The 72,089-nt window shown below is 36.0% G+C and overlaps 2 protein-coding genes across 7 annotated transcripts in view; one reads left to right on the top strand and one right to left on the bottom strand.

Moving 5' to 3' along the window:
• LOC149776818 (uncharacterized) overlaps positions 1 to 9,204 on the top strand; it is a 67,632-nt gene extending 58,428 nt beyond the window's left edge. For all 5 annotated transcript variants that reach the window (XM_089941532.1, XM_089941528.1, XM_089941531.1 and 2 more), the window contains exon 3: positions 4,371 to 9,204. In XM_089941532.1, coding sequence (XP_089797658.1) covers positions 4,371 to 5,530 — 1,160 coding nt within the window. In that variant the 3' untranslated portion in view covers positions 5,531 to 9,204. The remainder of the gene's footprint in view (positions 1 to 4,370) is intronic.
• Positions 9,205 to 19,514: 10,310 nt separating this feature from the next.
• Positions 19,515 to 69,389, bottom strand: LOC149776817 (heat shock 70 kDa protein 12A-like). 2 transcript variants are annotated; one of them, XM_089941527.1, is made up of 5 exons: positions 69,244 to 69,389; positions 46,019 to 46,327; positions 39,498 to 39,728; positions 26,531 to 26,675; positions 19,515 to 25,804 (listed from the first exon to the last, which is right to left on the bottom strand). In XM_089941527.1, exons 2-5 carry the CDS (start codon positions 46,325 to 46,327, stop codon positions 24,732 to 24,734), a joined length of 1,758 nt encoding a protein of 585 aa, XP_089797653.1. In that variant the 5' UTR covers positions 69,244 to 69,389; the 3' UTR covers positions 19,515 to 24,731. The 2 variants fall into 2 exon arrangements, with proteins under 2 accessions (XP_089797653.1, XP_089797652.1); XM_089941526.1 differs by lacking the exon at positions 69,244 to 69,389 and adding an exon at positions 58,897 to 59,167.
• Between the last annotated feature and the right edge of the window lie 2,700 nt (positions 69,390 to 72,089).

The raw sequence follows: 72,089 nt of genomic DNA, 5'->3' as shown, positions 1-72,089 counted from the left end.
TTGAACAGTTTGAAAAGGTAATTACCGCAGTTGTTAACTTGCAGACATAGATCGCGAAGTTGAAACGCAAAGACTCTAAATTACAACGATAAGGAGATCCGGAAAAAAAAATATATATATATATATATATATATATATATATATATATATATATATATATATATATATATATATATATGACTTAAAAAGACGATTACTGTGATAATTTTGATGATAAATTTAACACAAAAAAATTAAATTAATACAATTATGTTGATATAACTAGCACATGCATGTAGTTCGCTATTACTAGGTAGTAGAAGCTCGTGTTAATGATGAGATGGAGTGTTATAAATTTAGCTTATTCAAGGTCTCGTTTATTCGTGATCATGATCATGCTTTCCGTGGTACAATCATGCAGCGGAACATAAAAAGGACTATAACCATTCTAAATGATAATATGGAACGCCGGAAGGCAAACTTGTCCAATATTCCACCGGTTTTAAACTGCACGCCAAATTTGGTTGAAATCCAGCAATTCTTAGTAAAGATATGCGTCAGAAACCAAAGTCCAGAGGGTGAGCAATAAGGGACATGAACCCTGTAAATGATGTTATGAAATGCTGGACATCAGTCCTCCTCAAAGCCTCATCAAGATAAAGAAAAATATGAAATTTGGTTGAAAGGCAAGTAACTTAGTAAAAAATGATTGGAAACCAAACCCAGGGGAATAGGAATCAGGAAGCACAACTCTTGTAATAATTGTCGTGAAATACTGCGAATCAAGGTATCATCAACATAAAGCCCCTACACCCAATTTTGTCAATTGAGGCGTTATCAGTATAAAGACTCTTACCAAATTCCAGCAAGTTCCGTCACAGACTGCTTGCAGAAACATAGTTGATTACAGACGGTTAGACGGACAGACATTTGAATGGGCGGATAAGAGGTTTTGCAGACTGAGAGACTGATAGACGAAGTGATTCTATAGGGATCCGCGGACTTCGTCGTGAGGGACCTTAACTAAAATACCTAATTAATGGAATAATAAGCATGCGAAGGTGTGTGTGTGTGTGTGTGTGTGTGAGAGAGAGAGAGAGAGAGAGTTTTGTTATTTGTTACAACATCATGCTTCTCATAGAGTATTTGATTACTTATAAATTGTCACAAAGTTTTAAGTAAAGAATAAGGACTCCTTATTTGTATGTGTTATGAGAAGAAAAAAATCACTCAGTTGTTTGAATTATTACTTTCCGGTAATTATAATTACTTAATATTTTCAGTAGTACGGGTTTGAATCATGGATGAGTGAGACTTTTCAGCATTGTAGAGAAAATTATGCCTGCAGGCGATTACAGCAGATGGGTGTATCAAATGTTTTGATTTTTTTAAAAAATATTCGTGCTGGTTTCCATAACAATGTAGTAATAATATGACAAATATGAGCGATTTGAACAAAGCATGCCGCCTTTATAAGGTTTATTTTGCACATTAATATGAGATATAAGAGAGAAAGCTAGTAGGAGCTGTTAAATTACAGTATGGGGGCTTTTGTAAATGAGTTTTAAAACGCAGTATTAGTATATTTTACTTCTGTTAATGTCACTCTACTTAGAAGACTTACTTCAGAAGCGTGAAATAAGTGTACGTATTGTTAAACGACAATGCCTTTTCCAGTATAGATAAATACATGTGGACAGAAGGAAAATGTTTGGTAATAAAATTGTTGTCTCCTCTCTCAACTCTAAATGCTGAAAATGAACGATAACTGCGGATCAATATAAATGCCTTTGCCTGGCTGTTTCGGTTAAAATACGTAAATATGGTTATAAACAGTCGCGAAATCGCGTAGTGACTTAGTAGCTGATGACTCATTGACTTGGAATTGTTTTCAGAAGGAAATGCTGTTGTAAACAATAATGCATCTTATACTAGTATTTGGCTGACCTCTTTTACAACGCGGAGGTAGATGTTTGGTTTCAGATGTAATTAGGTTCTGATGGAGGAGTCGTCTTGATTTTTATTGTATCTGATCGGCGTGTGTTTACGCTACGTATGCTGCAAATTCATCTTTGTGGAAGACATAAGGGCAACCATCATCTGACTGCATGCACGAATAAAGGGTCAGCAACGGAACAAATGGTTGAATTTTTAAAAAAAAAACAGTTAACATTAATAGAAACATAAGCAAATAAAAAATTATAAAATGGTTTGGATTAGGCAGACGTCAAGACGTTAGGTTAGAATCCGTAATCTCCCCTCTCTCTACCTACCTGTCAATCCACCTCTCTCTCTCTATATATATATGTATATGTATCATGTGTGTGCATACTTACGAACAGACAGGAGAATAGTAAATGAGTAAATAGGTGTGTGTGTGTGTGTGTGTGTGTGTGTGTGTGTGTGTGTGTCAGAAAGTACGACAGCAATCTACGTAGTCACCAGATCAGTACCTACGTAAACGACAAAGTTTTGATACGTCAGGAAATGGTAGTTTGTTGAGGTTTTGAAGCTCCTATACAAACCTGTTAAAACAAAAAATCTTTACTGAGACTTAACCCGATGTAAAGACAACTATTTTGCAACATTTTACGTTGATAGGCATTTTTCAATGACACTGTCTACCTAGTCTTTACAATTATTTGAACGACGTATATAATTTGTTTTGGAAGTTTGATAAGCGATCGTACATTCTCTTTCTTTCAAGGACAATGCCTGTAACACTCTTCGGTCCCTTTCATTGCAGAACAAGCAGGAGTATTATGCATTTGTGCACGTAATGCCAGTGTTTTATTTATATAGATAGTCAAAATTCAATGAATATTAATGAATGGGAGAATTCATTATTGATTAATGTCCATTCCTTGTCAGTATCGTGTGTACTCGCGTATAATTCGAGTCCAACTGCAAATAATATAGCTCCCGATTAGCCGTCGCATAACGTAGTTTGTTGTAAAGATAAATAACAAACTGGCGGCGCATTATGCAGTTGTATTAGATAGTATATACGGTACCTTCTGTTTTCTATCTTGAGGATATGGTTCTAACATGAAGCCTACACTAGGTGGGCATCTTAAGTTTTATCGTTTGGTCTCGAAAATATATTAAGTCCCTACAGATGAAACGCAGATACACTGAATTCGATTTATTGATGAATGTTTAAATATTTGTCATTTAATATAGACTTAAATGGTATTATTCAGAGCCAGAAGTGACAAATAATTAGCCAAACACAACCGGTGGCCCAGTGGTCAGAGCGTCCGTCTCGGATGCAGAAGGTCGTGGGTTCGATCCCCGACCAAGTCATACCAAAGACTTGCAAAAATGGTACTAACAGCATCCTCGCTTGGAGCTCAGCATTAAGAGGATAGTGTTAGGACTGGTCGGCTTGGTGTCAGGATAATGTGACTGGGTGGGACATCACACTACATGTCTGCGACATGATGCCCCAGTGCTAGACATCACTATAAACTGCCACACTGCAGACTTCGTAGCGATATGAGTGAAAAATTGTTAAAGCTACGTTAAAAATCCAAATCACATACACACAATCCGGAAATTGGTTCAATTTCCAATTAACTGGTGTATCGATATTAATCAGCGATTGATTCATTCAGAGTTGGAAGTGACATATAACCAAACACAATCGGGGAATTGATTCAATTTTCAATTGACCGGTGTATCGAAATTAATCAGCGATTTAAGAATGTTTGAAAAACTCCACATAGTGTATCGGATGGGGGTGTCGATTTCAATGTCAAAATGATTAAACCACATCAGAGTTTCGCTTGTCCGTCTGGCAGAAGATGATATATTTTATGATGGAATTTTGGATAAATTCTACTCAGTGTTAACGATATTGTAACGTATTACATTGTATTTTTTAAATACAATACTGTAATTATAACGGAATGAATTATTTCCAACTTAATAACATATTCTTTCAACGATAAAAATTAAGTGTGTCATGTGCTTCTAGTTGAGCGGGTCGATGCCAGACTACTTCAGATTGTGATACAAGCATGAACGTGGCGGAAATATTATAAGCATACCATATTAAAAGAAAATTTCATTTGTTTCTAACATGGCTGCGATATTAAAGGAAAATGGCGGTAAAAGCTTGCTTTATTATGGAACCGGAGTATCTTATCACAGTTTCACATCTTTTATAATCTATTATAATCCAAAAGCGGAAGTTTTGTGCAAAGTCCGCTCAGAACAAAGTATGACAATATAGTTGATACACGTATTACCGGAAAGTATTTATAAATACTACCAATTTTCTAATTTTCTTCTCCTGATAGTGTCATAAAAATGCAGTGAATAAGGAAATGATTGATAGTACCATTAATTACAAATATTTTCTTTCTTTTTATAAAAAAACAAAACAGGTATGGCCGTTGACAAGCAAGAAGTCTACCAGTCGGATCCTTTCGATGACACGAGTTTTGAAGAAAAAGACGAGGAAGGGATAAACAAGAGGATCAGTTTCGGTACGATTCTTGGCGGCGGCTTCAAGAATGGTAGACGTGATAATTGGGAGGAGAGGGATCTAGTGGATGATAAAAAGGTTTCCCGAAACAAGAGGAGTCCCAGGACCTCCAACAACCCTTATTATCCCGGCGACTCGTATGACAGGAACTCAAGGCAGTGGGGCAGCGTTCTTGGAAGAGGTTTAAAAATGGGGAGACGGAGTTATGATGATGATGGTGATGACTTCGACGATTATATTGAGAAAAGGAGGTTGGGTCTTGTATTAGGCAATGGGTTGTTGGTGGGAAAGAGACCCGATACTCATCACGGACACCATCAAAACCATCATAAAACCAACACGGCACAGAGAGACGCATCATCATATCCAAACGCTCATACACGAACGTCGCCGAATCACACAGGCCGTCATGGATCCAGCAACCCCAATGTAGCACATAGTAACTCTAATAACCCAGCTTCGAGAAGCAATTCTAACTCTTACCCAGCTCAACGCAGTTCACCTAACAATATTCCCTCCAGAGCTACGTCATATAACTCCGGCTACGTTGCATCCCCTCAAAACCCTAACATCCCGGTACCTAACAACGGAATTAACAGTATCAATGGCCACAATACGGCACAACGTAATTCATACGACACAGCCCAGCGTAACCCGTACAATACACCTCAGCGTACTTCTTACAACATAGCCTCACGAAGCGTGTACAACTCACCTCCAAGTAATCCGCACAACTCGCCCCTGATCAATCCGTACAACGCACGACAGGGCAATCCTTACGATCCACAGCAGCGTACCTACCCATACAATGTATACGTTGATATGGATGATCTGTACGATTCCGATGAGTACGAAAGACGACGAGCGCAGCAAATGTTGAGTCAGGCACGCCGCAGTCAGCCCATCAGCAACAGCCAGCAACCCAACTATTTGCTACCTTACAAGACTTACCGTACCTACATCGACAGTTCAGGCGAGGTGGAAACGGACAGCGTGGAGGTGTATCCCAACCCGTACGCCTCCCAACCGATCAGCTACAACCAGCGGACTTACGGATAGACACTGTGGATCAAAGTAATATAATATGACCGCCATGTGAGTAAGTCGAGACTTTAAACGTGTAAATATATAAACAATGTTGCACAGATTCTGGAAGCAAAGAAGAGGTCGGAACTAAGATTATGGCCATTTGATCTGTACGCAGTTCCCTTTTTTACTTGTTTTTTCGCCATCCCATATGTTTCGGGTCTTTTCGAGCAAAGATGAAAGCGGAATGCTACCATCCCGATTATTTTGCCAAAGACTTCAATCACTTCTCACTATTGCAAACGTTTAGAAAAATTGTATTAAATACAGTTGAATCTTAATTACCTGAGTCTGAAAGATTAATTTATCAGTCCATTACAACATGAAATTTGTCTGCCTAATTATTGCACACAATGGCTACAGTTCTGAGTATAGAACGTTTTACAACAACTCCAATCATTTTAGTGTCTCACCCAGCGTTTAGAAAAGCCAGATTGTATCTTACTCGAAGTCACACACATGAATAGATATATGATAACAACTCCAATCATATACACACACATATATACATACATGTTTACAGAAAAATAACATTGCTGGAAAACAATTTGATGACCGGAATAGCTAGACAGTTAGTTAGACAAATTTGAGTTCCATGAATTATATGCCTGCAATAATGATGAGGCATGAAACGCTCAATTTAGGCTGTAATTTTGCAAGCGAAGAAAATGTGTGTCACAAAGACTTCATGACGCAATGAAGGTTATAACATTCTGAATCTGCTTCAAATTTTATACGTATGCAGCAGATTATACCGATACCATTGAGGATATCCAAACTGATATTTAACCGAATATACTGAGCCCATTGAGGATATCCAATATAGATACCGAGCAAAATATACCGATACTACTGAGGATATCCAAATAGATAGCGAGCAGAATATACCAATACCATTGACGAAATCCAACTATACCGATGAAGAAAATCACGTATCATAATCCATTACTTAGCGAGATATGTCTTGACATTTGAAGTGGCTTCTCGAACAGAGATGATATTGAAATTGATGAAAACATTTGCATACTCACTGGTTCTTATCATTAAGAGAAAAAATGATCAAAGCGTCAAAAAGACATGAAGTTTGGCTGCTGGATTCGATATAAATTATATGCAGCACCGGCAACTGGTTTCGATGTTCAATAACCTATTGTTCATGTAAAACAGCGAATCGGTCTCTGCAGTGTATGGAATTGCTTATTTAAATAAAAGTAGCAAAGATTTGTTTGTGGTTTTAGGAAGCCATTCTTCAGTAATAAGTACTTTATTTCAGGTTCTGAAAATCACATATTACTCTCAAAGAGACACTTTTTTTTTTGGAAATGTTCGCAAACAACATCCATTTCATTTTAGCGAAGTCTTAAAAGTCCCTTTGTGGCTTAAGGGCTTCTCTCTTATTGAAGTTGATTAAATTACCAGCAAGATCTTATTAACGAGGAAAGTGAAATTATTAATCATTACAAAGAAATTTGTGAAGACTTCTAAGACATGGGCATTCATTGTCTAAAAATGTTACAACCCACGCCAAATTGCGGAGGTGCAGATGGGTTGAATGCGGTATTCCATAACTCCCTTCGCAAGTACAATTTCCTTTTTGCTTACCAAGAGTACAAGATCAAATAATAATTCGGTTTTAATTAAATTAATGTTTTATTTTAATCGATTGGAGTCTAATTGGTTTGAGTCTTTTATTGAAATGTTTATTACATAAAACATGATTGTATACTTTAAAGTCTATGAAAAATTGCATCGTTTAAAGACTAGTCGCTGTAGCAGTTGCGTGTGTTTGAAATTTGCAAAAGTGCCGACTTACTCACATGTGTATCTTTTATTTAGACAATTAAGTGTTAGTGCAGGAACTTACTAATCCTTCTGAAAGGAATAGATTATGTTGGCTAACACTATCAGATAAGCGCATTGTATGTTAATTGCATTTAGTTATACTCTTAAAGATAATAATAAATACATACATATTGAAGTTTTCGAACCTTTAAAACCGATGTGCTGGATTTGAAACGAACTGTATTAGAGGAGCTACGTTCCACGTAAAATCGTACATGGGGTCAGGGCCGACAAGAGGGTGGGAGGAACCAGGGATCTATCCCCGGGACCCAGGGCCAGTAAGGGAGCCCGGGCCGAACAATACTTGTTAATTTAGAAAATATTTTTTTTGTTTGAACAAGAACTAAGAGAGGCCCAGGTGTTTCTTACCCCAGGGCCCGTGATCGCTCACTACGGCCCTGAATGGGGTACAAGAAAGCTACGGATTCTGATTCTGGAAAATTAACTATGTTATAATGATAAACCAACATGAATCACTTCTTATTTTTGGAAAATATAAATATTGTTTGCATTTCATTGTTTATTTTCTATAATTGCCTAAGAATGTTTTCCAAGTATATTCAACCGTCATAAAAATGTCGATGTGCTTGAAATTGATTGCGAATGTATATTGCCACTGAGGCGGGTATATTTTTAAAAAAGGAAGCATTACATTTTGATATAGAAAACTTACCATATAGAAAATCTTAGGACTCTTATATGACAAGCTTTTAGAGGTACCAACATCCATTACTTTAATTTAGAACAGCACTCCATGCGAACTCGAGATCTTGTCCATCACGTTTTTGAAAAATAAGAAATTGTATTTTATTACAATTATTTGATACGTATTAGTAAAGATAAATGTAATTCAGCTTTTGCTTTCGTTTCAATGTATTAGATTTTATTCGCTTAAAGTTTGATTTATGTAGTTAAATCGGCTTTCAGAGGTTTCGTGTATTCATTTTCTTTTACGTCAATATCATGTTCTGTGTTTTCAAATAATATAAATCAAACTGGGATCAAAATGAAAGGAATATCAGATTAAAACTATGCTGATGCACACGAAAGCATCACACAGGATGACTTCAAAGAAAGAGCAGCAGATTTATACTAGTATTGGCCAAATTCATTTCCCGGAGTTTATTTTGTAAATGATTATACAATGTACAAACATCTTTGTAGCTGAGTTAGTTTCGCTTATAGGGTCCTCTACTATTTTACTGGTGTGGGGTTTAAAATCTAAGTAGTCATTTTCAGCACTGCTGCCATATTCATGTGATCTGGGACTTCACCTTATCTTTATGGTGTTTGTACACCATTTTAACCAAATAAAACGTTCTTATGGAGTTAACAATCATTCGGTACTTACTTCGACGACTTCACGGTCATCAATGGTCAGAAACGTATCATTTTCAGGCGGTATTTGCAAAGAAGAAATTGTATAAGAAAATGAAAATGACGAAAAGAAATATGAAGTCCCCACCATCACTAAATATGGAAAGGGTTTTACAGGGATAAAATAACCTTGGTTATTTTAATATCCAGATGATAGCATTTTGTCGTTTAATGGTTGTAAACCTTATACAAAGTTGCAATACAATTTACAACAGCGGCTATTAAACCTTTCCTAATGTTGTACGTACTTTCCTATGTTTTCTTAAAGACTAAAAGTAGAAGAAAGAAAACAAAAAAACAATGAAAAAGTTATGTTTCATAATTACAGAGATTTTTTTGTGTGAATATTTTATTATATTGTACATCGATTATTTTAGTTATTTGTTTCATATAAAACGAAGCAGAAATAAAGCAGTGTTTCACAGGAATTTATTTTATTTTTCTATACATATTATACAACAGTATATGTTCTTTTAAATTGGCATGATCAGTTTAAATTACAAAGTAATTACTTGTACGCTTAGTCAATCATTCGGTCTAATTATCTTTATCTCTCTTAGTATATATCTAATTACATACCATCATATCTCTGTCCTCCTCACTTTCATTCACTCTTTAATCTTTCTTTGTATCTATTCCTTTTTCTATCGATCGATATGTATGTCTGTCTGGCTGTCTGTCTGTCTGTATGTCTGTATGTATGTATGGATGTTGTTTTTGTTGTTGTTGTGGGGTTTAACGCCATTTTTCAGCACACGATAGGTTATACATGGCAGCCAGTATTAATGGTGGAGGAAGAACCCGGGAAAACCCCGGAAAGAACCAAAGACCCACGAGAAGCTACTGGCAAGCTTTCTCACATTTGCACATTGGCCGAATCCGAGACTCGAACCCACGCAGACAGAGGTGAGATGGCAGTTATCCGTAACGGAGAGCGCTTTAGACCACTCGGCCACTCCGGGCCCCTTGTATGTATGTATGTATGTATGTATGTATGTATGTATGTATGTATGTATGTATTTGCCGACCTCTCTGGTGGCCTAAGTGGTTAGAGTGTCCAACTCAGTATCGGAAGATCGCGGGTTCGAACCATGTCCGAGTCATACCAGAGACTTAGAAAATTGTTACTAGCAGCTGCCTGACTTGGCGTTAAGCATTAATATGTTACTTTTAGGACTGGTGGGCTTGGTTGCAGGTGGTACATAATGCTACATATCTGCGGTATGATGTCTCAGTGATGGACATCAGTATGAACTCGATATGAGTGAAACATTTATAAAGCTATATTACACATCTAAGTCACAGACACACCGACACACACACACACATATACACAGACAGACGCACAGACACGCAGACACACACACACACACACACACACTCAACCCGTAGTCTAGTTGGTCGCTCGGATATCAAATATGACCGCCACAGTGGCCTTCTCGAAGATCTTGTTATAGTTACTTCTCCTGAGGAAAGGTAATATTGCCATTGTGTTTTTATTGAAAGAGTTATTGTGATGTCTTTCTTGTTGGTCTTAAGTTAAAATGGTGCCATCTGATGTCCAAAATGACCGCTATAGTGACCACTGTGTTGTTGCTAATGCTCCTTAACAAAAATGAGGTTTTCACCAGAAAACGTTTTACGATATGCAGTTTGTCCCAAAACTAGAACGTAGTTGTTCTGATGTCTAATACAGAGGCCATCTTGAAACTATTGTTATCACTACTTCCCCTAAATGGATGGCCATATCAACATGGGGTTTTCACTCAACAACATCTTATGATGTCTAGTTGGTTCCAATTGTGCCATTCAGATATTCAAAAATTCTATTTCTCCGGAATGAAGGGTCATATCAGCATGGCATTCTCACAGAAGGACTTATTATGATGTCTCGTTGTTCGTAAATGAAAATGTTCCCCAATAATATGACTGCCCCAATTGTCATCATAAAAATACCGTTATCACTCATTTTTCCTAGATGAGTGGTCATTATCCACACTGTGCTTTCACGAAAGATTTCTTATGACGTCTTGTTGGTACAAAACAGAAATGGTGTCAGACTGATATCGAATGTGGCCACCGTTGTATGCAACTTGAAAATTTTGTTATAGCTTTTTTTCCACAATGGAAAGTTAAACAAAATGGGATTTTCAACAGAGGATTTCCTATGGCACCAATTTTGTTCTAAACAAATGGTGTCTATCTGACATTCAATATGGCCATCACAGCAGCTAATTTGAAAGTATTGATGCCACAGAAGAATGTAAAAGATATTTTTTACCATTCCGCAGTTATTAGGAATAAGCGGTCATATTTGTATTCCTGGACATTTGATCAGCCAGTAGAAAAGCATCAGTCCTTTCAAGGGTAATGAAAAATTTATACAACAAGTTGTATATCATTAATACAGCGAACATACTATACATATCTTTTATTTATATCACATACAAATACATAGATTTGCCCTTTGAATGGAGTTTAAGATAAGCTACCGGCAACTGTGTTTTGACCGAGTGAATGAAGTTCTCACATCCCTTCGGCATGTGTCCGCTACAAAATGTAGTTCTGTGCTCTCTCTCTCTCTCTCTCTCTCTCTCTCTCTCTCTCTCTCTCTCTCTCTCTCTGGACCATAGAAGCAAGATACGGGCGAAAATCTATCAAAAGACGAGCGTAGAGGATTTTCGATTGTGTCGTCCCACCCACGATGTCTCTATAAATGATGGTAAAAGTTAAGTCAAACAGACCAGAGTTGGGGGGGGGGGGGGCGGACGGCCTTCGGACATTTTCATCTTTAATTATTAATATTCGATTTTTTAAATATTATAATAGGCTAAGAAACTTCAACTAGGTTTCAGAAACAACAACAATATATTAAATACATTACAGCATGTGTACCACGTAGCCCAAAAATTTACCGTATAATATCATTGATTATGGATAAATCCCAAGGAAAGTGCACACAAACCGTTACGACGAATTATATGCTTGTAGGTTACTTTGTGTAAGTTCAGTTTCAAGGTTATCATCCAGCTCACATTCATGCTCTCTCTCACTCCAGATTTCTGCGTATTTTGCCCATTGTACGAGAGGGGAGGGGGAACGGAAAGCATTACGGATTGCGATGAAATTGTGAACCATATTAACTTCATTAGAAAACGGGGATTATTAATACTTTTTATCGTTGTTTTCATACGTCAATATTGAATAATGAGCGAATAGCACACATTTACAAGGGCGTCGTTACAATGATGTTTACATACGCGTGTTATTGCGCCATGGGCGGATCACAATGTAATATAGCAATAGTATTGGTATATCAAATTTCTTTATACCAACACTTAAAAGCCATGCTATTTTTAATGTATGCGGTATATATATAATATCGGATACTTCATCAAACGTTTGTCCTTCTAACTTGATTCAGTTACTAGTGTTGTGTTTATTTACATATTCTCTGTTTTATTCGCCTTCCTCTTTGCTGCATTTAATTTGATAAAGTTTGCATTTCTGCTGTTTTCAATTAAGTTCAATTACATATATGCCTTTTTGAAATTCAAAACATTCTGAAGACTTAAACACTTTACAATCGCTGTTGGAACATTTATAGCGAGATTAGTAATAACGAAATCCACAAAGATGATAAATACATCAAAATACTAATAAATAACGTTAACAAAGAAATTTCCTGCTTGAACAACACGATAACCGCAAACACATATACCCTGTGTTAGATAATGATGGTCATTACAGCATGGTCATTTAAATGCATGCGCCCAAAGAGGTAATGGCTACAGATTATGACAACGAAAATTGTACTGAATATTGGAAACACGACTCAGTAGTTAGACAAGAGGAAGTAGCAATTATACAGTATGCACAACAACTGTGATGGCAAATTGTTTGGAATCAATAGCCAGTTAACTATACGGTTATCTATTAAATTGTTTGGAATCAATAGCCGGTGAACTATACGGTTATCTATTAAATTTGATACAGACTGCCTGTTTCCGAACCCAAACATTCTATATATTTATCTCAATCGACAAAACACACTAATATAAATGGTTATTATTCGTGTTTACTAGTGTTTACCAATTACAACTATTTTTCATGGAGACTTTTCTCTTCATGTAGGATTGAATAATAAAAATGCCGATTAAGCAAGACAAGTTACTCAGTCAGTTGAGGAATAAAATGTAAAAAGTCGTCAAAGGGTTGAAAATGAATGCAAAGTAAAAAAAGTGATGTTGAGAAGCAAGACAATGTTGAACATATCTTTATAATGTCAACCATTGAAACTAGAAGGAGAGAAAATAAGCAATCGCTGATATTGATTATGATTAACAACAATAACTGGATTGTTTTGGTTTATGAAATTATTAAGGAAACTTCCCTGGAAGCTTTCCATTTACTTCTCTAAACCTAACTAATGCTAATGATAACAATAATCTCTGTGTTCAATTTCTTTGTTTCTTTGAACTGATTACTTTTACTGCATGTACATAACGCCTGAATTCTCTTTGATTTGGGAAACAAACAGTCATTTTTGTAGGAAGATTTGAAAACACGCTGATTAAAGAGTCGTCTAATATATTAATTAACCTATACTTTATTCGAAAAGCATTTATTTGTCCAATGATTTTAATATGTAATGAAGAGACATTTAAAACTCAGAATACTTGCTTTAAGATTGTTCCGACATCTGTTGACGGTTGATCAAACTCGGGTTGAAATCACGAAACATGGATGTACATTTTTTAATATAACGCAGAGAAATAAAGTTTGGTTCCGAGGAAAACGAGCTTTGATTTAACATGAATTTGTGAAACTCGTTGAATAATGTCCAGCTTTTCAGAGCCATGACTCGCAAAAGCTGGACATTATTCAACGAATTTAGTAAATTTAATATTAAATCATTACTCATTCGATATTTTTTTATCACATTTTTTTTTCTTCTTTGGAAGATGGAAGTTATTCAGAAAAGAAGAACGAATAATTTTGTTCATTCTGACTGTTATGGCGTACCTTTCATTTGTTGTAAAAATATTCCTAGACGAAGCTCAACAAATACTAAAGTTTAAAAGTCGATTAGACCTTTTACAAAGTATAAAGCAAAGAGCAAGTGTCCTTCCGAACAAACAGAACATTTTACACAGAATGTCCATTGCGTGTGAGGTTACATTTTTTGATACAGTGCCGGCTAGAATACAGTAGACGATCAACAATTACCCTTAAGTGTCACTTTCACAACTAAACATTCATTGTTGCGACATTCATGTGAAAGGAGGATTACAGGGTGCAGAAATTCCCTTATTTACTGTAATGTATTTATGACCGGATATTTGCATTATTTATGGTAATTGCATCACATAAATATTGCATAAATATGTTGTGTTTGGATGAAGTTCTGCCAGTTGGGAGACCGGTTATATCCACATTCTTCTATGAACAAAGGTGAGTTTCTTTACTGCTTTAAGTCAATATTTGAATCACGCTTGTATATAGGGTGGACTCCATGTAACAGGTATACAACTCGCCCCTACCCACACACCCGCTCTCAACTGAACAATATCCCTAGTTTTAGATGTTGTTCTCGTCTTGGGGTTTTACGCCAATTTTAATAGCATGATATGTTATACATGTGGGGGTAAACTGGCCATTTTCTGACAGATGCGATCATATTTCCCCAACTCCTTTTCGGAATTCAAGTTGAAAAATGGACACCAAAAATGTTCTTGGTAATAGTGAAAACAAAATGTTCAGAAGGCCGTGTAAGGAAACATTTCCTACGGTCTCAGCCGATCAGTAAAAGTGAATACTGCACAAGAATGTCATGGGCTGTTTGGACCAATCAGAATCATATAAAATGATATTTTAACATCTCGTAATATCAAATATTTAAACTGCACATCCTATAGGAAAATTATGTCAACTATTTTATAAACTGTCAAGCTACCCATCCACTCCATGACAACACACAGGCGCGTCAATCCGCCGTCTCGACAGACTTCTTGAGGAAGCACAAACTTAATATGTACAGCCCCAATTCAGCTCAGATTTATTGGTATCAAAGATTCATTGAATGGCAAAATATTTTAAAGCACAACTTTCTAATTTGTAAAACAACACACGTAAAAGTGAAACATTATGACACTACTGTTCACTAATACACTTTGTTGTACAGCGCACGACATTTTTGAACTTTTAAATACCTCATGTACCTATTAATGACGTCATCACCTGCGATGTAATTTTCACCGGCAGAAAGATCAATCAGTCTAGCAACAATCTAATCTTTCATGACATGGATTTAAAGATTAATATGTACTAATTTCAAGGGATTCTGAATCTGCAGGCATTTGGTACATTTCGAAATTTCAAAATGTCCATCTTCTGCCTTTCAAGTTATATAAATGGAAAAGAAATTGGAACAAGGATTTGTAGAAGGTTGTTGTTGTTGTTGTTGTAGGGTTTAACGCCATTTTTCAGCACACGATAGGCTATACATGGCGGCCAATATTAATGGTGGAGGAAGAACCCGGAAAGAAAATCGACCCACGAGAAGCTACTGGCAAGCTTTCTCACATACCCACATTGGCTGAATCCGAGACTCGAACCCACGCAAACAGAGGTGAGATGGCAGTAATCCGTAACGGAGAGCGCTTTAGACTACTCGGCCACTCGGGGCCCCCTTTATAGAAGGTAGTCCAACTTCTGAGAGAGATGAGAACAAGCAAAGTTGGACATTATCATAGCTTATTGAAATTACAGAGAGATAAGTACAATGGAAGATAAAAAGGAAAGTTAGAATTTGAATTGTTTGTAAATATTACATCAGCCAAAAATCTAAATATTCATATGAAGTTATTATCTTTGCAATAACGGCCGTGTTGAGGAAATGTCTAGAAGTTGTCAATCTAGACTCTTTTCAAACAAAACGTAAAGATAATTATAACATCTGATGGAATTAGATATTTCGGAGGATTTGTATCATTTAAGTAAGGTAAATCGTTGTTATTGTAGTGCTAGATTTATAATTAACATCCACGTGACAAAGAAATATGATCTGCTAACTTTACTTTTGTATCTCAGTCAGGTTGTCTCAACTAGGTTGTTTTAGTCATAGTGTACAGGCTTAGAACTACTTTTCAAGGGAAGAAAAACCCGGTTGTCTCAGTCATAGTGTTCACGTGCATGGAACAACTTCTCAGGGGAAGAAACCCTTGTTGTTTTGTGCTGTGCCTGACGGATTGTTTAGAATCAAGAACAAAAACAGATATATAACAAAAATAATTCGCTCAAAGTATCTTAAGGTCTCTCCAACTTTAAAAATACATCATACGAAATATTTTGAGAGAGAGACAGACACACACGCACACGAAGTCGAGCTATTTGATAGAGCTTATAAACGATAGAGTATCATATAACCAAAACAGCTAAATCCATCAGTGCTGATCACATGAATAAACTGTCAGTCCTAATTGTTGGGCCCTAACACACCATAAGCTATATGGCTTAAAAATATCTGGCACCCTGGGGTACGGGGAAGGAGTGAATAACTTAGAAACATCAGGTGTGGTGATTTCTAATTAATGTAAGACTGTGATTTAAATTTAAAATATTTGGCGTTTAACGAGAAACAGACGTAGTCAAGGACAGTGTAGAACATAAAATCACAAGGAATGAAGAACTAACAATGTAAACTAACCCTACATTTCCAGATAGGTCTCGTCTATCGACAATACATGTTATAAGAACAAAGTGAAAGCGATTTTTGTGAACCGACTATACAGTCTACCTGATGATGAAAGTTTAAAGTTATCCTTTTAAAATATATTAATTCCTCGTTGTTATTTTCATAAGACAAGCATCGATTAAATGTGATAATACAGTAATAGTATCAAATATATTTTATGTTTCTATTTCTCTTGCGTAGAATTTGCGTACTTAGGTTCGACAGGTACTCCACTGCAATCATTAACATATTCGTATAATGCGCGGTGTTCACAAACAATAGCACGTTACTACAAACATTCGTAATGCAATACTTGCAACACGTAACTTTTTCCTTCGTTTTTTTTTCCTTCTTAAGAGCGGAATACATAGCTAGATTATACTTTGATAATTATTCCAATTATAATAGAACAATATACGATCAGACGAGGCGTGAGGCAATGATAGTACCCGATTAATACTCCGTGTGTGTGTATGTGTGTGTGCGTTAAATCTGTTAACATATAAAAGTGCATCGTTATTTTAATTTGAATGGGAAACGTTGGGCGAGAAAAATAATCTATGTTGGTGTTTGTACCAAGTCAAGGAAATCCCAGTCTTGGGGTTGCATTTTTTTTGTCCCCCCCCCCCCCCCGCACAAAGCTCTGCCTCGTGGGGGACAAATACTATAACCCCGTTGACTCGGATTTCCCTGTCTCGGTGAAAACCCAATCTTAGATTATATGATTCTTGAACATTTAATACTGAGAGATTTATGAAGCATAAGTCAGAATAACTTTGAAAAATCCTAGATTTCACTCCAGACTTCCTATAATTCCAACGTTCGTCCAAGGCACATACCATATGTTGTAATTTTCATCAGTAGTAAATATACATGAACAACCCATTGCCACTGATTACAGCTCTAACAGTTAAGAGTACAGCTGTATACATAGCTCTATAATGCTTGGTGAAGTCTGTGAAAAGCATCTTTCTAAGAAAGACAATGTTAAAAATATAAGGTCTATAGCAATAATGAATTATGATGAAATGGAAATTATGGGAAATATGGTTTAAGGTCTTACCTGTAATAAACGTAGCAACTGGTGAATCGTCAACTCTTCTTTTGTATTGTTTGATTAACTGTTCTGAATTATTTATATGTATTTGTAAGAATCACACAATATGGCAATATGTGCAGTGACTAAATTGTGGGAAACCATTGTTGACACAAACTCTGATGGTCCAGAATTTTATGGAGCAAGGTTAATGATAGAAAGTAGTTCCTGACGGATGAAAAGGTGATCGTGATAGATCCTAAGAATAAACTAGATACATTTATAGAGTTGCCAGTTACCACGGTAAAACTACCTTATTTCTGATTGATGAGTTTGAGAATCTTGACTGAAAAATAAAATAAATATTAAAAATATTACCGGCAGGAGTAAAAAATAAATGGAAAAAAATCCCCAATTAAAATAATCTCATCATAGATCATGTACAGTGAGGGAATGTAGATACTATGAACAAGGCAAACGAACAAATGTTCAAAGAGACTCGAATTTCCTTTGGATTAAAAGGTTCAGTACGTTGTCAACCAAAAGAGTCTTTTCGTCCTATATCATAATGTTTTGATCATTCGTATGCTAAATATCTCTTGGTTCCAGGGCCTGAGTAATTTCATTACGATTGAATAAGTAATCTTTGTACATTTTGAATTTTATTATCGTTTGGGACGCACATTTTTATATAAGTTTGTATTGCTTCTTGTCATTGGTATCTGTCTTGAATTAATTGTCTAACTAACTGCCCTATCACAAGCCCATTAGTTGAGAATATTTGGATTGATGTTCCACACTGATGTAAACTAAAATGTCTTTGCATGATTCCCCAATAATCCAATTTAGTAGCATGTATAATCTAAATAGTGAAATGGCATTTTAGTAATTCCAATTTATCTCCCAATCACTTTATTACTTACAATGAACGATTTAAATAGTTATTCTCGAAGTCTATCAACCACAGCTTCAAATGATTCCAGAGGCTAATAATAAAACCAGAACAAACAGGAACGATTATTTGTTAAGTAAGCTTATATTTATACTGACACAATAGAATGTTCTGGAAATCCATAGATGCGAGTTATTTCTAATTGGGAACTTTTATCAGATTGATTTTAGAATATTCTGAAATCATAAAGCTTTATCAACATCTTATTTACAACTTACAACCACGGACAAAAGTTAGCTATGTAAACATGTTATCTACAAATGCACATTAGCCCAATGTACAATGCGCATTCATGCTAAAAAATTAAGCACACAATATAGATTTACATAACACCTACATTCTTTTAAAGATATTGCACGCCAAAAAATAAACATAAACGTGAGTATAACGGTATATAAGGAAACATCATCATTTGTGATAATAACAATTTCACTATATATAGACCTACCGCTAAATGCAAACTGGTCATATATACTCCGTGATCGAAATGAGATTTCACGATAAAAGGAAAGAATTTAAAATATGAAATGTAACTCCCTCCCCTCAACAAATGGGATGCATTTGTATTTTAAGCCAAAGAAACAAATGCCGAGTAACACAGTCACTCTATACAAACGCAATAAGCTCGCTAGGAAGTCACATGTAACTATAAAAAGCCCTGCAAACAATACCTAAACAGATTATATTTTGTGTTTAACATATAAAAAGCGTCACATGTCATAATCTGTACACTTTATGAGGAGCACACAATATCATCCCGACATCATTAAGAACAGCTGAAGCAATGATAATTTATCTCTAAAAGCAGGTTGAATATGTTACAGGGACCAATTGAAAGTATCGGCTCTGTTATCTCAAGTTGTAGAATACATTGATTGTGTTACAGAAATCCCGGGGTTGAACCCTGTCTACCCCAAGTTTTGGTCTTGTGACAAACATTTAGATACCTCTTGTACAGATTTAATCATTTCTAATGTACAAAGCTCAGGTGAAGAATTTTGTGGACTGTGTGGTGGCAAGTTTGAAAAAAAAAATATTATAAAAGTCAAAAGTAATTTTAATTACATGTACATTAAGAACTATGAATTGCAATAATTGCCATTAAATACAACAAAATAAAATACAAAAGTGAAGTGAATATTAACATATATTTACTTAAATAAATTAAAATAAAGATTTTAATATTCGATGCACCATCCCAAAACAAGTTTTACAAACTGACAAAGTTTTTTAACACGTTCTCAAACAACTCAAATAATAGAAACACATGTATAAAATAGATAGAGACAAAATTAATACTGAATGGCTTAGAGATTCTTTAAAGAAAATATTTAAATGTTTTATACGATGCCATTGTGTCGATAACAATACAAATTCGTATATATTAGCATATGTCATTGAAATACATTTGAAGAAGATCAGTAGATAAATTCAACAAGTAAGTGTTTTAAATGTGTAGATAGAAGAGACACACCCAGGGTGTAGAGCGAGAGGAGTATTATATATAATTTAATTTATTCCAGAGGATATGAAATTTATGGATGAATACAAAGATAGAAAACCAACCGTAGAAATAATTGCGTTCATTGAAAATACAGGGAAATATGTATTTCACTAGAAAAATCTGAATCTTTATATGCAATTCAGTTTAGAATCGTAGTGTTTTCCTGTTCTAATTAACACCAAGTAGCTTAGACACGCCAAGATAGTGGAGTTTATGTTTCTCACGAGGTTAATGTCATTTATACGTGCGTAAAATACAACTGATTTCTCTTTTCCAACATGTGCAGATGAATCTCCTTTTATATTGATATCAAAAGAAACAATAAAACTACATCATACAAAATCAATACATTTGGCCTAGCTTTGGTATTAAAGCTTGTAACATTTCTACATGTTTAATGTTGCTAAGTGCTTGGGATATAATGATGTGTTCGAATGAGGTATTGATCTCTTTACATATTTTTTTCTCCATTTACGGAGCTACAAGATATGAGAGATTTATTTTACTATTTGTGAACAATTATATTATCTACAACAATATGAGCAATATTAATACTAATACCCACCACGAGGACTATGTACTTGCAATTTACTTCTTTATTATAAGGTTGTTAAAATTCGTTAAATTTAGGTTAACTTGGTTTGTAAAATCACATATACTTTCTGATCGAGTGGAAGCATTAACAGCAAAAGCAGCATCCAAGTTGTTTCAAGTCTGACTAACCAAACCATGTTTTCTCAATATTCCGTCCAAGAATCATGTATCTTTGATGTTTTCATTGAAATCGTCAATTTATTCTACATGATTCTTACCTTACACGTTGTGTCTAGTTCTTTCTTCATCAGATAGTTTTCGATCAAGTTAATTCCTATATGTTTTGAAAAATGTTCAACTTCAGCATAAAATTTGTTGTAAGATTCAATAAGTGTAGCATCTTCATTGTTCTGACCTTAACATTTAAATATCCAATATATAAATTGTACATTTTTATAGATCTGATAATGCTTTGAATATTTTTTCGTTTTTGATATCCTCTCTCTGTTATTTTTTATGTGTGTGTTAAATCATTCTTCGTACGCAATAATATCATGGTTTTAGAGTTAGTATTGACAGCATTGTTTTAGTAACTTTTGTGCTCAGTTAATTGGCTACCTATTTAATGTCATTTATGCTTTGCTGGATTTCATTGTTTAGTCTATGTAAACATTGTTGCAGTTGAGATTAGAGAGTAGCATAGTCTTCTAGTATTTTTTTATTGCTTCTTGTCACTATCCAAATTATCTGTGTCGCTATTTATTCAATGTTCTTTTGGCTGCATATATTGTCTAACGATAGCTATCGCACCGCCGGGTACTGTTGTTTGGGCTGTATGGCACTAGATAAGTACTGAATAATTCCAGTGCATCTGAAGTATTTTTTTCCGAGCAAGTTAATTTGTTTTTGCAGGTCATTTTATCGTTCCTTGATTTCATCTCTTTGTACTGTTGACACACACACACACACACACACACACACACACACATATATATATATATATATATATATATATATATATATATATATATATATATATATATATATATATATATATATATATGATCATGCCTTTTGAGTTGTGCTTCAAACATTCAACATTAGTTGTCACCATTTGCATTTATTCCCTCTTTGACTTTAATCATGCACATCTCAAGATTGTACGACAAACACCCCTAAATTAAGCATTCATTGTTTCAGTCTTATAGTTTATGTAATAGAGCATGTTGTTTTGAGTTGATCTAAAATATTGTATATACCAACCCTGCAAAATATATTCCCTGCAACGATGTAGATAGTGTCTCATATCCAATGTCAACTTCATAAATCAAATAGATTTCTTTAGTCGGAAGTAAGTCTATTGCAAAATAACTACGTATTAGTCGTTAAAGCAACCAATAAACATATCCACTTGTACTGAAAACTCTAAACATCAAAATCTAGACATACTCTACTATAAGTTTTCTTTTCAACTAGTATCCTGCTCTAGTGTGTGTATATATATATATATATATATATATATATATATATATATATATATATATATCTGTTTATGTTTTTCATTTTTAACTTTCTCTGTGTCCACCGCTGTAAATCTCTGAGGTCTAGATTTTTTGTATCGTTTATTTCCATTGTGATTACATCCCTTTTACTAAAGGAAAGATCACTTTGTACATTTCATAGTCAAATGTGATGAAAATGAACTATTCATAATTATTTTCTTGTTCATTTATCGCTTTGTGTATCATATCGTCAATCTTGCTCAACTGACTTATTGGAGTTGATAACTGTTTTATAATGTTGTTGCATACTAGTTTAAAGGCTATAACAACAGATCCAAGCATTATTGAACAAAATCTACAAAAGGCTAAAGGAACATTTGAAGCTATACCTTTACCACCTAATCCATATACTCGAGCTGTTGCCATGCTAACTTTCATCCAAGTCAACATGTGGTATGGCACAAAGTGTTTTATTTTCACGTCTCTAGGGTCTTCCATCTTTCTGATTAAACAAATATTTGTCTGTTTAATATTTTCCAACCCTAAGACCATTGTTGCCCATAAGCAATGGAGAAGATAACAGCAGACAACTTGATACTTTTTCACTCTTTAATAAAAGGGAACGAGATAGTATAGACTTCAGCATGTATGTAGCATTGTACGTAAATGCCATCCTGTCATCAAAGCCAGTGTCGAGATGCACCTTTCGGTACAATGGCGTGATTTATGATTGTGCTGTCAGTAGACGTTGTTACTCAGGAATTCCTTGCTTTCGTTTATAATTTTGCTATTCTTTATCTTGCTTTTTGAAACAAAACTTGAATTGTCTTTTGATCCAAAGAGTACTTATTTATTTTGTAAATATTACGCTATTAGCTATGCGGCAACGTTTTACTGTTGCAAAATATATGTTGAATCCATGTGCATTTTAGGTGGTGAAATGGCTAGACAAAACTGGAATAATTAGTTTTACAAATTCTTCTTTAATGACTTGCGTCCTATCGACACGGTTTATGAGTAGGATATTTAACAAGTGAAGTGGAAACAGTTTATATTGTTGTGAATGACAAAGGCCTTTCTGTCACTTGCTGATATATCATTCCTAAATAATATAATCCTAAAATGTTTGGAAACGGTTTTGAATAAAAGGACCCTCCCCCAACAAAACCTGAATGTATGCTCGTGCATTTCATGCTTTACGTTTCAAGTGCTTTGGTGTATGCCTGACGAAAAATACAAATGATAATAACGAACAGAAACGTCAGTTGCATAATGTACAAATTAAATAATTAATAACCACATATAATCGGTCTGAAAAGCATTAATACTATAGAAATTTCTATGTATTAAATCTATTTATTAAATTTAAATATTGTTTCAAATAACACATTAACTAATGCAAACAAAGCAGTGGGAAAAATTTCACTCAAAGGAATATTCAAGTAATTTGAAATGAACTGATTTCGATTTTATGTTGAAATCCATTGAAAAGATTAGGTCACACGTGCAATGTAATTTGTTTTCAATTCCTTCTTTTTGCTTCCATTCTACATTCATTACCATAACACGACTCAATATGGGCATTATATATATATATATATATATATATATATATATATATATATATATATATATATATATATATATATATATATATATATATATATATATATACGTTTCCAACTTTATCTGTTTTATTACAGCTGTAGTCCGCCTATAGTACTCAATGTCTCTTATAATGGTTCAGAGGGAGTTTCGCGCCTTGCGAATAAAGATTATTGAAAAATAGCTCCAGGAGTAACGCAGTGGTCACTATCACAGAATATAGTCATGCAGTAACGCAATGGTTTCTATGACACAATATGTTGCTGAAGTAACGCAATGGTCTCTGTGACACGATATAGTCCTGCAGATATATAATATACGTTCATTCTTCTAAATTAGTATGTATTACGTTTGATTGATACAACTGATACTACATAGCTGTACTTTTGGTGTACTGAGCATTTTATTTTATATGCGTTATACGATTTTAGTAGTTCATGTCCTTCTTTATAAGTAATATTTCTAAAGGAATTAACACTGAAATTATGTTATCGAGGTATGAATTAGTAACTGAATACACTTCGTTAAAATTACGATGATGCAATCAATACTTGTTATTGGTTATATAAAATATATTGATCTGGTTAGAGTAGACCTTGGCTATTTAAATATCTATCAGACTAAGAAATTATAAACAAAAAATCTCGAGAGTTCTATAGTTATAATTTGTGATTGCGTCTTGAACTGTGCGCAATAGTCTTATTAGGAACCGCGGTGGCTCAATTGGTAGGGCGAAGGGACAGATCGGCTGCTCAGTGTGTACTTGGAGAAGGCACTGAGTTCACATTACATCGGTATCATATAGTCAATAATGACTTAATACAGTTAATGGTGCTGTTAACACACACACACACACACACACACACACACACACACACACACATTAAGTATTAGCCTGAATGGCTAATGATTACTAACGATACGGGTTCGTTTCGTGTATAACTCCTCATTGATGTGAGTAGGTTATTTAATACCGAGATAATTGAGGTGCCTTGCCCAATAATACATCACGATAGTCATGTTAGGCTTATCCAGTTGTAAAATTCGAACTTGCGCCTTTCCAATCGCTAAGCCACCGCAGCTATTACTAAAGAGAATCTCCTGTAAATTTTATCTCAGTTTTAACTTTTTTTCCGGACGTCACGTCCACGGCTTCAATCCTGATCTCTGTTCCACCATATATCATAGTAATTTCGATATCACGCGAAGTACCTCCAGTCGTATCTGGCATCGGTACGATCAAAATCCCTATTTGTTGGCACCCTGCGTCGGTAACATATACAGGGTTTTCAGAATCTGACTGGTAAACCCTTACCGATCCCGCCGTTTGCTCCACCGATACGGGATGATACACTTGTGTTGGTTGTTTATCGTCCACAGATATTACCTGTCCCTTGCAAACATGGATACTGAAGACGTCCTTGCAGAACTCCAAGCTATCAGTCTTTACTAATTTTTCAGTGTCGTGTCTACTATGATCAAAAATCTCTCTCACTTTGATCCCATATGTGAATCGACTTATCCTACTTTTGATAATCTCTGGGTTGTGTCCAAACAATACGGCTCCTTTCAAAACTGCGTACGTTGGATTTATTGGGACGAAAATTTGTTTGTCTGGCAGTTCTTTTTTTATTTCTGGAGCGACAAATGGTGACTCTGCAAAGCCACCAACTAGAACTATTTTTTTTACATCTTGCAATTCTCTCTTCCGCATTATCTTTTTTAGATGACTTGTCACCTTTTGCACAGCTTCTTCGACCATAATTTTAAGCATAATCTTGGGTCTGAAGAAAAGGCCATGAGATCTCACAAAAAAGACATCCGCGTCTTCTAAACATTCAGTCGTGACCTCGGATTGCAGTTTCTGACGAACTTCATGCGAAAGATTTAACTCAACTTCTCCGGCCACGTCATCCTTGACAATATCTTCATCCATATTGACTTTCACTTTCTCAATTTCAGCTTGCACCTTTAGGAGCTGGGATTTCTTCATTTCATCAAATACCGAAGTCCCGTCTATTGTTTTGAAATGTTTCTTGCAAAGTTTCAAGAATATTTCATTTACTGATTGGCCACCCCATGGACCACCGTTGGCAGCAACTATTTCCTTCAACCGACCTCCTTCTACGACTTCAACTGCACTAATGTCAACAGTGCCACCTGTTAAATTAAGGAAAGGAATCGATGACAAAAACATTGCAAATGATTTCCCTAGAAGCATATTTATCAATATATTAAAGAATAAAATGAATATAGACATTTAATATAATAATAACCAGATTTAGAATTCAACAAATGCCACTTTTTAAAGACTGTTCAACATATGATCAACTTAGGCAACAAAACAATAATAATAATAATAATAATAATAATAATAATAATAACAATAGCATGAACGATTATATCCAGATGGCGCAAGTTTCATGACTTTCTAAACCTCAGTGAATACTTCCCTTGAATTTTTTCGTAATTACATTCCTAATCATATTACGACTGATGTGTCGACAATTAGCACACTGTGACATCTTCCATGCATCAACACTTCATAGAATAACTGATACCAACCTCTGTGTTGGTCAGGTGGAACATATTGTGCACTCGGATAAGACTCGTTATATAACACCAAAAAATTATTCCTGTTTGATATTGGTACTCTCCTTACGGTGAAATGATTTTGAGAATAGTTTGAAGAAGAAAAAAAAAACAAGACAAGATTTTCATAGAGTACATTGCGATGAAAATTGTTTTGAAAGTTCTTGAAAACATGATACGTTTGCAATACGTCGAAATAGTCATAATTAATTATGTAACAACTACCTTCTTTTTTGACGTTGTTATTCTTTATGTATAAGTAAATACACACATACATTAGAAAATAAGCTTTACCCCCGAGGTCCACAACCATAAATTTGTCACTGGGAGATCCTAGATCATGCATTCCTCGCCGCTCTTGCTCCGGTAGGTATAAACAGTGTATAGCGGCAGCTTCCGGTTCCAGGGCCAGTAAAAGCTGATCGCCCAGTATACCTGCCTTCAAATGTAAAATAGCAATAATAATAATAATAACAATATTAATATGGCGCCCATCGCCTTGCCTGGATGCATCAGTCAATATACCATCACTACTAAGAAAACATCACCACAAATTGATGCTCTTGCGTAGCAGACGCATTTGCATTTCAACCTAGTAATTAATTTTCATTCAGTTATAGTCATTTCGGATTCCTACGACAGATATCAAGGTGTGTTTATATATATATATATATATATATATATATATATATATATATATATATATATATATATATATATAACGTGGCTACAACAAGTGACAATAATTCCTTACTTCCTGAGTTATTTTCAGAAAATGGTTTTTGCGACATAGGTCAGGTGGGGATCTATTTAAGGTTGTTTACTTATTCATTCATATCTTAACATCTGTCGAGTTGAATCAGTATTTTTGTTGTGGCTTAGTTGTATTCTGAAAAAACTTTAAGAGTATTTATTTGTTAACATTATTCATTGGAATTACAAAGTGCTCAATGATACTTTTGGTCCGTGATAGAATGTTTAGAACTATTTTGGATTATATTCACAAAAATATAAGTTCCTTTTAAATTTTCACTTTATATTCTAGGGAATTAAATTATTTGTTGAATTTTGCTAAACGTGTTGGTTTCTCTCTTTTCTGTTACTTAGATTAGGACCATATAGTCTTAACACGTTGAAAGACATTATAACCAAACAGGAAACAGGGATTACCCAACTAAAACAATATGGACTGAAATTAAAAGCATGCAAGTGAGAATTTCTTTGCATCAAGACCCAATACTTTAGTCATGGCATAGTGGCTGAAGGTATCGATCCTGACTCAGAGAAGACCTTTGAGAGAGGACAATGCCAAGTATATAGAAAGTCAAAAGGCTTGTAGGATTTGCAATATTTTCGAAGGTTCGTCAAGGACAATATCAAAGTTCTTCCACTGTACGACCTTCTACTTGGATGCGGTGCCAGAAAAGATTCCAGGCGGTGAGTTTCAGTGGTTCTTGGAGATTTATAGTAGGTGAATAGGATTCGATACTGTGATTGTAAAGCTCATGACACCCCCAAAATTGGACATGACTACTAACTACATCCTTCGATTTTTCTTGAATGTTTATGCTAGCATAAATGGAGTGCTTGCAGTGTTGTATCAGACGTAAAATGGAGTAATGTGTACAATATCACACGCTAGCAGAAACCCGAGAAAAGCTAGATTTTCAATTCATGCGTAAGAGTTCTTGCGTTAAAACTGGTCTTCCATGATTATTTGTACAGTGATATATTTGAGGTTAGAACAGATACAATCCGATCACCTATGTGCAAGGCTGGAAAGAAAATGATATGGATGGGTGGCTTCATTGGGAAATTATTAGCTGCATATTATTTAAAGAAGATGGAAATCAAACCCGATGCTAGTAGCTTGTCAAAAATGCATGAAGGCTACTTGTGGGGGAAAAGAATTAGAAAACAAAATCAAAACATACAAAAAACTACCGAACAAGTTCCATTGCATTAGGTTGACTAAATCGTACGGGAAGATGCATTCTTAAGTGACACTGAATATGTCGCTGCACAGATTACAGAGTGAGGTCTTATGGGAAGAATAAATGTCACCCACCTGGTGCAAAATTGAAGATACAAGTGTAGTTATGTGGAAGCTGAAATCACGAACAAATCTCAAAATAAGGAATTATGTCCTGCTCAAGTAAAGTCACTTGGAAGGGAAAGAAACGTTCTAGCTCGTTCTTCCTTTTCGTCTCTATGGGCCTGCCTTCACCTCGCTTCATATAGGTCATCAAGGTAGAGACAAAGCAAAATTTTACCAGGATGGGTAAAGACACTGATGAGAGGATAAATAAGATGAGAGAAGTGTATCAGGAAAAAATACTCTCTCAAATTGAATGAGTGAAGAAAAACAAAAATTAAAGGTAGCGAATTGACATAAACTTCAATCATCTCTTTGCAATATCCTGGAAAATTTATTAAAAAAAAAGAAAAAAAAGAAGGAAAAAAACAGGACTTAGCGCATGCTTATATCTACCAGACACGAAACAGCCGAGAGAGTGAACAGACCTTTGGCTGAAACGTAATTTTTTCAAAATAAAACTTCCTATGAAAATGAAAAATAACATAAAATAAGCGTAATAACGCTAAAGCAAAGCCTCTAACTTTGCCGAGAGTTTCTCTAATTGTGTTAGTTTGTTATTGTTACTTTATTTTTGTCGTTAGTGTTTCTCTAAATTTGTATGTGCTTTTACGTTTACCCATCAAACGTTTCATTGAGGCCGCACACTCTCTGCTGCTATAATTAAATCAATTTTATATAAACCAAATATTTTGTAAAGACCTACACGATATCTTGTTCTGGGATCGTGTACATTTATTGTTATAAATCCATGTGGAGTAGATTGTGCTTTTGAAAAGAAATTTTTGAACTTAATCATGTCCATATCCCCAATACATCAGGTCTGATCAATATTTTGCAGAGTATGTGTATCGACTCCATTCAACACAACTAAAATATTACAGTTATCTCTGATCACTTTAGGTATTTGTGTATATCGATGAGTAACATAGATAATTTATGTATTTTTATGTCTGCCTCGAGAAATTATTCTAGCTGGATTTGTTTGTTTATCTCACATTACATCATCATACACAACTAAATTATTCATAAATCCATCAATTTACCTACGGACGGTGCTTCATTAATATCTTAATAAAATTAATAATAGCATCGCCATCTTCATTTAATAACTTGGCATTTTCATTAAAATCTTTAAGTACATCGTAACATCTCTGATCATCTACTGACGGGGCCAATAAATATAACTGATCCCATTGGAGCCATCTCGTTATCAAATTAAGTAATAAATGTGTTTTACCGGACCCAGATGGATCTATCAATATCATTATGATGCAATGCGGTAATGCTGAAATATGTTTTACTGGCTCTTGTTTTCGTGTCGCTGAGAAATCAATGACATCCATGTTGTGGAAATATAATAAATAATATGAATTTATATTGCGTTCTATGTAAAGCATCCAGTCCCACCAGTGGATTAACAACAATAATAACAAAAAAATAAAAAGCGTAAACTTAGAGGTAAATGTGTAAAATGTGGTACAAGTAAATATAAATTTATTTCCCTTGACAAGTCAATGAAAATTGGTGGTGATATCGCTACTTCATTAGGAAAATTACCAGGAACTCCATGGGCTAAATACCCAGGAGAAAACACCTTCTTGGATATAATTATTGTGGTCCTGGAACCGGACTTGATATCCGACTTGACGAGCTAGATCAACCAAGACCTGGTGAATATCTAAATGAAGCTATTGATAAAGCATGTCATATTCATGATGTAGCTTATAAAAGTGAAGATTTAGAACAACGACATATCGCAAACGTAAAATTAATTCATGCATTAATTTCTATAAAATATCTTTCAGAGAATCATTAGCTAATTGGTTGGTATGATCTGCGATGTAAGGTAAATTATTATTCGGAGCCAGTAATTATTTAACCGATTATTAAAATAATGGAATCGATTTATTATAGTTCAAGAGGATATTGGAAGGGTAGAGCAGCGATTAGTAAACTAGCTGATGCATCAAATGTTACACGTTCTGTTGCTGCAAAATGGTTAGCACGACAGGCAATATGGCAAATTAACTACCACCACCTACAAAATTCAGCATGTAAATTTTGATATCAGCACCCTTAATGAAGTTCATCAAGCAGATATTTTGTTTTTGTCACATGATATTAAAATTGGAAGACGTCAATTAACATAAATATGCGTTATCTGTCGTTGAGGTTGCAAGTAGATAAAAGGAAGCGGAACCATTAACAGCTGCAACAGCAACTGAAGTTTCTTCTGCTTTTGAACAGATTTATCAACAAGGACCCTTACGATGGCCACAACTATTGCAGGTTGATCCTGGAAAAGAATTTCTTGGTGCAGTATCATCTCTGTTGAAAAAATATAACCTCAAAATCAGACGAGGACATACCGCAATTCATAGTAATCAGACAATTGTTGAACGATTTAATCGAACACTTGCTGAGCGGTTATTTGGAAATCAATATGCAGAGGAAATAATTCAGAAAGAATGAACTTACTCGAACAACTGCCATGAAACCCGTTAATGCAATTACAAAAAACACATACCAATACAACAACATGAATTTTCAAAACAACCAGTATTAGATAATGTCACTGTTAGATATTTATATGAACCCGGTGAACTTGAAGGTGGTAAAAAAATAGCGACTGATCCTGTTTGGAGTATTACAACACAAAAAAATATCTAGCGTGGTAAGATCTACAGGTAGGCCTGCAATCTACAGAATAGATACAACTGCTCCTCAACGTGGATTCGTACGCGAGCAATTACAAGTAATTCTTGAAGATCCGTAATTACCACCGCACTCACTTTTGTAAACTAGCACTTCGACGTCGATTACATTCAAGACAGGTCAGCATTACATTTTCGCGTGTATGACCAATATTACTATCAATTCTATCTACGGTAAATTGTCTTGGATTATTATTTGAATACTGCCACAACATTACTGTGTTGTAACTCGCATAATGATTATTTTGCTGTTGTTTCAATGTAATGATAAATTCAGCATCAAGATCAAAGTCGGGCTTATTTTTTTGCTACACTGTTTATAACAATTTTTTTTTCTTTACTATATCATTGTCAATAACATCGCTATTGCCAGTAGTTTCTGTAAAGTCTATGACAACTCTCCGCAGCTGAGCTATTTTTCTAACTCGAGAAGCTGTGAGATAATCTAAGTTTGACCATTCTATACGATCATCGACGACCCAAACATTTGAATCAAAGATAGTTAATCCTTTTGATGAATGAATTGTCATTGTGTATCCTAGCGTCCGTGGAGATTTTTACATGGTAAACGCGTTCTCAGCAACATTGACAGAAACAAAGAAAATATTATTTAATACAAGATTTTGTTTTTCTGATGATCCTGGTATAGCAAGGTCGATATTCTGCCGTCGCGTATCAACCGGTCGATAACACAATGGTACGGGTAGATTCGAAAAATGTAACATAAATAATTGTTGTTGAAGTTTATCGCGAACTATCTTTTTACTTGCAACTATTAAATCACTTGGTTTCAATAAATTCCAGAAGTTTTTAATAGGAGTTTCTGAAATTATTTCTCGCATTATTTAACATTGAATTTTATTTGGTTGTAGTCTGATTAATTTCTTAAATTCTCGTAATTCTGCATCGAGTGCTCTATGATCATCAGGTATTTTTTCATACTCTTCAAAATTCTTTTGCCATTCATGTGGAGACTCTCCAACAAAATACGGTGGTTGTGCATGATCGCCACATACTATTACAGCAGTATTTTTTGTCATGAAATATTTTTAACATTTCTAATGAAATGGTGCATATTTCATTCCAAACAATTATCCCTGGAATATATTTCTCTGCCATTGAAACACTTTATGATAAGTACATGATTTTATATTTCTTTCTCTCATTTCTCTTTCTAGTATGTGTGTAGGTGCACCATCTGTGTTAAATTCATTCTTGGCGTCATTATTAGTATTAATCAAACTTTTATTTGTCGGATCAACCAGAGCTCGCATCGGTAAGTCATTGGATATTCTGTCAAGAATCAATTTATATTCAGAAGGCTTAATTACAATCTCTGTCAATTCGTTCATATTATAATTAAGAGAAGTATATATTTAAATTGATATATTATACAATAATTTATACAATAGTTCAAACAAAGAACAAATGCAGATGGCTTATTATAGGTTCTGTAACTTCTTGTGATAAAGCTTGTGTAAACGAATTCGGCGGATATCTTTTATAAAGTGTACGGAGAGGGAGTTTAGCACCTAAACCGTATTTGAAGTGTGGTGTTGGAGTCAGAGGAAACACGTAGTTGTGTGTGTGCAATGTAGCGGTAAAAATTACAGAGAGATCAAAAGATATGACACAAAAATAACAACGACAACAATGATAACGTCATATGAAATGCTGAAGACTGTCTGGTTAAATTTCAAAACAATAATTTAGACAAATAATCATTTAAACAAATGACATTATATCTAACTGGAGCAAAAATAATTTGTTGGACATCCTGCCGTCAAAGGTTATGAAGTCTCCCGTGACGGTGTAACCAGAACTTGTCGACTTAAAAGACCAGTCGGTTCTGTCACTAATACTGGTTATATCATGTTTAGTGTTGGGAAGAAAAATTACCTTTTTCATAAATTTGTATACGAATGTGTCTGGGGGGTAATCGAATACGGTCTTGTGACCGATCATATTGATGGAGAAAAACTCAATAACACTTTTGACAATTTATGAGCTATCACACAGAGCCAAAACTGTAGAACTGGTAATACTGGTAGATGTTGAACAATTGGGAAGAAAAACACCGGTTAAATTTATGAATACATATACTGGTGAACAAATGATATTTCAGTCAATTAACGCAGCTGGGAAATATTTCGATATTTACAAGTCTTCAATACAGTCTGTCGCAAATATATCACTAGATATGCTTTCTCTAGGAAATATAAACAAAAGGTGACGTTTCATTATTGTCGAAATAAGATAACTCTGTCGATTCCCGGTAGAGAGAGAGAGAGAGAGAGAGAGAGAGAGAGAGAGAGAGCGTGTGTGTGATTTAGATTTTTAACGTAGCTTTAACAATTTTTCAGTCATATTGCTACGATGTCTGCAGTGTGAAAGTTTATAGTGATGTCTAGCACTGGGGCATCATGCCTCAGACATGCAGCATGATGTCCCACCCAGTCACATTATCCTGAAACTAGGCCGACCAGTCCGAACATTTACCTCTTAATGCTGAGCGCCAAGCGAGGCATCTGTTAGTACCATTTTTGTAAGTCTTTGGTATGACTCGGCCGAGAATCGAACACTCAATCTTCCGCTTTCGAGGTGGACGCTCTAACCTATAGGTCACCCGAACGGTCTTCCGGTAGAGTAATTAAGTAGGGTTGTTATTAATATTATATTACTATTCATTTAATTTAATTATTTTGTTATTATACTCATTGTTATAATAATTATTGCTAAAATAGTTATTTTATCAACCCGAGGTCGCTATCATCGTCAGTCATAACATATGCGAGGTATTTTTGTGTTGATAAAATATCATGATACAACAGTTATTTTATCTGAATCTTCCACTGTTGATGGGAGAGAATTATGTCAAGCTAAAACTCTCTCCGTTAGAGTAATTCAATAGTTGCCTCCCTTGTTGTTATGTTACTGATGTCAAGAAGGGATATAACTCTGTAGCATATCTTTTTCTGGTAAAGCTTAATTATTTCTTTATCATTTTAATTAATTAATAACCATCTATGTGATAATTATTATCAGTGGAGTAACATAATCTTATAATAGTTCAAAAGTAGTAGAAGTGTATTTGTACTTCCTAACTTAAGGCAGAAAACAGGTCACAGATGCCGTGACATGTGCAATACAGATCAGTTATTTCTAGGTGTTTCTGTTATACGGCAATATTTTAAATCTGTCTTTGTCAAAGGCTGAAATAAATACAATATACGATTATTTTAATACAATGTGGAAAATGAATCCACGCCTTGGCTATTTCGAGGAAAATCCAGCATAGTTAACTTTATAATAATTTCTGAAACATATACCAGGAAGATTAAAACATAGTGCAGTGGTAGTGAGGCTGATTCTCATACCTGAGGGTCGGCGTTCGAGTCTCGTGACTGACAACTGTCGATGGTGGCGATATTTAGTAATTTTTCATTTAAAAAATATTTCACTCCACCCCAAACCAGAACTTCAACAGAAAAAAAAACAGACAAAAATATAAACTGTCCCCACTATGTCACCACGTGGTGGGTGCACTTCTGCTCCCGGAGTTGATTATTGGTGTGTGTGTTTGCAAAAATCTGTTGAATGTTGAGAAGGGCCCCGTTTAGTTTTTGTGCCGTCCATAGAATTAAGTTAATTAAGTTAATGATTTGCCGTCCAAAGAATAAAGATTGTATACAGTGATGTGAATAGCTTAGTACAATGCTGTATATAGATATAATGAATTAAGTAAGTGTTGATGATATTATTCCTGCAATTAAAAATGTTAAAAAGACGGCATAAGCATTCAACTTGATCCAGAAAAAATTATGCCTTATTTTGAATCATTGCAGAAACAAAAGTTTGAAGATAGATAGATTTATAAAACTCATCCAACAGGCTATGTTCTAATCTTTGGCTACAGTGAAAGATACAAAAGTTAAAAAATTCCTATCCCTCTCAAGCGTGATCGAAAACATTAGATCAGAACATGTTCACGTGTACGAAACGAAGAAAATTATTAACATGCGTGTAAGACAATTAAGAAACATTATGTCAGATCGTGAAAATGAAAGTGAAAGCGAGAGTGCTGTCAGTGACTGTAGCAACACCGTCACTTTTGAAATTAGTAACGAAAGGGAAAATTGTAAATAGGATTTTGAAAGTATTGACAACGTCACTGATGAAAATGAAAGTTACGGCAATGTCGTGGTTAATTATCCTCTGACTTTTACTCTACCTGAGAAATATTAAAATTTCTGTAATAATATATTTATTTGTTTATGAAATTATTATTATACAATTTGTTTTCGAAAATTTGAATATACCCATGAAATCGTTAAGATTTTACGTAGATATTTATATTCAAAGTTTCATTTCTTAAATGGTCAGTAAGTTTGACATGTGTCCTTTATAACAGCGGATGATGACAACGCAGGTAAACAGGATTAATAGGCTCTTGTATAATCAAATATCCAGGAGGTACTTGAGGTGTAAATGTATATAAAATATACCCCTGCTGACCTAGACTAGATTTTTTAAGATCTATTTCATAACTGTCATCAATTGCATCATATACAAGATTAACTGCGATCATTGAAGTTATATTTACAATTCCTGGTGAAATATGCCTGCCACCACCGTATGGATCATTGTTATGTTTGAGAAGAGATGCTAGCGGAGATGTTTTTCTCTATGACTCGACGATTTGCGATAAGTATTCATTGATAATATCATTAGGTGATATTATTAGTTCGTCGACGTTGAATTCTGGTAATACAAATTTTAATAAAGCAGCTACAGCTGAGGATGCTTGTTTTACTTCCTTTTTCTTTAAAAATACTAGCATGTATTACCTCAACAATAGCTCGATCAGCGTATTAAGGTCTGATACAATTTGATTTAAATTTTGTATCGTTTTAATGATTGTCTTTATTTCGATCGTTATTAGGATACAATTTTTAAATAATTGCTCTAATGTCGTGGACAAAGTTATATGTTCAGTTTAAATTTTATAAGCCAGTGATCTGAAATTTCTTTCATAAACAATACTATAGGACGTTTTACGATCATAATTGATTATTGATATTGATGTTTGAAAGAAAATTTTTACCATCATGAAGAATGTAACTATCCGTGCCATTGCAATTAAAAATATTTCAATATTTTGGAACGTTTATAAATTTTTTCTCATCTGTTGTAAAATCAGAAAGTTTTGGTTCTGGCGGTCCTTTATACTCTCTTACTATATCAGGCCATCCTAACGCACGCGGATCGATGATTGATCAATTTCTACAACATAATCTAGAGAGTTTATTTCTATCGCAGCTGATAAAGCTGGTTCGTGAACTGTTATAGACATTTTGGATTCCTCTTCTCACTGGCCATTGACTGGATCATGCGCCGCACCACAGAGGGCAGGAGGCAAGGAATACACTGGACGCTGACCTCAATGCTTGATGATCTGGATTATGCCGACGACATCGGGTTGCTGGCAAGCAGACACCAGGATATCCAACAGAAGACACAACAGTTGGTACAGACAGCAAGCACCATAGGTCTTCGAGTCAACATAGGGAAGACACAAGTCTTGAGGAAGAACACTAGAGTGGGCGACCCAATCACCATCAACGACCAGCCTCTGCAAGAAGTATACGAATTCTCGTACCTGGGCAGCAAGGTCGTCACGGATGGAGATTGCACAAGGGAAGTCACCACAAGAATCAGCAAGGCCAACCAGGCCTTCGCAATGCTGAAGCCCATCTGGAGGACAACAAACCTCAGCGCCCACATGAAGAACCGTATCTTCAAGAGCAACGTGCTGAGCGTCCTTTTGTACGGGTAAGAGTGTTGGAAGACCACTGCTGACATAGAACGCAAGCTCGAAGTCATCCAGACCAAGTGCCTGCGACGGATCATGAGGACCTTCTGGCCAAACAAGATCTCGAACGAGGAACTCCGGCACAGAGTGGGCGCAAGCACCATCAGATGAGACCATTGCAACTCGTCGATGGAGATGGCTCGGTCACGTCTGCAGAATGCCCACTGACTCACTACCAAGGGTGGCACTGAGATGGACTCCACAGGGGAAAAGGAACCGTGGCAGACCCAAAAAGACCTGGCGCCAAACCGTGAAGCGAGAACTCAAGACCAGAGGCCTCACCCTGCAGACCGCCCCCATAACAGCAGCCGACAGACCAAAATGGTGCTCCCTTGCTGTCGCCTCAAGCGCCAGACGGCGCCGAGTGGACTGATTGATTGATTGATTGTTGTTCTTGTTGTTGTTGTGGGGTTTAACGCCATTTTACAGCACACGATAGGCTATACATGGCGGCCAGTATTAATGTGGATGAAGAACTAGGGGAAAACCCACGGAAAGAACCACCGACCCACGAGAAGCTACTATTTAACGAAATATGTCAAAAAATTGTTCCAAAACAAAAATGTAATCAAGCACAGTCTATTAATGAGGACAACTCGATGGTTTTCAATCAGAAATCCTCTCTCCAAATCAAATTCGTATTTGGTGTGATACAGTGCAAAATGGGGATCGCCAGAAAATGGCGGGGAACTCGGACAGTGTTACAGAGCACAAAGTAAGACTATACAATGCTAAAACAATAATGATATTTTTATCGAATTATTTGTAAAAATCAAGTACAGTTTAGTTTTATATAAGATGAAATCTGAAACGCGACAGTGAGGAATGTTTTGATAATAGGAAATCAACTAAAATCGATGGATAGCTTTGATGAATGCGTTTGATAATGTGTAACGTCACGTGATATCATATCTTAAATGTGTGTATGCAATTGAGACTTTTGAAATATTTCGGGGTGGAGGGCAGTCGATGGCTGAGTGGTAGGCGATTGTGTTACAAGTATCTACCTATTTAATGGTGATGCGTTTCATATGCCCTTTATGGTTTATCATAAACAAGCAGGAAGAAGACTTAAACACTGTATGCAGGATGATGTGTATGTCAGTGATGATCAAGAAGATAACTAGAGCAACAAATGACGATGACACACTAACGCTGATGACGGTAATAAATGCAGGAAATAGTATAGAGTATAGCATTTCTCAATGTTGAAGTGCACGGGAAGTTACTGGGGATAGCTACTCATGATCTAGTCGAATATGATCTCCCCCTGGACGTCGGCAATTTCATAAAGATGATAATTTATATATGTATTTCTACTTGGACATACAATTTAATTGAGACATTGAATTGAGACATTGAATTTTTGTTACAAGCAACTGCAAGGACATTCTTGTGGTAAAAAGCACCAGTCAAGATTAATCAATTACTACATTGACAGTTTTTGGACTGAAGGTTGTCTTTATATGAAGAAAATGCAAGATAAAAATAAAGCGACAAAATTAAATCTAAAAAAGCATCTTGATGTTCCTGTAAGAAAACCTGAAAGCATCAAAGATTATGTGAATGCGCAAGCAGTAAGTAACCAACTCAGGTCTGTTCTTTGTTAATGTCCTCATATGAACATCACTTCTTCCTCATCGAAATAACTACATAGTATCATCATCATCATCAGCATCTAATAATAATAATAATAATAATAATAATAATTGTTTGATTTAGGGAAGCCGGTGTTGGAGAGATAGTCCCCAGCCCGAATGATTAGCCATTTGTTATGGGCAGACGTCTCAGAGTGCAGAGTTGATGAGATTCATGGTGGCGTGGTTTAATTTCGTAGCGAGTTCAGGCCAGAGCCGCATAAGTGTGGATTGGTTGTGTGACTCCAGGTACAATATTTGTGATGGGGACTGGTAAATTGTAGAACGGAATAACTGAGAAAGGACTGTTCCGTTATCTTGAGACGCCTTTTATTGTTGTTATGATGGTAAAAATGGTGTAAAGTGACACGCGAAATGAGGCTTAAAATCATAATTTGACTGAACTAGGGTAGTGTAGGGAAATAGTTCCATGTATTTGGTGTTGAATTACGTGGCGCTATGTTGCGGTAATATAATAAGGAGAAACCATACCGTTGTAAAGCTGGCAGACAATTGTGAAGTTGTGATATAAATGTTGTGTTATTTAAGGTCATGTAATGATTCGAGAAAAATTATTTTTTATTCTGGGATTTCCAGTTTACAACACTAGCTGTGGAGAAGTCCTTTGAAATCGGGGGAAAACAAGTAACTTATAGCGGGATTCACGCTAGGTTTTAATTCGTTCGGTAAAGAGACCCCTTTGGCTAATTACATTATTATTATTATTATTATTATTATTATTCCATCATCTACACAAACTATGGTAGCAGAGCACACAGTAATATAATAACAACAATAACATTATCAGCAACAACCCAAACAGTAATAAAAGCTTCCACATGCTTGAAAGGAAAGTACAGATGTGAATGAGTATGCAATCGTTTCTACCCTGGTTTGGGTTGTTCTTTGATTTTACATTTTGTGTATGAGCAATAATTACCATTTCTGCAGCTTTTCTCATAATGTTTTTCGCCCTTTCGTTCCATATTGCGGGAACAGTAATCACCCAGCGAATCTTCCTCTTCTCAACCGTCAGATTCCTTTGCCTGCAGAATCTCTCCAAACAGTCATTCTTCAGTCCATATATGAATTTGGACATGACTTCTAGGATGGTTTTTTTCCTGCCAAAAGCATCCTCTACTTGTGGTAGGTCATTTTCCACCGAGAAGCTCTAAAGAGAAAGGAACCATTGTCTTTATAATAAACACTGTCTTAATATGGACAGAAACAGTCTTCTAAAAAAGTTAGCCATAGCAACGTAGCGAAATTCATAACCAAAATGGTTTTAGGACAAAAGTGTCATAACTACTCAATATGTTTCCTAACACCAAATGGTATTAAAAAAAAAACAGCACCCCCCCCCCACATATGCATAGAGTAATGAAAAACATCACGAACATCACAGTTAATCCATCATTATTTTCTTTCTTAATTGTCACGAAAGCTTAGAAAATTGTCCACTGACAATATAATTATATGAAACGTCTCACACATACTGTAATACTATGTTTTGATGTCGTGTTATCAGATTTTGATAAAAGCAAAATGGCATATATTCCTCCTTGTGACATGTGTATACAACATTTTGAAGTTCTTTTTGAGATTGTACATTCTTGTACACAGTAAACCGATGCTGTACTACTTTAATGAATTGCTCTCATCCAAGCCCACTAAAGTATACAAAAATATGATGTTAAGTATATTTACATATGTATCTCCGAACTGCATTTCTACTACGTAATGATAATTCGTGTATTCGTGTTTCTTGTAGCAACTAATAAAAATATAACTTTTGTATAAAACAAAAATATAGTTTAGTTGCACACTACCTAGTAAATGCATCCTTCAATTTCCGAAAAATTGATGAATCTTGAATAGTTAATTGTACAAATTAATTACGCAAAACGTCTTAAATAAAAAGCACCCACCATAATCAAGTTATATAAATAACATGCAATGTAAATTTATGTGTCATTAAGAATGGAATTCAACCCACATCTATAAATACAAAAGTGTGTGCTTATTTAGCATCTTAAAATTTTCCTCATTTCATATTGCAAATATTTCCGTATTACCTCTTGCGTATACACTGTCCTTACTTATGAAGGAAAAACCTGAATACAATCAATCGCAAAATATTCTTGAAACATATACCAGTTCTAACATTTCGCAGAAGCTTGAAGCAAAAGAACAGTGTAACGACTCCATGGTCTTAAACTACGTAACAGAAAAAAGCAAAACCATAAGGTCTAGTAAAATTCAACAAATAATTTATTTCCCTAGAATACAAAGTGAAAATTTAAAGGAACCAGAGAGTTCCAAATGAACTGCAGTACTGAATGTTCTGAAGTATCAATAGTCTAGAATGTGCCAATGTGCTAACAGTCTTGTTGTATCACAATGACATAATCCAGAAAGTCTTGAATGACTTGATTCGTCCAAATAACAATGAGTACTTTTTAATTCCAATGAATAATTCAAATAAATAAATTCTCTCAAATTATAACTGAACACAACCAGCATTAATTCCAAAAAGAATGATGCTAAGAAAGGAATGAATAATTTTGATGATCACAGCGTTTATACAAAAAGCTAAAAACAATAGGATAACCAGGATACGGGGCATTTTCCCATAAAATTCGTAAACTGGGTCGCTTCCAGAACATTCTAAATTTCTACAAATTAGACCTTTGACATAACATCAGTAAACACCTTATATATAACTTACAAACAAGACCAGTTACACTTTCTATAACCTTCTAAAATCAAAAGGCTATGTCAATATGTTTACATTTTCTTAACTTACGATCTAGTGTACAATCATTGATAAACGTTAGGCATGTAATATGTTACATACAAATGAACCTTACAACCTACAATCATGGACAAACGTTAAATACACAATATAGATATACATAACACAAGGGATAAAGTTCCTCGCTCATTTCGAGCTTGACAATTCTGGAATTATTGTGTAAAATAGTTCAAGATGAAACGCTACCATCAAATTAAGATATCTAACCATCGAAGATAACGTTAAGGTATGAATATTAGCTACACCATAATAACGTGGGATATGAATCAATATCCGGAATAAATAAAAAAAAAACACGTTTGAGCAGAAAAGTCTGTAGACGGCGTTAAAGGTCAAGAAATTGCTGCTAAGTAATTAATAAAAGCAATCATATCAAGAATGAAACAAATTACAGATGCTACGTTACAAGACACAAATCGTAGTTGTAGGCCCCCCCACCCCCCCCAAAAAAAAATGCATGTAAGTATTAGCGTTTAATTGCAATCAGTATATTAGTGGCCAAATGGTGCCAACTAAAAGCAATGTTCCAGCAATGTAACTGTCACAGAATTAGGCAAAATTAAAAAAAAACAAACTTGGTTTTGCCTAAAACTATTTGACTATTTTTCGTTGTACATGCGTACAACGTTATTTAGGGTGAATAAGTGTTTTTCCAGGTAAGCAACTGTACTAAAATGTATCTCGCCGGAAATTACTTGCGACGAGGCACATTAAAAGTATGATATGCATGGGTATCTTACCCTGACTATTACTCACTCTCCAATGGATTTAAGGAAGATCAATTTCTAACCGACACACTGGTCTTTTTGGATCTCGTCAAGGAGTGTACGCTCTCCATTGTGTTCTCCAGCCATAGGGGTAAGTGTAAAATTTATATTTCATTTGATATGCGAAGCTTATTCAGTTTGTAGTGTCATATCGTGCAGTGATGCATTTATTACAACGCAGATTTGAAACGTTGTGACTTTGCATTACAAGTTGCTTTTAGAGTGTAATGTATTAGCATATATCTAGAGATTTTTCAGAACCCATTATTATGACCAGTTTGGTTTTATTGTAGCTGACTAGAGCTGACTAGAGTTGTCTAAAGCTGTTTAGAGCTGTCTGGAGTTTCCAGATTATTTAGGGCTGCGTGCTGTCGATACGTATGTATGTATGTACGTATGTCTGTACATGTGGTGGATCCGTGAAGGGTGCGATCGGCCGATAAAAGTGTGGAACGGCTCATCAGTTTATGAATCGTACGACTGTACTAGTGTCAAGAAGCATATGTTTCTTCCAATTGTTGTTTCAATTGGGTACATTTTCATGTTCATAAGATTATTTTGAATCTTAGTTGTATTTCAGGAGATTATGCGAATCTCACTTACAGTGCATAACATTATTTGAAACACATTTGTGTACCTTAAGATTATTTGAACCTTAATCGTAGTCCATACTTGAGATTATGTGAATCTCTCTTACAGTACATAATATTATTTGAAACGTATCTGCAGTCCATGAGGTTTCTTGAATCTATATTTCATATTGAATTCATATTTTTGGTTTATTTTCAATGTGTGAATGTTTGTGTAGAGTGATTGGATCAATCGTATGTTGAGAGCGTGAGAGAATCATTGCATTTATACACCATATATTTTTCTTTATTAATTCATGTCATAAATTTCCATCTTTCACACATTGTGTTTGTGTTACTCATTTAATCCAAAACACACTCGGTTTATATTCAGCAACAGTAACAATGCAGGATTCCACAACAACTCTAATAGAAGCATCATTCGAAATAAGTTTGAATAGGAAGTATTACTTATGTGGGGTGTATGAATGGCAGTGAACAAAGTCTTTATATTTCAGTTGAGAAAAGCAAAGATCGACAAATGAAATCAATAAAAATGGAAAACATTGGAAAACGAAAAATATTAAGAAATAACAAATGATTCAGAAGATTGTAAACATTTTGCTTGTTCAACAGAATAATGGACTGAAAACATAATCTGGTCCTTGTCTTCCATATTACAATTAGAAAATGGAACTGTGCTTTCGTCATGTGTATTTCAGAGTTCATGACTGACTGCAAAGTTCTATTTTATCCGGTTTCCTTTTTTTGGCTTTATGCAAGTTAAAGCTCCTCCGTATTATAAGACACTTTTGCAATTAGTTGTACAGTGTCCATGTTCTGCCACATCCATGAACACCATCGTTTGACACCTTTCAATAGATGGAATAAATCCAAATACATCTTTATGACTGTATTTAATAACTTCTTACTGAATTCCCTCCTTATATATGTTAGACCTATTACAGACGAATGAAAAGAAATTATAACCAGAAACTAAGGTAATAATAGTACTTGTTCAAGGGACTTGTTCAAGAGACAAGAAGACATTACATATTGCAAGAAGGTTGAAGGCAAATTAACACTCTTTTCACAGAAAGTAAAATAAATGAAAATTTATTTGCGCTTATATGCAACAATCCTCTTTTGTGTATAATCAGCAAGAAACAACAGACGCAACGCCAACGTGAAAGAGTACAAGTAAGATACCTCAACTCTTGTCAGTAATAAAGACACCGGGAGCTCAACGAAAAACTACTGATTGTGATGCACGCCCAGTAAGTAGAAAGCCATAAACATCTAGAGTAAACATCATTACCAATATTAACAATACTTAGTTTAATTAGCACATTTTTGTGATTTGTAATTGTTCGACTCGATTACTGGCGCTTTGATTCTTTTGAAGAACATCACGTTAGCCACGACAACCAATAACATAGAAAGAATGGACAAAATCTTTGAAGAGCTAAATATTCTGTTTAAGACGAGAATGTGATGACAATATACGACGACGCATCTGCTAAAAATTCACAGCTAGGATTTCCCAGGCAAAGATGAGCAAACAATAAGCGTATAACAAATCAACTGCAGATATATCAAGAGGTCAACAAGAAAATAAAATTGCAATTCATGCTCGATACATCCAGCTAGCGATATTAATATGCATCCATGAAATATACGTAGATGAATCACATGATTACATGAATGTTCACAATGCGCGTATATAGACGATAACAGGTTTCAATGTTCTGATACAAAATGTATAGAGAAAAGCCAAGATTTAACAATTACATGCGTATCCCTGCAATTTGCCTGCCGATGATATACATGTTTCTTACTGGAATGATAACTGGCCAGACATGTTGCCGCACAGAAAGGACAGGCCTAATTGTAGCCAGGATATTAAAAAAACTTTCGAGGAAAGTCAAGAACAAAAATGAACGTGCTGCAGATGGAGTAGCTAGTACTAGAAATTTAGAAGGTGGAAAGGGACTTCTGTTTTGTATGGATTGAAAATAAAATGGCCAGTGATAAAATCTTCTACTCATGGGTCCTGGAATTTCTTGAAATGGCTGTTATAATTATGAAACATTCGAATATTTATTAAAAGTTGAATAATGTCTGATGTTTGTGATCGCAAAGTATCCTTAATAAGGGTGCTGATAGCACATGGAACCATGGCAAGGTAGCAAGTAAATAGAGAACTTCACAAGATAGATCATTTGATCTTTGTGGCATACACGAGTCGGAAATAAGTCCCCTGATTCACAAGGAATTAGCACCACCATCAAATGAAGTTTCGAATTGATAAGCTGTACTCGTCGATCTAGCTATATATCCATCCGTCTATTTTCAAAGCCAACTGAAAATAGTACTGACCGCCAGAAGAGGTTAACTGTTGAAAACAGAGGACATCAATCAGCTGTACGACTTAGGTTGCACCACTTTTTGACAGGTGTTGGGTAGAAGCGTCGACGAATTCTAAATAAAAACAGCATGATGGCACAAACGTTTTGCTCATACAAAGGTACATTTACAGAACAATGTGAGTAACTTGTTCAAGACCTTACAAAGATTAAACAGTAACTGGAGCCAATGCCTTGCCCGTGAATGTCATCAGGAATAATGCTGGATATATTGGGTTCGATCAAACTCGTTGAATCCAGATTTTGTTGGACCATATGCATCTTTACATTCGTCGCTTTGCAGCATGCTTGGACAAAACGTGTTTATTGGTTAGCATCAGAGCTGTTTATACATTAATCAAAAAACGTGCAGGAAATCCTGGCACCAGACTAAACAGAGCAGCAAGTGTAGATTTGAGTTTCATTTTCATTGGAAATAAATGAAACTGTTGTTCGCAATGCTTAAGACAATGAATAAAATATCCCCCATCATAGCAATAAAATAAAAATATTTAAAGCATTCAGCTTTTAAAATACAAACGCTCTTTCTCTTTTATGAGAAGCGTTTCCACAGAAGGCATATCTTGCGGAAATAAATTTGTAAGGAATTCTATGTAAATGAGTAATATGGAAGTTGGGCCGTGGGAACCTTCTTATCTGCGAGAACGAAAATACAGGTAGGTATAGTCTTCAAATACACATGTACAAATATACTAGATTACGTTTAACAATGAGAAACGTACAGCATAATTAAAAAATACAAGATGATAGCACAGTCACTGTAGCTGTAGTAGTACGACCATTAGTAATATAGTCGGAGAAGAATTATATTTTCGGTCTTAGCTTTACTGTCAACATCAGAATTTAGATTTAAGAAGATATATTTGGGAAACAATCATTCTCACCTCTTGGTAAAGAACCATTTTGAAATTCTTAAAAAAGTGATAGTTTTTTTCGGCCTCATGTCTGTCCTTGTCGCATTCTCTGGTGAATGTTTCTTCTGCTTTATGCCCGATGCCTAGGACAGTACCATCTTCTTTTACAAGAACACAGGTTGTCGTCTTGCATGTCGACATCTGAGTGCCCCATCGGTTATTTATCCAGATATCTTGTTTGTTATTCATAAATGTATCACGAAATTGACAGGCATATCCCGAGAATGTGCTGCCTATGTCTAATGCAATCACAAGGTCAATATATGTGTCCATGGTCATCTGGTAAATAAATAAGAAAGATGAATAGTGTCTGTCTTTATATATAGTTATCATAGAAAAGGCGATACTTGTAATATATGTTTGCATATGGTACTATATCTTCAAAGTTTGCATCATAGTCAATGATTTCATTGTGTGCTACTGAACATAAATGAATATGGAATAAGTTGAAATGAGAACAAAATTCAAAAGTAGGGAGAGAAAGTAGAGAGAGATAACTATATGTTGGTAAAAGAAGGTGGATATAAGAAACGTAGCACAAACTTAAGATCTTATATATAACTATGTACCTATTAGACAGCTTATATACCAAATACATATATAAGTATCTTCATACATACCTGCGCAATTGAAACGCATATCGAAAGTGGGGACGAACGTATGGATAAGCGAATGATGATTATATATCTCGACTATAGTGACCATTCAATGCCACAGAATAATAACAGTACATTGTGCAACAAAATGTGTCAATAATATGTTACAGTGTAGCTGTGTCGACAGCCTCAATCATGAAAAAGCAACTGTTTTCCAATCATTTTAAGTCAACCACATTAACAAATATTACTTGCTTGGTTAAGCTTTCTTTCTTTTTATTGGAAGGATACAACATGAAATAATTCAGGTTACTCTAGACTTGTTAATCTTATTCCCCCCCCAAAAAACCCAAACAAATTCAAGATTTTAAGCGCGTACAAGTTTCATGACTTTGTGGCCGGATTGGATAAACCTGTGCATTTAATAACAACTGAGATCAGTCTACCAACTAGCGCATATAAAACAGACGTTCTAATTGCGTGTCGAGTATTCGGATCAATCTGCTCAGCTCGAATGTTTACAAATCGCATTTGGACTCCACGGTGTTTGGGCTTGTTAAGTATACAGTCAGGGGCCAATTTGGAGACTTTTAACGTATAACATATACATTATCAAACGTTGAAATTATAACACTTGTTCAATTTTAACAAACACTTTTCAACGAACTGTCAAACTCAGCAGTCGGTGTGTCGAAGTAAGAATAGATTTTAAACTTAAAACAATAAGTGGATGGAGCATTTTCCTTTTCTTGAATTTATTTGTCGATAGCTCAGAACAGTATATACAAAATAGTCTATCCTGGTTCAGTCGATAAGTATAAAAATAAACCAGACTAAAACGATTGTAGTTGTAGCAATTATTTTAAATCGATTATTTCTGGACCACCATTCTGTTTTTACGTGTTTGGACCAGAGTGAAATTCGTACACTGGTGATGTCTTACTCCTGTCTTTGAAATTTAAATGCAGACCAACTTATACTTTTTAAAAAACAAAAATACTCTAAGTACCTACGTAAACATCCACAATGCCTTGCAAATTGATGATAATAATAATAATAGTAATAATAATAATAATACAGCGTTACAGCGCAGATCCACAACACTCTCCAGGAGTGATCCGTTTGAGTTGCTCATCCTCAGCCCCGAACTGATTATTTTTTCCATTGCTCCCAAATCTACCGTCAAATCCAAAGTGAGGCTTCTACGGCCTGTTTGCAAAACCTTGATAATTAACTTCCTGTAAGTCCAGTAATCCCGATGACTTCAATGGCACGAACAAAGGTATGTGCTGCAAAGCCACGGCATCCTATTTCACTGGTACATTCCAGGCCTTCCATCAATTCTGCTGGCACTCATGGATGAGTGGGAGGTACGTGGCCAATTTTTTTTTTCCTGGACATTATCCATTCTAGCTTCCCATGACAGTGTCGTGTCTAACAAAATCACCTGTTTGGTGCCTTATGACCACAGTATAATATCAGTTCTGAAGTTGATGTTACAGATGTTTCTTGAGAACCTTAGCTGTCCTTTTACATAGGCCTTTATTACCCAATCTTACTCTTTCGCGTCTTCCTTCAGTAATGTGCTCTTGTTTTCAACAGCTTTCCAAAAAGCTGATGACGTCTGGACCATTTATCACTTGATGTTGCTTTCTCCTGGCTATACCTTAGCTGTCCTTTTACATAGGCCTTTATTACCCAATCTTACTCTTTCGCCTCTTCCTTCAGTAATGTGCTCTTGTTTTCAACCGCTTTCCAAAAGGCTGATGACGTCTGGACCATTTATCACTTGATGTTGCTTTCTCCTGGCTATATGCATACTGGCAGTAATCTCAGAAAGTACCTGGTCATGGCGCAATCGATAAGGACTGTCTGTCAGTGCTACCTTGCATGATGATAGTACATGCTCTAAATTTGCAAGTCTCACACAAAGTTTACAGTTTGGTTCATCCATTAGTTTTCAAGTTTATTGGTGTAGGAAGAACATTATACACTGAGCGTGAGAGAAAACTGATTTTCTGGGCATTAGCTCTACAGATGATATCACTCCAAGATAGATTCCCAGCATAGTCTATCCCCCTGCTTCCTCATGCTGACAGCTTTAACTTGCTTGTCTTCCTCTTCTGCAAGACAAACGTCTTTGTGAATCAAGGCATGCGTCTCTTGGATGCCTGTTTCTTGCTATAAACATCTTTTAAGAATTCCCAGTCCCAATCTTCCTGTTGCGACTATGTCTATTATGTTGTTGTCTCAGTCTAGAACTTGCCTCTTCAACTGTGTTTGCTATCAACCAGTTCCTGCCTGTCCATACCTCCACTGCTGCGTCTTTTACCTTCTCATCTGTACTCTCTTTCAACTTCATCACCTGTCTGGCCTTATTCATCTTGAACTCCTCTGTCAGTGTTGATAGTTGCAACTGAAGCATGCTGCCGGTACTGTACAGGCCACTACTGCTGAAACTCTTTGGCAAACCCCATCCATTATCACAGATATGTATTGAACATTCTCTTGACTGCTTCTACGGCCGTCAAAGAGACTTGGTATAAGAGAAGTAGCTAAAGGATTCTTGGTAAAATATCATACCAGACCTTGTACTTCCCAGGTATCCAAATCTTTTCTATGGCTTCCTTCTAGTCGTTTGGCTTGTCGTTTCATGTCTGCCACACTCTCACTTTCAATCATGGAGTCCTTAAATCACTTGCCATGGCTCCTAATTGGTTGTAGCATCAGTGTTGGTACCACGTGCTCTCCTATTCTGAACCTGAATCTCTCTTGCATCTTCCCTTTCTTCAGGACCAGACTTCTTGACTTATATGACTTGAATTATATCTTGACCCAGTTAATCAGGTCTACGAGATCTTCTAACATCCATCAACCTTCAGGTACTGACTTGGATGTAATTGTTATATCGTCCATGACGGCCCTAGCACTAGTTGCCGTCACGGAAAGAAACTTAAAGGCAGCATACCCAGTGACATCGACAAGTACGACAATGACTCCATGTTTTCTTTGGACATTAAAAGGTTATTAAGTATTATTAAGTTTTGTTTACCTTGGTTTATCGAGTTACACATACTTTTCACTGCGAGTTAAAACACATAGAGTAAAAGCATCGTCCGAGTTGTTTAAATACTGAGTCTCTAAACACTTATTCACCTAATTTTTCATTCAAGTAATCAAGAGGCTGCACAGTGTTATTTGTAAAGCTCTTACAAAATATGATAATGCAAAAAGATTGTTTTTGTACCTTAATTAGGCCAAATATATAAGAATGTGTTGTTCTGGTTACTCATCCGACCGTATCTGTAATTGCCAACCCTACATTTTTGTTGTATAAAGGTTGGAAGAAAAATATAAATAAAATTCCGGGAGAAAGAACAAATTAACAAAGGGATGTAAATGTGATCGAAGCTAAATTCAGATATAAATAGCGGATATTATTTAGCTTATGATTCATTTAAATCCATCCAGACCACACAAAAAAATCAACAAGTCCTTACCGACACTCCTACCCTACATGTTTTCAATGTAACCAGAACAAATGTTTATTTGGCCTTAGGAACAACATTAGCAGCAGCAACAAGACCTTCTGCACCGGAACAGCACAGACATGAAGGATTCACAGCCCTAGAGACGGAAGAATATGTACAGTACTGGAACAACAAAAACGTGCAGTAACCAAAATATCTACACCCGCACTGGAACAACAATAATAAAGACGAGCAACAATACAATAACAAAGTCGTGTAGCACAAAGACAAAGACCGTATATACCCACACCGAAAGAACCATCTGCACCCCAACACGAATATCATCCATACATAAGAGAACAAAGAGAAGGGTTCCAAGCAAGTGGACGTAAGTGCCACATGCCTCACAATTTATGGAACAACCAAAGAATGGAGAAGGCCTTGGTGGACTATGTGACACTCACGACCATGCGGAAACACTCGTGGGAACGGTTCCTAAGGGCACAAATGTACCAGAGATAATTAATGAGGCCGCACCGATTTGTCAGCGGTTGCTATCCAGTGACACCATCAACCTGGAAATGTTTAAAGTGTGGATGCAGGGACTTTATGAAGGCATGGATTATGTATATTACAACACCGATGATGGATTCGGATGCGATTGAAACACTTCGTGTTTTACGTAGAATCAATGCATGTGATGGAACGTGTCGCCGCAAACACAACCCTGAACTTTACCTCAATACTTATGATCTAATCAGCGAAACCCGATTTGTATGTGACTTTTTCTACACCGGTCACCGCAGGACAAAAGGTAGCGCACTCGATATTGCACTAGCGTTGTTGAAAGTTTATTGCAGTTTGTCTAATATTCGATCGCGATTGATTGGGGGCTTTCCAGCGAATACGTCGTTTGTGTTTTCGCCAGAGGATGGTCGAGAAGGTACCTTTATTAATATTATTGAACTTCTGACGTGCTCATGGAACATTAACTCAGTCAATGCAGATATTTGACAGAGGGTTTCGTTGGTGACCAAAAAAGACTCTATAACTTTCATACTCGAACACGAGCAAATACTCAGCTATGCCGTCTCAATCAAATCCAAACAGAACGCGGTTGACATCGCACAGTAGTGGTTGAAAATAGTTCTCGGATGACCTGAATACATTAGTGATATTCCAGAGGACCAACACATCTTCCACATATGACTTGAAGAGTCTGGATAACATATTAAGCCATAAATTTTAGAATCACCACCATGATGCAGGTTAACTTAATCTGCGATGCCACCAGTGGTAATTAAGAAAGCAGAGCTTTTACAACCTTAGCTTATCAGAATTTCACAATATTCAGGTTCTACCCGAATTTTCCCCTGGGTACATTGCTCGCGATTATTCCGCAGTGCCCATGTACCTTCCATGCCACAATCCTTTCTGACATATATTCGTGTGTGCCTTGTAGACGAGAACGGGCACATGTTGGACCTGCGCGTGGAGACCTTGACAGTGCTATTGTACATTGGAGATCGACCTTACATTTCGATATAATGACAGCCGTACCTGGACGTGCAATACCCGCTTATTTTTGTTCCTTCTGTGTGATCCTTTCTCAGAAATTGAGCGAAGCTTATTCAGGACGACAATACCGATTATCCCGAGGATGTCCGAGTTGGATTTGTCCCCAATGGTATCATGACGATGTTTAGCAGCGTATGTTATTCCATCGACGGAGGGAAAATCGAACGCTGCTCGTCAACATTGACTTTGCTACGACGATTCTCGGATTCATCAAAGACAGTGATGATTACGCAAGTTCCGCTTGCACAGTTATGATGTATATCAAAGTAATATCCAATAATGCTGATTCTAGAAAGTATATAATTGAGCGACATCAAAATCAAGTAGCAACTATTTAATCACTGGCGTCAATGATAATTTTAACAGAGGATTCGCTCAGCGTCGAAGGCAACTTCACGAAGACTCTTTGAGGTTTTCGTGTGTGATTCCTCATTGTCAAATATTTGGGTCTTGCAGAAATGTTCGCGAGGTTATTTTTGGAGCTAAACGCACAGTCACGTTATTCTGTAAGGACAACGCCAAATCGCAGTTGGCGTGATGGAGCTGCCGCCGTTGGTAAACATATCGCTGACCACAGGATACCGTTTGTTGCACGACTGGCAGATATTTTCGCTGTTGACTTATCTTCACTTGCTCGCTATGGAAAAGTCAGTTAAGTATAAACGAGGTTATTTTATGCGCGATGAACTTATATCGATGATCCGTAGCAAGTGGGAAACCGGGATAATTAACCTGCATTTGACAACATGATCTGAAACTGATTGGATCGCATGCACGGTGACATCCACACATATTTTGCATTTCGACCCGTACGGGCTTGCACCACCACTTGAAGTATATTACTTACATAGACGACAAAGTCTGTTAAAGCGTTGTGGGCACTTGAGAGTTCACAAGCACCATGCGCTCTGGTAGATTTAACATTATAACTTAGAAATTACTTGTAATAGTATACGAAATGCCTATTGATATTTATAGAGGAGAGGTCTCATCCACCCGGCTTGGTACTGATATGGATTTGACTAGGCTTGCCACCAAAGTGGATTTGAAGGAGCTTACCAGCCTGTTTCTTCTTGACGTCGACCAGGGCGAGCTTATGAGGTCCAAAATCTGACTGGAAAACTTAAAACGCCTGACGCTGACATTCACTATGTTCTTTTTAAGCTGCACGGCGTCATCGCGAAGAACCTAATCGAAATCAGGAAAATCAGAGACTGCGTTTGTCAAGAATCACATAGATATAGCCGAGGCTGCGGTAAAACAATACTCTGATGCAACGATTACGGAGTTGCCATCCCCCACCAACATATACACATACACGCGCAGGAACAGTATGGGGACTGATAAATGAAATATTAGCCACCGTGGAAATATTACACTCCAACTTAGCGGACAAAACTACACCGTATGGAAAACTTATAATCAATCTTTATATGCCTGCTCTTGATAGATATAAATCTCACATCATAAAGGTGCGCCAACCTGGATCATATTTATTCATCTTAAAAGTACTTCATCCCTGGTGGGGTGTCATACACACACTGATAAAGGATATTCCGCTTTTTAAAGTGTCTGTAATACGTACCATTAAACGTGATGATAACATTTTACCACCGTTTACCTATGCAATATCAGGACAATTACTCAGTACTAGTAAAACTTAGTCTGAAGGATTCAGCATCTGTCTAGACGGGTACTTTTTGGCCTTTGTTTTTTACATTAGGTTTATCATTACTAATATGGGATGGGCTGTGACCGACGAGATAAAGTTGCGGAATATGGGGTATTTGACCTGCTGACGGCTGATGCTAATATCGATAGTGATTTATTCCAGTTGGTGTTAAATATCTGCTTGAAATGGATGTTTACTAACCCTCATATACACTAAAATATAATCTGTTTAAGATTCAAATAGACATCGATAATTGTGACCATCCTGATGTACCAATGTCAATTCGAGACCATCTCAGAATTATTGAATTGGCACGTGAAAAATTATCAGTCACAGAAGCACAGCCAGACATGAAAACACCCAGTGATTGTTATACCACGATGAGATGGACTTCACCGACAAATCCACTCCGGTTGCGTCGCCCGTTAATTATGCTGCACCAACATGGACTCAGTCAAGAAAAGAACATTTTTGCCAGTTATTAAACAAGGACGCACTTGTCCGTGTATCAGCTTTTGGACGAAGAAATGAATGATCGTTTCAAAAACTGTTCAACTGCATAGTCAGTATTGCTTCATAGAACGTAATGCTAAAACCAAAGAACGCACAATTGACGGCAATGTAAATATTCCCACGAAAGATATTTTATATGACATTTGTACTCGAAAAATATAATAATTGGTTAGAAGTACTTGTTATTATATATCCTAAAACTTACCGACGTGAGAAACGTAATCTGTGCAGAACAACAGTTGCGAGATAAAGTCAACAAGAGAACTACGATATTCGTGAAAAACAAACGCATGTGGGGGATCAGGATATCCGAGTGGTCTAAGGCGTTCATCTTTACAGATCACTGACATCTCACCTCTGTCCACGTGGGTTCGAGTCTCAGGATCGTCCAAGATGGGTATGTGACAAAGATTGTCAGTAGCTTCTCGTGGGTCAGTGGTTCTTCCAACGGTTACCTTGGGTTCTTCCGCCAACGAATATACTGGCCACCATGTAAAGCCTGTCATGTGTTGAACAATGGCGTTAATCCAGCAACAACAAAACACACGTGCGTAGTTGTAAATGCAATTTGCGGAATCGCCGAGGAAACCACCGTTGGTCTTGGTGTTCCTAGAATCGCAACCACTACAAATATTATACGCATACCAATCGGAATTATTATTGGAGCAAAATCAATAGTAACCGGCGAGGCTTGCAATGCTGGTAAATAATATTGTTACGATTAAATGTGCTCGATCGAACTGGAAAATACATTACAACTAACGGAATACTGGTGGTGTACTGTTATTACATTAAGACAAACTTTAACTACTGTCCCCTAACCTGGCATTTAAACAGTCACACTGAACATAACAAAGTTGAAAAGCTCAATGACAGAGCTTTGAGATTTGTCTTGAATGATTTCAAAAACCTTGTTCTGAACTCTTGATTTTGGTACGCTCTCCACATCATGATATGATAAAGACCATGACACTTGAAGTATTCAAAATATTAACCAAGAAATTTTCCATACTTAATTGATCTGGTCGTTTAAAACAATCTTCTTACTCTTGTAGGTAGGTAAACTATTTGGAGATCCCAAACGGAACAACATCCAGGTATGGGCTACAAACTTTAAGTTATGTAAACACTGTGGAGATTCCCTAAGCAAGAACATCAAGGTATGGGCAACACACTTTAAGGTATGTAAACACTGTGGAGATTCCCTAAGCAAGAACATCAAGGTATGGGCTACAAACTTTTAGGTAAGCAGCAGCAAAACAATGGAATTCTCTCCCGATGATATACGAACATGATCAGATTCTAACAAATTTAAATTCCTCTTCAAGATCTGGTCTGGGAGCTTACTGTGTAAACATTCTGCATGTCAAAACAAGTAAATGAGTTGCAGCTGCTACCTTAATCGGGTGCATGTTTCCGCTTTTCGTTTCTAGTCTTGCATATATGCTTGTAGCATTTGATTGCTCTAAATGTTGGCTTGTGTCGCTCACATGTGTTTTATGATTGACATTTCTCCCGTTTGCATGATATGGTTAATTGTAAAACCCTTCCGATGTATTCAAACTTTTCATAAATGTATTATTTTTATGTTTTGCATAGTCCTTGTCCTTGTACATTTATATTTACAATTGGTATGCATATAAATGGTACCTTAAAAATGTATTGACCAGCCATTACCAGCGCAATTAACACAACACGTAAATTTAGATTATATTCTTATTCATAAAATGTGGCTTCACTGCATTGACTTTTTAAACAGAAATTATTTTAAAATATTATGGGGATGGACGTATCTTAAATGTGCATTGAACAGCCATTACGCATGTGTAATTAATCACTGCGTGTAACTGAGAGAGAGAGAGAGAGAGAGAGAGAGAGAGAGAGAGAGAGAGATTCAATAAGCTGTTAAAATGACTTTCCTGCATGGATTATTAAAATATAATTAATAAACGGGGGAAGGGTCTGCAGTGTTAGCAACGAAACAAGTTTAAATTTGAAACAAATGTGTATATTTATTAAGTATGCTTGAATCCAGAATTCAAAATTTTACTTCAGCAATTTCAAATTCCTATATTATTGTAAACATTATTATTGTAATCGGTCAAATAGCTTCTAGGAGATAGTCAGCAGCATAACTAGGATATTTGGGCCCCTACGCAAAGCTTACCAATGGGCCCCTGCAATGTTAATAGCCAGAATATTTGGGTCCTATAGGAAACTTACCGACTGGTGTTTGTGTTTGTGTTTTTATTTTTATTTTTAGCGTAGCTTTAACAATCTGCGTCATATCGCTACGGTGTCTGCAGTGTGGCAGTTTATAGTGATGACTAGCACTGGGATATCATGTCGCAGGCAGGTGGCATGGTGTCCCACCCAGTCACATTATCCTGACACAAGGCCAAGCCGTCTTAAAACGAATCTCTTAATGTTGATCACAAAGGGAGGCAGCTGTAAGTACCAATTTCATAAGTCTTTATTATGACTCAGCTGGGGTTCGAACCCTTGACCTCCCACATCCGAAGCGGACGCTCTAATCACTTAGGCCACCGCAGCGGTCAATAACCGATGGGCCTCTTCAATGTTAATAGCAATTTTGTGGGTCCAAAATTACGGTATTTGATGAGCGGTACATTGCCTGTTCCGAGATTCTTTCTGTAATGTAAATAAAATAATTTGTTGGACGGGCTCGCGGGCCCCCTGTATTCGTAGGTCCTTATGCTTTACATACTCTTGCTATAATTAGCTACGCCCCCGGAACTAAGTTTCAAAATAGAAATAATACAAAAATTAAACAAATTAAAAAATTGCGATGAGTTCAAAAGAAAGCCTGAACATAAAAAGATAAAACGTTTAGAAAAATTTGGAATGCCGCCATGAGTTTAGAACCCACTACCTCTTGTTTGGCAGGTGACACTGATAGAAAGACAAATGTGCGTGTTTGTACATAAGATGAAATTATGACTAAATAAAAGTTGTCTGCTGTCTATTGCATTCCGGAATAAGTGTTGATCCAGAACTTGCAGTCGCAAAATCAATCTCGATAGAGTTACCACGCTTTACTCGATTGATCTCGACGATGAACGCCGTTTGGCGAAAATGGACAACCACTGGCGACACCGATCACAGATAAGGAACCTGAGCATTAATGACTCGGCAACTGTTTGCTAGTGTACTGAGCACTTCACTCATTAGGCTTCACTCGTATGGTTTCGGGCTTTGAAACTATGATCAAATATTATGATGATAACGGTTTGTTCGATTACTGATTTAAATTGATGTCTTCTACCCCACGTGACTATCGTCCGGCATGTCTCTTCATCGTAGCTTTGTATAGCGGGTTCGCATGCCTGCGCGTATGATTTGAAGACAATATCATGGGGTTGGAGTCAAATGCTTTTAACAAGAGGAGTTAAAAGAAAAGTGTTAATATTTGTAATGTTCTCGTATGCATGGAACAATATGAGTGGCTACTCACTTTAAATTTTGAGTTTAAACCCAAACATCTACACATATGTGTGAATGGGCTATGAATGTTTGGGTTGTCATATTCTCGTATCCTACACGGGAGGTAACTATACAAAAATATGAGTGGCCCAGATGCCTAATACATTTAGAAAACAATATAATAGGATTTTGACATCTTCGCTAGCCAAGGTTCCGTTATGTTAACCCTAGCGTGAGCGCAGGACAAAAGAAATTCCAGACGAATAAGTCACACCTCGGTTCCGTCCAAAGTACTCATCATAAAAGGTAGGTGGCATTGTCAACAATAAAAGCCAGTCGGTTAATAAAGCACATGTGCTTGATGTCTTGGACTACGGTCCATAAAGTTGCACTAGCAGTACTTGCTGCCGATCATGACTTTATCACAGTGGGTCAAGTATGGTAAAATTCAACTGGATTACTTTTTTTTCCTTCTATGTTCTTTCAGTCCGTACAGATTTCACACTATATCAATGTATGACAGTGAGTGAAAATGACAGCTAATGGTTACCTTATACATGCATCAACATGTAAACAGTATAAAATACATTCAAATTATTTTCTTTCTTAATGGATAAATAAAACAATCATATGGAAAAGCTAATGATTTATTATCGTATTATAGCAATGATTTATCGAATAGCTTTGTAGATCGCTCGTAACGTATCAATAAGAAAAAAGGGGGTGGGAGACCTTTGCACCACACTTGGCTAATATTTGTTCAGGTCGTTAAATTCGTGGTTTGGTGCATGACGAAATCCACGAAAATTGGCACACCACGATACTTGCTGAAACCGGAATACTAATAATAAAACGGAATCTAGTTAGTGTCATTTTCAGCTTCATATACATTACATCATAACTATGTTCTTGTGTATTGAGCAAACTTCGATAAATGTACAAAATATTCAATATGTATAAGATTGTCTCCACAACCAAATTAGCAAATATGTTACATATGTAAAGTTACTATCTACTATGTGAAAACGACTCCACTTTCATTTTCTCCAGAGCTGCACGGGATTTCCCTGAATGATGTAATGATCTGTTTTAACTACAGCTTTTAATTATCACAAGCACGATAGATTATTCTATTTTAAGTAAACACAAAAACAAAAATCATATATTTATGTAGAAGGCATAATTCATGATATATATTTACATTACCATGATCATACAAACGTCTGTCAGTTCGATCTCAACATGCTATACTATAAAATACTATGAAATACATGCATGCTAATCGAAACTAATAACAGTAATGCACACAACAAGTATTTATACTGAGAGATTCTTGTATCTAATTTCGTTGTGCACGTACATAATTGACAGTGAATGTAAAAACACAAAACAAAACCAATGATGTACGAGTTGCACATTCAAGTACCTAAATATCAATATGCAAAGTGAAAGTAGACTGGTATGTAGATATGAAAAATCAAACATTCGGATGTGTACGATTTAAAACATTGTCATAAAATATGCTGTATAAATCTGCATTAGAAGTGTATTCTCTTATTGTCAGTTCAAACTTACCGAGTGACCCAGTCCTGCTTAAAACTTTACGGTTGAGATAATCTACAACGAAGTACCAACCAGGCAGTATGTACGTGTGGTATAAAATTACCACCGAATAGGAAAACCAGCTATCTAGACTGTGACTGAATTTATCATTACTTCTTGCTGTTATTCCATGAGACGCACTGGATGGTTTCTAAGCTTACGCTGTGGTTATTATTTAAAGCTTGTTTAAAAACTTCCTTTAGTTTAGCTCTGAGGTCACCAATTTAACACATGTCTTAGCAAAGCCAGTCGTCGACTCGTTCTAATTGGGCCGAGCAAAACAAGTACTCGTCCCTGGGCAAAGTATATATAGATTCGCACCTTGATAATACATTTGAGTTCATTTTATACCCTTAACAAGCACATAAGTTGAACATCGCTTACCATCTGGCACGCGTCAGTTTTACATACCATATGCATAATTTGTCTATTTGTTGTCAGTATTGAACATACTGCAGGGGAAAGACATCACTTTCTTTTTTTTTCTTCTTCTTTACACAGGGACCTGGTGTAGGCTTGATACTAAAATGGGTAAATATTATGTTGCAGTTTCACACTTAGCCCTTGATTTCTTAATTGTGTTTGCATTTACAATTACAATTTTCAGTAATTTAGTCATCACTGGGATGTGGAGAAAGAGTCCATTTCAATGAGCTATACACATCTGTATCAGTCAGACCTGTAAAAAGCTAAGAGACAATGAATTACAAATTTTATTCGGAGTTTTCATCTGGTCAGACAATGTTACAGGTTTCCCATGTCACCGGCATTTTCAAGACTGAGTCTTTATTGATACATTGTCATGCCAAAGGGAGAATTCCAGCATATATTTTTATTTGCATGTAATTAATATTTCACAAGAAAACTTTTGCAACGTACAGTGGAAATGAATATTTTAAGTTTCAAGGAGACCTTATTTTTCCACGTATGTTATTCACCATGGTATCAGTAGCTCAACCAGCATATTCTTCTCATTCCGTTATTTGCTATCACACGTCTATGCATCTAACAATGAACAAATACACTTCTATCTTCTACATCAAAACTAATCACAACCCCCACTCTCTTCAAACTCTACCGCTTCAAGTCTTTATGACATTGCCGTCTCATCTCTTATCATGACCCATTAGCTATATAATTATCTTCGGTGGCAGGGTCCAGTTTCGTAATTTGGCCCCTGGCAAATTTCTTAACTTAAGGCTATGGTGTGACTTTTTCAGCTATTATTGTTTACTATTTATAAATATGGATATATTTGTGAACTAGGTGTTTTGGGCTTGTGTTGTTCTTGAAATTGATGTCAGTCATGTACACCTTCCATAGTTGCTCTGCAGTATGTTGATAGTGAAATACCAATAGTTGGCTAGGAAGAAGAGCTAGCTTCCCATAGCAGTAGACACGTGGGTTCAAGGCAAGCCGAGTATCTCAAAAACGGCTTGGATGACAACTATTCTGAATTGCATCAAACTATTTAGCAGACAATGTTTTTCAAAAGTTTCATCCAGGGAAAGGGCTTGCGTTTGCACTGTGAGTACTACATGCTGTCAAAAATGGCATTTGGATGTGAAAAATGCAGGTATAAAATAGGGGTTGGGGTGCATAAACCTCTTCTGCTATGAACTGCCATTGACTTCTCTGGTCAAGTGAATACTATTCTTATGCTCTGTTTTAATATAGGTATCTAAAAATATGGACCTTTTTGACCTCACTTGTGTATTTGATTTTTTATGATTTTTTATACTAGGTCACTGATTGCGGCATTAAATTTGTACATAAAAACTGGACCCTGCCCCCTTCGGTCTGGGCTCCGTGACCATCATTAGGCAAAACAATATCTGTTTCCGGTCGGCAGACCGCCCCTGTTTATCGTTGCCGACCCTAGCACCTTTCCCCCGGGTACAAAAAATGAATTAAAAAAATTGAAAAATAAAATTAAAAAGAAATTCCCGAAATTGTTTTGTGCATCTAAATAGAAAATTCATACTTGAAGTTTGCTTTCTGTTGCTTGGGGTTTGATTTTATGCATTCTTGAAGGAGCGTTTTCATTGATTACATAGTAAATTTGTATTAGAGGGTCAACAGTGTTGGCACATTTTAAGATCTCGTTCAAAATGATGGAGAGAGAGAGAGAGAGAAAAGAGGAGGAAGGGTAGGAGAAAGAAAGAAAGAAAAAAATTATAGTCATAAATATGGAAATACAGGTCTGAGAAATGTTAACCAGTACAGCTATATTTCCATAATAGAAACCTAGAAAGAAGTTCCAAAAATGACATCACCACTGTGGAGATATAAGTGGTGTCGCTACTGTGGCGATATAAAATTTTTCCCACTGATGTATTTTAGTATATCATTATGAAGTTTATCATCATTACTTTATATCCGGAAGAAAGCATTAATTTCATGCAAGGGGATACAAATCATATTTATTTTCTTGTTAGGGCTTGAACTACCTAGTTATTTCCCTTGACATCAATGTTAACATTTGAGAAAATGTAATCAAAAACGCACCGGCTTGCCTCGTACAAAATAGATTTAGTTACTTCTCGGTTAGCACAAACTTTCTGAACTATCAAAATGGAATGCTTTACGGCATTTGTTTGAAATAAATGTCACTAAATCGAGTTCTACGTAAGCACTACATTAGTCAAACGTTTCGCGCCGATTAGGCACAGGATAATCTGATCCTATCGGGGAACCCAAACCAAATTGATAAAAATCAATCAATCAATCAATCAATCAATCAATCAATCAATCAATCAACAGCTCTTTCGACTTGTATACAAAGATTACAACTGTACCGATGTAGAACTCTTGATAAAACCAAATCGAAGACCTATTCTTGAAAGGAAATTTAGAAGTTCGGCCTTGGAAAGACAGCAAATTTTAAACTAAATATCTGTAAGACCATATTCATTTCAAACGAATGTGGGCAAGTCAATATTGTAACACTTCTACACTGGAGAAAAACAAAGTAATGGCTAAATTAGTTTAGGAATTACACAGTTAAGCATTGAAATTCATTACCAAATCAATGTTGGGACTTAAAATTTTCTCCAGAGCCTTCTTTGCAAACTGAATCGGAAATACAAATGACTGTAGATGCAGTACATGTCTGTAAATTAAATAATAAATACCAATAAGTGTAGATGCAGTTCATGTATGTAAATTAAATAGTAAATACAAATGACTGTAGATGCAGTACATGTCTGTAAATTAAATAATAAATACCAATAAGTGTAGATGCAGTTCATGTATGTAAATTAAATAGTAAATACAAATGACTGTAGATGCAGTACATGTCTGTAAATTAAATAATAAATACCAATAAGTGTAGATGCAGTTCATGTATGTAAATTAAATAGTAAATACCAATAAGTGTAGATGCAGTTCATGTATGTAAATTAAATAGTAAATACAACTAGTTGTAGATGCAGTACATGTCTGGAAATTGAACAGGAAATACAAATAACTGTAGATGCAATAAATTTATGTAAACTAAATAGTGAATGCAACTAACTGTAGCTGCTTCGCATGTTTGTATATTGAATCTACAATGCAAATAACTGCCGCAGTACCTGTTTGTAAATTGAATAGGAAATAAAAAATAACTAGATGCAGTAAATTTCTGCAAATTGAATAGGAAATACAACCAATTGCAGATACAGTACATGGCTGTAAATATTAGTTGCCTACTGACCTATAGTATACATAATAATAGGACTATCCTATGCATATGTCTACTTCATGTGAACGATATATACTCTTTATATGCAAGTGAGTTCAAAAAATGTAATTTTGATATCAGATTAGAATATGTTTCTGTACCTGTTTCATAACTATCTTCCCCATAACTTTTACAAGATCCGGTCATGTTTTAAAATTTCTCTTACTATTTTTAATGGAGTCATACTTAGTGATAAAATAACTGCTTGTGTCTTTTGTTTTAAACAAGGAACATAATACTATTATCTTGTCAATTCCTAGAAGAAAAAAAAACTACTGTAACGTCTGTCATGTCATTATTCTCAGAGAACTAAAGGGAAACAATAATTTTACATTTCCAAAGTGTTCTACACAGACCCACATTTTTAAAGTTCCCAGAGGGTGCTATAATCCTCCTCAACGTCAATGTTCCTGATGTGCTCTATAGCGACATCTTTGATGTTCAATTCCTATCAGCATCCTATCATTCCAGATGCTAATGTTAGGGTGTTATAGTTTCCCAGAGATTTTGTTACGTTTGCATGGGGTGTTGTGCTGTCCTGCAATAGTAAAGTTTTATAGGGTACTATACCGTCCCGGAGTCGTTTTCCTTTTCGTATGCGCGTTATAATGTCATCCATATTGTTAAATACGAATAAACACCATACCTTCCAAAATCCTAATGTTAAATTCAAATGGGAGACTATAGCCTCCAAAACGCTAAATTTTAAATTCACCTAAGGTGCCATATTAACCAACTTGCTAATGCTAAATTCCCATAAGGTGCTATACCGTCTCAAACGTAATGTGAAATTTTCACAGGGCGCTATACCGTCCCAAGGTAATGTTAGATTCCCATGGGCTGTCTTGTCACACAATATTACAGTTTATAGTGTACTGTACTGACCACCGGTGTCACTTTTTGTATGAACTCTATAGTGACTCTTTAGTAATGTTAAATTCTCATCGGTCTCATACCTTTCAAAACTCTGATGTTAAATTCCCATAAGGCGTCATGTTGACCCCAAACGCTACTGCTAAATTTTCATGGGCGCTATACCGTACCAAACGTAATATTAAATTCCAATAAACCCCAAACCGTACCAGATAATAATGTAATACCTCCATAATAATCTACCAAACGCTAAATATTCAATTCCCATATGGTTCTGTATTGACCTAAATGATAATGATAACTTCCTACAAGTTTTACAACAGGGTACTATTCCGTTCAACACGTACTATTAAATGCCAGTGTCATGTTGAGCCCTATGATTTCTTTTATGCCTTCTCGATAGCTCTATTCGCAAAATTATAACTAGATAAGATAAAATCATGTCGGGAATTTAAACGCAAAATAGCCAAATTTTATATCCTCGTAAGAAAAGAAAAAAAAAAGAATTGTACTGATGTTTGTTATCTTTTGCAAGTTTTGCATCTAGCCAAAATTGCTCTCCCGAGAAAATCGATTTGAAGAAAGAGCATTTCGTTTTGCATAAAAGTGACATTTTGTCGTTGTTCCGAAATGAATAGAGTACTACGTTTACGGTATTGGCATGGTGTGTGACTACTACCCCAACCTTTCCAATTCACTTAAAATCCCTCTAAATATGATACTGCTAACGAATAGTGTTCAGAATCATTCTGCTTTAGATGAATTATATAACTGGTGTTAATTTCCCACATTATAACACGCAATAGATTCAACGCATGTATTTCTTTACAGGTTTAAAGACTTTGTTTAGACTGACCTAGGTGTGACTTTGACATCCACAGAGGAAATGACAACTAACATCGCATACACTTTTCAAGCTGTGTTTATGTTTATGTCTTCGTGTTTATATGGAAGCGAAAAAAAAAAGAATACTTTTCAAATTGTGCGAAGGTGAACGCACAATAATTTTTCCCCTTGGTACATATTGGCCTGGAAATCCGCCAGCAAGGTGGACAATGGACAATGTGTCCTACTACTCTTGGATTTAATTTTATGTTGGTGTTTACTTGTCATCTGTGTTGCAGAAATGTGGTACGAAAAACATTTACTTGTATCATTATTGATTTTAGTATGTAGAATTTGACTCTCTTAACTAATTGACCTTAAAATCAATCAATACTCCTAAGGGAATGATTTTGGAATAATTGTAACTATTTCCTTTCATGACAGTACGAAAATGATATCTTGATCACATTCAACAACAATGCTGATCCAAAGTATGTACAAAACATGAATAAAACAAGTGTGACCAAGCAGCATATAATTAGCGGGTATAATCATGGGAATTGAGATAGCTACCGGAATGGACGCAAAAGTCGGTTTTTAAATCTTTTAAACCGCTTAATTCATATTTTATTTGACTGCGCATCCTTCAATTTCATCCCTTTAATCTAATTTCTTTTTCCGACTGAGAAAACAATGACGTGTACATCAAATAAACGGCACGCATATATGAATACAGTTTTACACTGTAACCTGTTCCTACATCAGGTCAGGTACCATTTCTTAGATAGTTTCGGCGCAACCCCACAATGCTCTCCAGTAGTGCTCCAACACTCAGCCCAGAAGGGATTAGCATTCCCATTGCTCCTTTCTCTTTCTCCAACCTTGGTGACTAACAACTTCCGCCTCGGTCCAGCAATTTCTATTACTCCGATGCATGCGAGAAGGTTTTTGCTGCAAAGCCACGGCATCTAATTTACAGCGGTAGATTCCAGGCCTTCCATCAATTCTGTTGGCACTTATGGATGATTGGCTGATACTTGGCCAAATTCTTCTCATTTGCCTCTTGCATTTTAGCTTGCCATGGCACTGTCATTTCCAACAAAATCACTTGTTTGGTACCTCCTGACCAGAATACAATATCAGGTCTGAAGTTGGTGTAACATATTTTGTTTTGGGACCTTCAGCTCTCCTGTTTTTAGGATGCCTCTTGTTTCAGTCTTTTGCTTTTGTGTATCACACCTTCTTACAAAGCTGATGAAGTCTGGATCGTTTACTCACTGACAGTTAGAGCTACATTGCCGAATGACCGCATTTGCTCTATAGATGCATGTCTCCCACAAAGTTTCCAGTTTGGATCATCATTTGGTTCCCACATCTTTAGGGTTGTTGGTGTAGGGAGAACATCATACACTGAGCGTACAAGGAAGTCGATTTTCTGGGTATCAGCTCTCCAGATGTCACTCCAAGACAGTTCTCTGGACCTCTCATCTTCCCAGCGTAGACAATCCCCCTTCTTCCTCATGCCGACAGCTTTGCATTGACGGCTTCCTATTCTGCAAGGCGTATTCTTGGACCATGTCAAGCTTCTCTTTGATGATTGTGCTTGCCATGAAGGTCTTTTCAGACTGACTTCCCAGCCCCAACCTTCCTGTTGCTACTGTGCCTACCATGCTGCTGTGTCTCGTTCTGGACTCTGCCTCTTCAAATGCCTTTGCTGCCACCCACTTCCTACCTGTCCGTACCTGCACTGCTGCTTATTTCGCATTATCAGCTGCACTGTCTTTCAGCATCACAATCTGCCTGGCCTCGTTTACCTTAAACTTCATTATCACTGATGATAGTGGTAACTGAATCTTGCTCTTGGTTCTGTACAAGTCGATACTGCTGAAGTTCTTTGGCGCTCCCATCCATCGTCGCAGATATGCAGTGAAAATTCTTTCGACTGCGTGTACAAGACGTCAGTGAGAATTAGTATACTAGAACTGACCAAAGGGTTCTTGATAGAATACCATGCTGGTAACACAAGGCCTTATACTTCCCAGGCACCCGACCTTTTTTATGGCTTCCATCTAGTGTTTAGCTTGTCGCTTCATGTCTGCCACACTCTCACTGCCATTCATGGAGTCCTTAAACCACTTGCCAAGGCTCTTAACTGGGTGGTCGCTCAATGTTAGTATGACTTACTCACCTATTCTGAACCTGTACATATGTTAAATCTTCCCTTTCTTCAGGGCCAGACTTCTTGACCTACATAACTTGAGTTTAATCTTGGCCCAGTTTATCAGGTCTCCAAGATCGTCTAACATCCGTCTACCTTCAGGTACTGACTTGCATGTAATTATCACGTCATCCATGACGTCCCTTGTACTAGCTGCCGATCTCGAGATGACATAATTGGTCCTCGGCTCATCTTTCTGCCGGCTTCACAAGAAGATTCATTCAAGGTGAAAATAGTACTACCGAAATGGTACATCCAGTTATTATGATACCATCTTCAAATTTCTGCCATGCTGTTGTGTAGTCCGACACGGTGAAGCGCATTTTAAAGTTATCGAGGTAATGTTGAAGCATGTCTCTGAACTTCTATGGTACATGACATTTCTCTAGAGTCAGGTTCACCAGCTTGTGTGGAATGCTACCAAATGCGTTGGCAAGGTCTAACCACAACCTTGTCAGATCGCCTTTGTTCTTCTTGGCATCCTGGATGATTTTTGTTAAAACACATGTGTACAGAAGGCATCCATGAACCCCTGGAACTTATGCATTCTGAATTGATGTAGCGATATACTAGTTCACCGGTGGCATAGTGGATGGAGCGTCCGCCTCGGATGATGGAGGTTGCGGGTTCCAACCCCGGCCTAGTCATACCAAAGACTTATAATGCTCAGCATTCAGAAATTAGTGTCAGGACTGGTCGGCCTTATGTCAAGATAATGTTGCTGAGTGGGACATGATGCTACATGTCTGCAGCATGATGCCCCAGTGCTAAACATCACTATAAACTGCCACACTGCAGACATTGTAGCGATATGACTTAAATTGTTAAAGCTACGTTAAAAATCCAAATCACACACTCACAAACAGTTGTTCTTAAACTTCTGGCCAAAATGACAACGATATAACTATGAGATATTGAATCTATGTTTATTTTCTACTAAAAGACCTTTGCAAGGCTTACAATAAAGAAATCAACATTGTTGTTTAAATTAACATCTTCACACTATTCAAAAATCAGGTCAGTATGACCTACTTTCAATACAATCAAACAGCAATGCATATAAATTGACTAATAGCTTTTTTGTTTTATTTCACATGCAAATTTTGGTTTTCCTCACTTTATATCTTCCAACTAAATATTTTGCAAAGAGTTAGCGAGCTAGACAATATTAAAAAGATCGTAGTGTGACCAATGAATGTTCAGTTTGAGAGTTTTTATCTCGAACTAGTAAAGCAACTTTCATTTTATTTTGATCTTAACTATTTAAAATGTTGCAAATATTAATAACTTACATATTTGATTTAAAACTCGTGTTAAGTGTATTAAAGCTTGATTTCTTAATAGCGATTTTATTAATTTAACACATATATAATATAAGATTCGTGTTCTTGAATGGTGTCACATTTTATATACTGGAAAATAACAACTAAAGTGGTTTAATTTATCAACTTAGGAGACACACGAGGCTATGACCACATATAAGGAGTGTCTGTCTGTATGTGTGTGTGTGTGTGTGTGTGTGTGTGATTTGGAGTTTTAACGTAGCTTTAACAATTTTCCAGTCACATCGCTACGATGTCTGCAGTGTGGCATTTTATAGTGATGTTTAGCACTGTAGCATTATGTCCCACCCAGTCATATTATCCTGACACCAGGCCGGCCAGTCCTAGCACCAACTTCTTAATGCTGAGCGCCTAGCGAGGCAGCTGTTAGTACCATTTTTATAAATCTTTGGTATGACTCGGCCGGGGTTCGAACCCGCGACCTCCCTCATCCGAGGAGGACGCTCTAACCACTAGGCCACCGGAGCGGTCCAGATAAGGAGTAGCATGATAACTAATAAATAAAGGTAACACGGCTTCTTATATAGGGCGAAGCCGAAGCACCTTCGAATTAGAGAACCAAATAATGAGACACCATTTAAACGATAGAAGTAGGAACAAAACAATTGGATTTATTTTATTTTTGTTGATTAGACAAATGGTTCTCATTCTGGTAAATAACTTAGGAAAATTGAAATTAAAATATGTGTTAACTTTTTTCCCTTTTTTTTCATTATTATTATTTTAATAAATGATTATAATAAATTATGAATAGTCAACCTGGGTACAACTTGATACATTGCCGTCCTTACAATAACAGCTATAACACAAAAACAATATAGCAAATATACATATAGCAAACACATGACTTAAGGGATTTTTTGCAAAGATCACAAAACAATCAGGGGAAGGGATTTCGCCTCTGACAACAAAATCCCTGGTCGGATGAACAACCTATTAGATAGAAAAACCATTCTGGGTTCTTCAAATATTAGGAAAAATACCCCGCCTCGAAAACATATTTAAATAAATTTTTGTTCAAAATTATATTTATTTAAAACACTCAACACCGCAGACCTTAGGGGGTACACAAACAAAACAGAAAAAGCTTTTCTTCTTTTGGAAAATGGGGGGGGGGGGCATTTTTCTGGTCCCCTTCCCCCCAACGAAAGATAATCTATCAAACAGAGTTTGCATATTGATGGTTAGATGATCACACTACTATTATCTGGGTCTGATCAATCATGTCATTTTATTGGACAACATATGTCTAAAACATCAACGTCATTGTTTATTTAGTTATTCTTTCAGTGGTTTTATGAAATAAGGCTCGGTTATATAAAGTAAAATAGACTTACGTCTTCTTTCCATATCTTCGTTCGTAGCTCAGTAGCAATTCGTTAATCGACTGCCCAGTATAGTTTTCGTACCTTGGTGCGGCTAAAGCCTGACTCGATACAGTTTTCTCAGGAATAAAATTCGCTTGCCGCGTCTTATTGAAAAATACTTCAGTCCACAAACGCGGAAGCACAAGTTGCGACTTTTCGTGACCTACAAACGTTGTATGATATTATTTGTGAAGCTCAATAAAAGGCTGATCAGGAAGCTAAGATTTGTTGTGTTATTTATGGAATAGGGAAACTCTCAGTCATTGATCAATCAAACGTATCAGTTTACAATATTTATCAAACAACTTCAAAGCCGAAACACTTCCTCATTAGATATCAACCCGAGTCAAGCACATAAATAGATTCAGATATAAACTAGAACACCCTATAAACAACGAGGAAGGGGAAAAATCATCTCTAATTTTAATTTTAACTAAAGATTACATTCATAATTATTATTGCGATATAGGCAAAACTATAGTGGCCAAAGTGAACCCAAGTGGGACAGCAACAGACAAGGAAATCTTGATTTTAAGAACAGTATACGCATACTGTGATGATACACTATAAATAAAATGAATATATACTATATTTTAGAAATACATTTATTTAATCAATGGTTTGTCACATACTTGATGCTAGGAATTTGCATCTGCCATTTTATATGCTTCAAAATAGTTGGCTTCGTCCCTTGAACAGCCGCTACATTCACAGAAAAATTGAGCGTGAGACAAACGGTTCTACAGTAAATTTTTCTGTTTAGGTATATGGTTCAATAATTCCCCGTAAGGACTTAAAATACAAGACCTTCCGGTGATTCTGTCCACAGCCGCTACATATACGAAACTATTGGGGTGGAGGTGGGGCTCCCCCTAACAAAATTCAAGCGAGAAAAGAACAGGACGTTTTTCGATATTTTTGGATCATATTAGAGGAGGGTATGATATAGTGAACACACACACACACACACACACACACACACACACACACACACATATATATATATATATATATATATATATATATATATATATATATATATATATATATATATATATATATATATATATATATATATATATATATATATATATATATATCGTACATGACCTTGTCGCTGTGTGAACAATTTACCCTGTATTACTATTTAAAAACATCAACGACTCTTGGCTAGCGAAAATAAGACTATGTATTTTATCGCACTGAAGAGGCGGATGAAATCAAATTTCGAGCTACCTAAAAGTGAATGCTTCGTTGATGAAATCTTTTGATATGATGGCAGAAAGGAAGAAAATTAGAATCATAAGGATTATCATGGTTACTACACAAACGCAGTTTAGAACGAATATATTATAGGATTAAATGATCATGGTTGGGTACTTATCGATATGTACATTTGATCTAACTAACGATAAAGTTAACATAAAGTCCTTCGTACGTTATTTACTCTATTAGTGATTAGGTAAAATTAATGTCTCGATAAATACCCAGCCATGATCATATAATCCTATAATATATTCATTCGAAACTGCGATTGTGCAGAAACACTAATACGTATGAGGCTGGTAATAAAATTATGCACTTGTTCTCTAGGAAACAAAAATTCAGATGTTTTTTTATATAACAAAAACACATTTTACAGGACATTACCTACTGATATATAATACAACGTGTGTGTAAGAAAGGAAATAATAGGGAAAAAATTGAAATTACCAAACTGAAAGCTCTCCACTCACCATCAGAACTGACTCAAAGTCGATTGTATGATTATTCACTTCTAAAGAAACCCAAGTATCCCTTACGAGGAATGAAATCAAACCTTCACCAGTGCCTCTGGATTCAGATCCAATATAAAAATTGTCCTCTGTTTCTAGGAATACTAAATGGAACTATTGATGAGAACCCTTTCCAGTTAAAATACTGCAAGGTGTCCTAGATAGAAGTCACCAAAGACGGTCAGATGTTGTGTATTGAACGTTTTGAATCTAACTTTGCCCTGAAAGCAATTAATTGAAATCTTACTTGACTCGGAAGCTAAAGGACATATGACATTTCGTACGACTTCTATACAGGAGGATATTTTTGTGTGAATTTGATTTAATCCCAGAACAAGACATAAAGAAGGCATAAAATCAGGCCGTCTCTGTGTAGAACTTTAGTTTTCTGTTGCTCTCGAGCATTGTCAACGTGAAATTGTATGCAGAATTTGATAGTACCATTGCAACCAAAAGTCTGACAGAAGTCTAAGTTTTCCTAGACTATTTAAAAACAATAAACTAATAAATAAATGAACAAACAAAAGGAAAAGTGAAAACACATAAAGCAATAAGAACATGTAAAGTGTGAAATTGGTTCCTATCATGACCCGTGATAAAAAGAATACCTGGGAATTCACAATCTTCGGACCCACAATCTGTACACAGCTCCCTGGAATCCAATATTATGTACTAAAGATCAGCTTCCTCGTCAAAATACCTCATACACTGCAACTTACGTCATTAGTAGGGAAGATAGCTATTGCCTAGAACCCACTGGGTAACCGTCAACTTTCCCAACGACCACACCGTAAATATATATAAATTCGTATGGATTACGCCTTTTCGAAAAGGATGTCAGATTTTGTGAGAAGAAATGCTTTATCGACGCAGTTGAATAATATGATTACAAGGATCGCATTCCATGGCGTGTAGACCACATTGTATACATTTTCTTCATGGACATTATTATATCCCGTTATAAAATTTACTGGCTTGTTTTTGGACGTGACTTCATAGAAGCAATGCAAACTTTAGAAATGTTATTTAGTCATCGTCATA

Source organism: Sinohyriopsis cumingii, chromosome 18 (genome assembly GCF_028554795.1).
Source record: "Sinohyriopsis cumingii isolate HCF-2022 chromosome 18, ASM2855479v2, whole genome shotgun sequence".
NCBI lineage: Eukaryota > Metazoa > Mollusca > Bivalvia > Unionida > Unionidae > Sinohyriopsis > Sinohyriopsis cumingii.
The sequence above is the reverse complement of the archived record's forward strand: the minus strand, read 5'-3'. Positions and strand labels throughout refer to the sequence as shown.

Excerpts from the sequence above, each read along its gene's own strand:
- LOC149776817 (XM_089941527.1), bottom strand. The coding sequence starts at position 46,327 with ATGACCATGGACACATATATTGACCTTGTGATTGCATTAGACATAGGC. Across the intron at positions 39,729-46,018 it reads AAATGGTTCTTTACCAAGAG|AGCTTCTCGGTGGAAAATGA; the intron begins GTGAGAATGATT and ends CTTTCTCTTTAG. Across the intron at positions 25,805-26,530 it reads TATGGTTGTGGACCTCGGGG|GTGGCACTGTTGACATTAGT; the intron begins GTAAAGCTTATT and ends TTAATTTAACAG.